The following is a 72089-nucleotide window of genomic DNA, read 5'->3' as shown; positions in this document are numbered from 1 at the left end:
GCAATCTCTCCAATTTGATGCCTTATCAAATTACTAACCCAGAGGAAATTGATGGTATCATCTGTGTCAAAGCATTGATGTAGTTTCACTTAGCCTGAAACACTATGGTTCTAATTGAAAGATTAGATTCCTCTAAATGTTCTATCCATCTTCATACTAATTACAATTGAAGAGAAAAACTGCCGTAAATATCAATTTAACAAATAAAACCAGGTAAATATTTCTAAAAAAGAATGTTTCGATCACACAGAATTGAATAATACAAAATTGTAATTAGCTCTAATTGAAGTGGAAGTGTGGAAGTGACAAGCAAAATATAATTTTCTTGTATATGTTTGTATTTTAATGAGTTGTAATACATTGTGGAAAGAGCACAGTAATAAACGACTAACATCTAATGTGCCACTAGGGGGGGTGGTGATGCTTTTTGGGCCAAGCAAGCACATGGGTTGGTATGTGTCGAAATAAATACACTGGATTGAACTGTTCTGTCTCTCATTCACACACAGTTACGACCCACAAGACAAAGAGAGAGGAGGTGGCTGAGTTTAAAAGAGAAGAAAGTAGTAGATTGTGGTCACATGACTACTTGCATTACAGCTACAGCTCTATGACTAAGTTTGTCGTGAAGTCTCACCCTCTCCCTGCTAACACTATAATCCCCCACCGGTGACCTCCTCCTCCCGGACCACTTCTGACACCTCCTGCTCGGGCCACCTCTGGCCCGATTCCTCCCCTCTGATCACTCAGCAAGAGTCCCAGCCATAATTGACTAATGACCCCATATCAATATTTGGCTGTGGTCACAAGCTTTCAGTACCGTTGTAATTTAAAGTGGATTAGTGTTCGCCTCAGCACGTTTCTTTTGGCAGCAAGCCAGTAGGACGAGCTTTTGATAGCAGGTTCCTTCTTGCATGAGTGTATGTGTGTTCCCAGTGTGTGTGTGTGTGTGGGGGGGGGGTGTGGGGGTGTGGGGGTGTGTGTGTGTCTATGTCTGTTCTGTGGGTGTTTGTGTGAACTACATAAGCTGCCCATTGCCCTACGGGACTTAGACACCAAAGCAGCAAAAAGGCTGCAGTTTTTCCTGATGAGGAGATGGGAAAACACACACACACACACACACACACACACTCAGACAAACACACACAGACACACACACTCAGACAAACACACACACACACACACAAACACACACACAAACACACACACACACACATGCACACACAGACAAACACAGCCGCCTGCTGACTGACTTACTGCCTGAGCCTGTCCCTGTGATGAGGTCCTAGTCTCTCCCAGTGTCAAGTACACATAAAGGTGGGGACGGCACCAGACAAAACAACTACTATGAATACTTTAAGAACATAATAGTGGATTGCTAGATTTTTAACACGGGCAAGTTCATTTATGTATTTCATTAATTAAGATAATAGTATAACTAGCTGTATCAGTGGTTCTCATCCTTTTTTGGCTTGTGACCGCTCATCAGAAAAGTTTAGAATACAGTTGTGAATGTATCCAGTATTTCACAAAGAAATAACTATAATTGACCCCCCCAGATTTATCCAGGGACACCTAAGAAAAGGTCCTGACTACCAGTAAGGAGCCACTGCTTATTCAACAATAACTGAGCATTCAACTCTGCTCTTAATTTGTTCACACCTAAACCACATAGATATATCACCTTTTTGCCCCACCTGCCTTTTTATCTACAGCTACAGCTGATCAGACCAACCAGGTCCAGACTTGTCCGGGTACACATGTCTGTCTTTCTGCTGCACTAAACCAGCACGAATGTGGAAATACTCAGAAAGAGTGTGACCGTGTCTTACCTTGTTGCTGCACCTCTTTCTGTGTGCAGAGTGTTTATCTCGCTTGCTGGTGGAATGTTTGTGTAACTGAACGCTACGCTGATCGAGTTCAAATCACGGCAGGATAATTAAAACATGTTGATCCCTTCAGTCATGGGAAAGGGGCAGATTTATTAATGATACACTTACCACTGCCCCGTGGACTGCATGCACAGCTGAGAAATGGTAATATTGCATGAAATCGTTGGTTAGATTGTCATTTACCTGCAGGCCTGTGCCAGCGTGAGTGGTCTTTCATGTAAATGAATTTGTCTAGAGAATGAGAGAAATGAGAGACAGAGGGAGGAGTGAGAGTTGGAATTAATAGCTTCGGGTCATGAGGATAATGATTTCTTCATGGACCCAGTCAGAGTCAAATGGCCCGGGCATATCGTTCGGAGTTTCTGAGAGGAGGAATGAATGTAGGGGTGAACATTACATTGAACAGGGGCATTTATTGAATATGTAAACGCATTTGGTTTTATGACAGGGTCGACATGCCAGCAACAATGCCTCCAAATGACCCACTTTGTATTCACGCAATGCAAATTTGCCAGCACATCGTTAGATCTTGTTGATTGAGTGGCACTCCCATATGTTGAACATTTGAGAACATATCATTTGCTCATGAAATGAAAATATCATGGCGTGTAGTGGTGGAAAAAAATCTTTTCCACAAATATGACCCAGAGTAACCGGTCAAGTTCAGGCCAGTCAGACACTAAGACGTTCATCCCATGTCTGATTCAGTTGATTTCAGGCTTAATTCCAAACTTCCAAGTCGTCTAGAACAGATGTAACCCTCGAGCATTAACTCTGAACCCACAGAAAGATGCAGGTGTGTTTTTCCACCCGCGCTATTCATATCTGAATGGGGGTGGTCGCGTCAAAAGCTGCTGGTCAATCTCTTTGCACGTCTATTGTGAAGGGGGCACGTCTGACAGAGAAAACCAGCAGGGACACATGTGAACATAAAGGGCGTACCCCACACCCCCACTGCCCCATGCTGAAAGGACCCAGTGGGGTTGTGAGCAGGAGGGAGAGAGGAAAAAGGGCCCAGGCCAGAGCCTAATGGTGGGAACAGTGTGGAGGTGAAGCCGTCTTTTTGTTCACAGTGGATAAAGGAGGCTTTTGAGAGGCAGCGTGTGTTTTTGTTCCACGGAGGGCCATCGAAGCTGCAGGCCATGCTTGTCCTGGGTTGTGTTGTTGTCAGGGGATGGGGGGGTGGGGGGGACAGGAGTGTGGACACAGGCAGAAGACAGAGTTACTTGCTCCAGGGAAAGAAATATGCTACTGCGAGGGTGTTGGAAGGAGGACAGCGTATCATCTGTCCATGAAGAAGAAAAAAATAGAAGGGGAGGAGAGTAAGACAGGGCTATAGAAAGAGACAGATGGAGGGGGGTGGGGGGTGGGGGGTAGAAAAGAGACAGAGGGAGAAGGAAAGAGGGAGAACGAGAGGCATGAAGGTGTTTTATGGGGTACTTAGTGGCTCATGTATCCAAGCTGCTGTCATTTCAGGTCATCCATTGTACTCTGTGCACCTGATTCGCTCTCAAAATACGTCAAGATGTTCGACAATATATTTAATTTCTGAATCATCCTCATGGATTTGAGTCTTGTACCAAGACCGCCAATTAAGTTGGCATGAACGACCCCACCGCTCTGTGACCTATTGTTCAAGATGACGTAGCAACAGCTTCAGGCAGCCAGTGTGAACATTAGGTGCTGTCTGACCTGTCTGACCTTTCGACAGTTCAACTTCCACACACCAGCATTGATTGATCTGCCTTGAGGGCCTTTAAACTGCTGCTCTGCTGATGGGGAACACACATGTGTGATTCCTACACAGAAACCTGATCTCTGGATACAATCTTAGCATGAGGACAGCAAGTCACCACTGTCTCAACGTAGCATTACACCTCAAGCACGAAAAAAGGTTTTCACAAATCCTCAGTTTGATAGTGTATTCAACCTAAAAACATATATCATTTTGCATCTGAGGAAACTGATTTGAAATGCTAGAGGGTTCACCAAAACCTTTGTTGGGAAAATTTGTAAATAACATAGGATCAACCTAACCTTGGCATTATTTTTGTCTGTTCCCAAACAGGCTATTTACTTCATCATCATCCATAAACAACATTAATAATCATCCTAAAATGCTTACATTTTATAAGAACAATGTATTAGTTGCAAGGATCCTGAAAATGAATAAAAAACGTGTCACTATATGCAGTCCAAAATGGTCAAATGGTAAATGGACTGTATATATATATATACTTATATCTCTTTTCTAGTCTTCTGACCACTCAAAGCTCTTTAACACTACATGACATCATTCACACATTCACACACATTCACACACATTCACACAGTGATGGGAGGAGCTACCATGCAAGGAGCCACCTGCCCATCAGAACTAACTCACATTCACACACCGTAGGCACAGCTACGGGAGTAATTTGGGGTTCAGTGTCTTGCCCAAGGACACATCGAAATGGACTAATGGAGCCGGGGATCGAACCAATTGATGGAAGGACAACCTTGCTCTACCACTGAGCCACAGGCGCCCCAACCAAACCATTCCTGTCCATTATCCAAACCGCTTATCCTATTTAGGGTCGCGGGGCGCTGGAGCCGATACCAGCTGACCTTGGTCGAAGGTCGCCAGTTTATCTGGGCTCATATAGAGACAGACATTCACGCTCACATTCACACCTACGGGACATTTAGAGTCCAATTAATCGGAGCTGCATGTCTTTGGACTGTAGGATGCAGCCGGAGAACCCAGAGGGAACCCACGGTGACACGGGGAGAACATGCAAACTCCACACAGAAGGATCTAATGATTCCTATTGGGATCAAACCCGGCCCCCCGATGCTGTGAGCACACCGTGCAGCCCTCCAAAGAAAAACATGTATCTCAACATTTGCTGATTAACTGGTTTACCTTCTACTTTTAGTTTCAGTAAACCATTTTAAAACACACAGAATTATCTGAAAATGTATGTATTTTTTTAACTCATGAAAAGTTGATACTATACACGAAAATACATCTAATTGATTGTGATTGCAGGAATCAATTAATGGATTACACTGTTCAAAATATTGTTACTTGTTCTACACTGCACTTACATGACACTGCACTATAGAAACAAGCAAAAAGCTCTTATAGGTTAAGTAACTATTCTCTTCAATGACCACAGGTGACTTCTCTCTGGTCTTTATGTCTTTCTGCTGATTGTCGGTCATCTAATCTCCTAAAGGTTCCATTAAGGTGTGAGGGAGACTATAATTGATGGGATCAGGTGACGGATTCCTTTCCTTTATGAGCTGCACAGAACTGGATTGAAGTGACTTAAAAAAACGTAAACTTTATTACGTTTGTTATACATTAAATTTGGCCTCTGCATTTTATCAAAAATACTAATATAGACCGTACATTTCATGTTTTTTTTTTTTAAATGGACCTCAAATCAGCTTTTTGAACTCTCTCTTGTTGGGGATTGAGAAATGTTTTGTAATTTAACGTAGTATAAATATTTGTTCCAGGACAACAAAGTATATTGATACAATACCCTCATAATAAACACAATTCAAATTTGCATATTTATATTTGACGATATTTGATTTTTATATTGACCTTTGCAATTGAACAAAACAAAGTATTACATTTTATCTTGGAATCACAACACTAACTTTACCAGGAAACACTACAATAGGCCATGAATGGGATCATTTTGTTGAAGAACTTGCTGAAAAAATGACCAGCTAAATGTCAGCGCTAATTAGTCTACAATGTGTTTGCCAAATTTTACATGGCATTATATCATAGTTTGATATATTGTTACATGCCCAATTAGCATCTCATCATGCTCAGTCAGCCAAAGAGCTCGGGGTCAGGGGTCATGTTCCCTCTAGTCCAAGAGAAGCAGAGGCAGCACAGCAAAGAGGGAATGGAAATACTACTATTATTATATTAAATAACACTCAGTTGTGTAGAAACTGGCAGATGTGACAAACATCAGTTTCTCGATGACTTCTTCACACTGGTCTTTGTAAATGTTCCTTCGAAAAATATATCACAATGCACACCGTCATTTGTAAAAGGAAAATTTACTTTAATAATAACCTTTATCACTAATTGCCATAATTCATAAATCATCCTCAGATATTACATCACCTCAAGGCCGTCAAGTATTTCAGATACATAATAAAGCATTATAATCAGTTATTTACCTCTGACAAAGTATATTAAATGATTGAATGACACTTTAAAAGAAGCTTTGTTTGGATAAGCTCGGACATGACGTGCGGAAAAAAGGCCAAGTAAGCTGAGGCCTCTGGTAGAGAAGTGTGTGTGCGTGTGTGTGCGTGTGTGTGCGTGTGTGTGGGTGTGTGTGCGTGTGTGTGCGTGTGTGTGGGTGTGTAGTCCATTGCTCTGCGCATTTGGAATTCGTTACAGCAGACACACAGTGAAAACCTTCGTATCACACCATCACACAATAGACTTTCACGCCATTGGTACTCGTACCTACAAGGGCCCTCCATTAGCATGTCTGTGTGTTTACATTCCAGAGGTCTGTTCTCAAATGATTCGGATGGGTTTTTTTCTTTTTCTGGCTAGTATTATTTATCACATGCAAAATGAGCTGGGACACGGTGATGTATGCTATCAGCAGTGACAATAAAACCAGGACAATAATTACTCTAAGCCCGGCTCATCAATCAACGTCACTTATCACTTAAACAATCAGGCGTTTAAAGAGAAGAGAGGAAGGATCCTGGACTGGGAGTCTCTCTCCCACATATCAGTCGAAGACGATCCAGTTTGGCTGCCCTTAGAAAAAATGTGTCATCTGAGTCACTGCAGTCACAATGAGGCAATGTTTATTAGAATAAAGGCATATTAAGGTAATTCGATAAATTGTTGATTGATAGTTGAGAATACAATTTCACCACAAGTTCTATAGCTATTCTGGAGCTTTGGATCCTATGTTTGCTCAGTAGTAATTGAATTGTAGTCATGTTCAAAGTTCATTCTTGACCTTTGAAATACCAATTAAGAAACATGTAAAAGATGGTATAGATTAAAGACTTTTTTTTTAATAATGACTATTGAATATAAGCTGTTATGCTGACATGGACAATAACATTCAATTTGAACATGACAATGCTACTGGGCAAAGCTCATGAAAATCATGCAAACATGACCAAATGCTCAAGAATAGCTACTAAATGGACCTCATGGTAATATTGTTTTCTAAAGTGTGTTTTTGGAAGAACAAGAATTCACGATGAACCCCACGTTGTTGATTGTTTATTACAAATTACATTGCCCCCCTTTTTATATTTTGTGATAACGTTTTATTTAGTTTTAGACGAAATATTAGGTCCAAAACTTGGGGAAAGTGAATAAATGTTCATCTAAATGAATATAATTTAAGTGAAAATCACCATTCTAAGACACGTGATTGCACAACACATACAGACAGAAAAGGTTAACTCACACAGTGTTAAGTGCTGGATGGCCTTAACATGTCTGGGCTGCACTGACAGTGAACTTGAACCCTGAAAGAAAGGAGTAGACTGAGGGATGGTTGAACAACAGAAAGAGGGAGACTTCCCAGTAGCCAGAGGTCAGAGGTTATGTAAATACTAAGGAAGCCCTTTGGGTTGGGTTGATGCGCTCTCATGTAATGTCGTTGACAGCTCCTTAGATTCGTAACCTTCGAACTCTGAACCTCCGATGTATTTGCCTGTGAAGGGAATTTCCCTGCCGTAGACACACCCACATTCCAACTGTGGATTGGAGAGACAAGGGGAACCTGACCTTTAACCCACTGTTGTGTGTTGTGCTCCTCGACATCATCACTTTACCAGATCTTTAACGGTATAATGTGCATGACTTGTTTGAGAAAAGATGGTTAAAAACTGCTCCATGCAAACACCAAATGAAAAGCACTCCAGTGTTTCATTCCCTTGTTTATTGCAGCAGAATTGCGAATAGGTTTCCTTTGAACATGATGGATCATTAAAGCAATGGTGTACTGTGGTTTTGCTTAGATGTTTCTTCTTTTTAATACAAATGTATATCTGCCTGTGTCTCTCCTGAGAGCTGCCATTGTTCTACTTACCAGGAAATACTTTCTAGATATGCAAATCTATAGTCATGAGAGAGCCCAAAAGTGTACAATGAAAGAGAGGGAGAGAGACACACATATCTTCTAGCATTAGCAAAGTAGGAGCATTTGAACTCCCACGTTTTTTTGCTGAGAGTATCAATAAGACTAAAACAAAATATTAAAGGCTGTTAATTCTGTTAATTCCTATTGAGCTGAATAGCTGACATTTATAGTATATACATATATACTGTATATCATTTCCATTACATGAAATCCCCCTTCTCTGTCTCCAGATCAGAGACCACCCTCCCTCCCCTCCCATGGTTGTGTGTGGTCTCCTGATTTTATCTGCCTCCCTTTTGAAGCTCTGGGTAGAGTTCATCAGCGATAAGTGGCACAGGCTGGTGGCTGGTCAGTCGGTTTCAGCCCACTATTATAACTTTGACCAACGTTTGTCTCCTTTGATACGACCCCAGAGTCTATGAATATTTTTGACAAAAGTAAGACAGAGAACAAGTTGTTTTAGGGCGGCTGTGGCTCATGGGAAGAGTGGTTGTAGCCGGTTTGATCCCTGGTCTCCCCGTAGTTCGAAGTGTCCTTGAGCACCACCAGTTGCTCCCGGGCGCTTCACAACACTGTTAAGGCTGGGTTAAATGCAGAGGCTAAATTTCATATATGTAATATGACGAATGGAATAAAAATGTAAGTTTAAGTATCGTCCTATAATCCTGCATACAATCCGTGAAGTTCATTCATCTGGTAAGCAGTCTCATGATCACTGGTGCAGTTTCCTCCTGTGATCACAATACAAATATACAGAGAAAGAAATCGTAGGTATTCTTTTGAGGAACAATTAATTTGTTAATGACATGTAACTATTTGATTGTTGTTTTCCCCTGCCCCTATATTGTAATCATAGCTTTTTTTATTTTGCCATAATACTGCCTTTGGAAATTATGGCGGTAAAAAACTCCATAACAACACCCTGCATGCACTGCAACTGAAACATATTTGCTGGTATCTATTGCTGATCAATTGAACATCGTCACTCCTGTCAAGCGAGCAAACAACTTCTGTAACATTGACTTTAACTACATATATCATCATGAAGAAACAATAGAATTTGACAGTAGATCTATGATATCTCGGGAAATGTGACACCATTTGTTTGTACGTGACAAAAGTCCCCAAATATTTATGAAACAACTTTTGTGGCAAAGATTGTGTGGCATATTTCCTCTCGCACATTAAAAAAAGGAATTAATTGAAGATTTTCTCCCAAACTCCCCCAGTTTACTGATGCTCTTCTGCAATCAAATATGTTTCTCAGAGCTTGTTAATAGTTTAAGTTCGAAATATAAAACCAGCCCTGGGACATTTCGGGAAATATTATCGACAATCTTGGTGCAATATTCATAAAAGCCAATTAACACTGGTCCAATGGGGAACAGTTGTATATAACATTGTATTTATCCAGTATCACCCTCCACGTCTGATTAGATAAGCAGGGTTAGTCTTTTTGGAGGTAAGTTAACCACCTGAAATCTTCCAATAAATAGGCACTATTCTCTTTAGTATTTCACAGGTAGATCTGGAACGATGGCGCAGCAGGCCTTTGGCTCTAGATCCTTCTGCCTGGCAGAACAAAACAACAGGACAGCAGCTCTTCTAATGGCCCAGCTTCAGTGACAAAAGAGTCTGTGGCACCATTGTCAGAACGTCAATACCGTGATTAACACTGCCCTTCACTTGAGCCCCGGTTCACCACTTTAGCAGCCAATTGCCTTGACAGTCATTATCTAACAAGTACATCACTACTTCCAGGATGCAAGTAAACAACATTCAGTGAACGAATAACTACAACTATAACTATATAGTCAGCTATAACAATAACGGTGTAAGGAAACGCGTTGCCATGTATTTTCAAACAGACACCTTACCCTCGCACCCCCCACGGCTCTGCCAGTGAGTGTCATTCAAGATGTGGCCTTTCCACACTCATAAATGGCGCATAAAACACACATTGTGCTCTCGTAAAGAACACACAGAGGTGAGATTTATGTGCGAGGGTCTGGATTTCTTAATAGAGACTGATGCTGTCACTAAAATGTCTTTGAAATCAAAGACATTTTCATACCAATACACTGCTAGTGTATTGGTATGATTACCAATGTGATCACTTACACTTGGGAGACAAAGTCTGATTAGAATGAGCAGGAAAAAAATTCACTTCTCATTGAGTGTAGCCCAGTTCACTCCACATGTAGTGTTGGTTGCCCAAGAGCCCTTTTTCTACTCATGTTGACACTTTGAGAGACAACCCTGCTCCTCCCATATAGGCCAGGCTAAATGTGTGTGCTTCATTAAACACACCTCTGCTCATACATAACCAAATACTCTACAACTACAAAGAAAAGAAGTAAGTGCATCTCAAGCCTACTGATCGAACGAGTACAGATGATCACCTCTGCTTAAGCTGAGAAAAGAATGCATTCCTTCTTCAGTGTGAGGTGTCACTGACTTTACTAATGTGTCTTTAATGTGGCCCATTGCACTCTTGGACGTGGATATCAAAGTGTTTAAATCGACCTGCTCTCTGGAGGCAGAAGTAAGTCTTGTCAAATGAATTATTGATGCCATACGAGGCTCCTCTCTGACTGGGAACAATGTAACTTGCACTGGTGAATTCATCTGAGCCTTCATGTTCTGACAAGGATTCAGTCTCCGAGCCACAAGACATTCCTTGATTACCAGTGATGTCCAAGTGTTTCTCAGAGGCACTTAAGTCCTGTTGGGACAGAGCACGTTATTGTTGGGATACCTGCATAGTTGCATGATTGGTGTCAAATAAACATGGTTCTGAGCTACAGTGCTAGAGGTCTTTTTACCTGTAATTATGGCATGGCTAGCTTTCCACTGTGGGACCGCTGCCAGCTTGCTTTGGCTTTTATGGGGCTTCTGGTCCTTTCTTGTGGTTGTCATGCTGCAATTAAAACTGTCTCCAATCGCTGGGTGGCAAAAGGCACTGAGACAGACTCTTGTCTCTCTCACACACAGACACATATGCATGTGTAGTTGTATACACACGCACACAAACACACTATGGAGCCTTTGGCTGGAGGCGATGGGAAAGTGTGTGATATAGGAAAACATAGTTAATTACATTTGACAGGTATCTATTAAAGTGCATTCTTAGACCTTAGAGGCCTTCACACATCTAATGGAAATACACACTAAACTGCTGCCCATGAATGAGAGGACTCCCAACCAAAAGCGTGGGCATTTTTTCTCCTTATCTCGCCTTACATCAAGCATCTGTCAGCGAATAGACGAATCATCACTAATCAAGTCCACAAAAGTATAAACCAAGGTCTTATATTGATATTCAGATGCGTTATAATTAGTTATTCAGGGTTTCTTTTCACTTTTAAGTGAACAAGCACTTGAATCCCTCTACAGAAGCACATGCTTGCCTGTTTAGTACAGACAATAGTAGTATGATTGTAATCATAGCATTTTCCCCTGATTTTGCACTTAAAGAGATAATGTATTGCAGATATACTTGAATTGTGACCTGCAGGTGTAAAATCCAGATGCATGAGTGTTTGTATTGATAAGCTATGACATGAGGGATGGTTGTCTGTTGGTTCAACCTGAGAATCTGCCTTGTTTCTCTATCATTCTACTCTGTCTGTTTTTTGTGTTCACCCCGTCTATCTCCCCATTCTTTACTGGTCTTTCATCTAATCTGCCTGAAGACTCTGTCACAACAACGGTCTACAAAATCCAATTTAGGTGCTTAATACAAAATATTGCCCTGGCAACAGTAAAGGAGACAGACTCATCCAATAAAACATGTATATTGCATTAAAAGTCTCTCTTTTAAAACTATTGACATATAACATGTCATTTTGTGGGTTTTGGTGGGCCTGTTAGGCAAGATTGTGGGCTGGATAGTTCAGATCGAAAATGTATCACTCAGGCATGTAATGTTACTTTGACCAGTATGCTTGGGATTTAAGCTTTTGTCACAGCAAACCCAAAGAAGAATAGCTGCGAAGGAGCAGGCAGATGGCTGATGTAACTAGGCAAGGCATAATGGGAAGCTGCAGTAAGGAAAATGGCATTCAAACACAGAAGGAACTCATGACCTTGAGAAGGTCAGTGTCATTTAGACTTGTTGCCCTTCCAAGAATGCAACACAGACCACATTTGGCTCACTGTAACATTTGGCATAGTTTGTCTAGTGTGTTTTGGACAAAATATTGTCTGGTATAAAAAAATAATGATGAAATGCAAAATGTCAAATAGAGGTTCCAAATAAAATGGCCACCATGTTTATACACCATACAAGGGAAATATGTGGTGTATCATGTAGCTCTATCGGACACATTTGTGCATGCTTTTGGATGTAAGCATTTACTATGAAACTTGGGAAACGTGTCTGTGATAACTGTCTCTTCACTTAAAAAAGAGTTGTTTGTGAGGTATAGAGACTGGAACACCGACTGTCTGACTTATTACTTTGTGTGTGTGTTAGCAGATAGTAAACTACAAAGAAAACGTCAGTGAGTGTGCATGAGTTTTCTCTCCATCCTGATTTGCTTCTTATTATCCCTTTACCACTGGCTCTGTTCTTAATTTTCTATTTTACAAAAGAGTTTTTTCCGATATGATGTTCTTCCCCATCATATCTCCTGTCATTAAAAAGGCTTGAGTATCATAGACAAAACCAGGCCGAGATTATGATAATAGTTTTGTAGCCTGTCCTTTGTCTCTCTCCACATTCCACTAAAATGAATAACGGCAACAATTACCTTAGTGTCTGCTTCCCAAGTCTCTTGACATACACTTTGAAGAGCAGGTTTGGTTCCCAGAGTATGTTTGTCTTATTGCTGCAATCACTGTCCACGTCAAGATGGATGAGGGAGTGACATCTCTTCTGCATTAGTTGAAAGCCAGTATATGTTGGCATGGAAAGGAGTTCTTCATCTATAGGCCAACCCTTTGTGGAACAATTGGTAGTAGTTCTTAATGTGTAATCAGGACTCACTCTAAATATTACCACAGGTCAGGGGAAAAGCAGGGGCTAGTGTTTAAATAACCTGTACATCAAAGAATGACAATTTGAGAGCGACATGTGAGTCTGGAAAGTGCTAATAGCCTTCCCAAGCTGGTTTCATCCAACCTCCTGCCAATGTCAGAATCCAGCTGAATTTGCTCTCCAAGATGTTCTTCTGAGGTGAAAGCCAGCAGTCAGTTGTAGCTCTGCTGGTAGCCGTTTCCGACGCTTTGGTAACGTAGCATCAAAGTCATGGGGCACACATATATTCTGCAGGATTAGAGTACCGTAAAAGGACAGCCCCAGCCCATTCACTGTTGGCACAGCCTCGGCACAAGTGAGTTTTTAATGCATTCCATTTAACTTTAATTACTCCAATCTCTGCGAGGGCACACAGGAAGAAAAGGCCCGGGCGTTTGTGCCGAGCAGATTACCCCACTGCCCTGCCAAGTCCGCGGCGCGCTGCATCCTAAGATAGAATTCAAATTCAAATGTGGGCTAAAGAAAGTGCAGCTGTCACCCCTCTGGCCTGCGAAGCCCCAACCGGATCAAAGATGAGCTGTCCTCCTCCCCTGCCCGTGTAAAAATGAGCTGTCCTGGCCGTGCCAGTGTCTCGTCCCCCTGGGGCACCTAATCCTCCTCTCCTGACTCCACACTGACAGTCTGAATAAAGGCATTAAACCCCGCAAAATAATTACCAATTAAAACGGATGGAGAAGTCATCAGGTAGTGACTGGGGGGAGAGTAGGCAGAGGCAGGCAGAGAGGGATGGAGCTGTGGTGGGTTTCCCTCCTCCCTGCCAAGAACAACCTGTATTTTCTCCTTTATGGGTTATGTTTTGCAGTTCTGGATGAGTGAGTGACCTTACAGAGTGATATCAGACCAGGAACAGACTTCTGAACGCTTCTAGGATGTCGCAGAAAGTTTGGGTGAGGCATCCCAACTGTACGGAAGCCAGAAATCAGTGCCGAAGTTTTCTAAGCCCCTGGAAATAAGGGTGGTTATTTCATCTGGTGCTACAGCTGCACAGATCTGGAGATGTTGTGCAACTATGGAGATCACTGGACATTTAGTTGTGCGTAGATATAGATGTGTGTTGGCATGTATGCAAAGACATTAAAAATCATCTGCTTGTGCAAAAGAAACCTGGCATGTATGTGTTTGTGTGTAAACTGGCCACTGTGCGGTAAATGATTGTGTGTGTGTGCATGTTTTGTTTGTACCTGTAGATCAGTGTGATGGGGTGTTTGCAGACTTAGCGTGCCATGAGGCTCAGGGCACTAATCCACCAGCGCCACACTGCCGAATCCAGGTAAAGTGATCCTAAAGCCTTCTTACCCCTCTCCCTCCTCTGTTCTCCCTGCTCCCCTTTGAGCTCTGTCTATTAGCAGTGGTGGAGATCAGACTAGTGAATATCCACTCAAAAGACCAGTCTGGACCAGGACCCACATTCTGACAACTTAATCTCTTCTTTGACGGCAGGCAGAAAAGGAGGGAATTGCCATGTGACAAAAAGCTTCTGACTTGACCATATTCTTTTGAAATGCTGTCCTCTGGTATGGGAGACAACCTGTACTCCTGTCCTTTGTGCTCTGGCATAAACAAGCTCCCTTAAGACTTGTTTAGATTTGAGTAGTTACTTGTTTATTATTAGGATTTCTATGCAATCAGTGACTGAAACTCTTTTCAAATATATATTTGTCTCTTGGCGGTCTAAGTCTTTTGATGAGAAGATTCTGGCTTGACTCACACAGCTAATAAAAGCCACACTTTATATACGTACATACAAATGCATGTTCATAGACTGTTTCACAGCGCTGATTGAGCAAGGTGCCTCATTCCAGAGCTTGAACCAAACGGCTCCTCTGTCTAGAACTTGGCGGTGGCGTTCCACTGATCACTTTTGACCTGAGGGATGGTTTGCATTGCTGATATGACTTGTCTGTTGGTTTCTGTATCTGTGCCAGAATCACCCTGGGCTAAGTACACTGGGCGTGTACACCGCTGTGGACGTTGCAATGTGTACCTTGCATACATGTGTACGTGCAACTGTGAGAGGAGAAGAGATAAATATTCTTTTGACTGTTCTGAGAAACCCATAATTACACCTCGACTTCTGGCCAAACGCATATTTGCTGAATGCGAACATACTGTACACAAAACATGTACATACAATACATTTACCATAGAAATGTAATGTGTGTTTTAATCTTCTTTTTTTTCTGTGTCTCTCTCTCTCTTTGTGATTAGGCCAAGGATCAGATTAAATCATTTCTGGTTTTATCTCAGTATCCCACAATTATCATGTCGTGGTCAAATTATTATCTTAATTTACAAACTGAGCTTTGCTTCTGTTGTCAGCCCGAAGTCACTTGTATTGCATTTGTTGTAAATTGCAGCCCACACACATTTTATGGGTAAAAAAATGATCCCCTTGAGAGGACAACTCTGCTGTATCCAGGCCTCAATGTCGAGTATTTTGTGTTTTTATTCAAATGTGTGCTATTGATTAATTTATTTGTTTGCAATTAAAAATACAATGGATACTGCTAATGTGATCATGGGTACTTACATCAACGTATAACAAGCTTGGGAAAGACTCATTCCTATACAAATGCTGTTTAAATAATTCAGTCCGGTTACAGTATTCATGTTGGGTCTTTTCATACATATGGATACACATTTTAAACTATGGTAAATTAATCTATTTTGTCTTTCCTCCCATGATTCTTTGCCTTAAGGTAACCTGTTTCCAGCTGGCCAGTGGGTGGTATATTAAAATCATGACAAAACAACGGAATTTTCTCGCAATAAAACACATGGTCTCCTTGATGCTTGAAACAGCTGTACTATATTTTTTAATGTCAATTAGATGAATAATCTGTAAGGAGAAATGAAGAAAGAGAAGAAAGTGGTGATAATAGTCATTCACTTAGTGATCAATTTGACACAGACAGTGAGTAACTATCAAAGGTTTCCACTGTAACGTCTTTAATTGCCGTTCAAGTGTCATAGTAGGAGTTGTTATGTACCTTCTGTCTGTGCTAACAGTTTGAATAACAGGCTTGTGTGTCACTGTCAGACAAACTGGTGGAGCAGCTTTTGTGCCACAGGCCAGCTGACGTGGGAATGGACTACCACACTGTAACACACTGTAAGACATCAGAGAGAGATTTTCATAAAATAATGTGTACAAGCTACTTTTCTTCATTATCAGAGAAATATTTGTATTGTCCACAAAGTACATATGTAGGTGAAACAAACAGTGTTCAGACATACAGTAATGTAAATTATGCTAAAACATGAATAATTGGAGACTGCAACCTCGTCCAAAAGCTAAGCTGATGCTTAATCTTTTCAGTGGGTGATTGGAGCAGTGCTTGCAGTTAAGTTTTCTATTCACGATCAAAATGTAGACATGGCCAATGTAAGAGTGTTAGCATGGCAGGAATTGAGTTAAAAGAAAGGCCTCCAAAATCAAGCACACCACTTAAATAAACATAGCATTCATGTGCTTGAAAGTGTCTTTGATTGAAAGATGGGAAACTTTGTGACATGCTAAGGTTGAAGGACAATTTTAAAATGTAAGGAGGGCAAGGATGTTCTGTTTTCATTAAAAGAAAGAGTTCCATTAAAAGAAAGAGAAGGCCTTCAGGCCTTGTGAACCATCTTCATTAGGAACCTCACTTTAGTTTTAATGCATTTCTAGTCATTAGCCAGGGCACTATATGTCACAATGCTCTTCAAAAGAGTATAGACACATTGTTCCAATAATTACCCCTTGAAGGACAAACAACCAGCATGTAAAAAGGCGTCATTATTCAGGTGCAATCACTAGCAGGGATTTTAAGGCCGTCCCCCTTCTTTGCTGTTGTTGTCGAAGGCCATATGATGTCAGAGTGCTTCTCTTCAAAAGTTAGAATTATAGACGGAGTGATTTGCCAAACAGCAGCATGAGAGTGTCTGTGTGGACTTAAACACTCTTTACCACAGCTGATGCTGCTGCTGCCATGATCAACAATTACATTACTATCAGAATCACACGTCTTGGTTTCATTAAGGATGGATGATAGGAACTTTCCCAAAACACTGTGTCTGTCAGTATTGGGAAAATGTGACATGCTTTAATAACTGCATCCTTCTGGTTGTCAATCAGACTGTTGTTGAAATGACAGTTGTCAACTTTGCTTAATTATTTTAAATGATATGCATAGTTAATGAGCTGCTTTCTGTCAGACAACAGTAAAACGGCAGCTTGCTGAATTTAACAAAATCCACATGCATGGATGACTGCCATATGTGTACCCGTACGCTCACTTGAAGTCTTGTGTTGACCACCAATAGAGGTTAAATACAGGTGACCTCTCCCACCAGTCAGTAGGCCTGTACGATGGACTTTGACGTGTCCTTAAGAATACAAAGCAAGTCCAGCTGCCTTAACTTGACCTTCACATATATGCTGCACACTGTTTTCACCTCATGTAGGATGCTCAGGAAATCCCCGTGCTTATGTTGTCATTTTCTGTTAACCTTACGTTCACCCTTGTGGCCGTTGTTCATGTGAAACGGCAGTCATTACATAGTTGGAATACATAGAACCTAATTGGAATCATAAATAAAGCACCTGTGAGGTATGACAACAATTAATAAGGTTTGATAAGATATAGGTGTTAATAAGACCTAGATTTAGTTGCACATAAACTAGAGGAGTGTCTACGGTTGGAGGAAGGTTAAAGATTAGAACATATTTAATTCAAAATGGCATATGAAAATACTATTTTCACACTACTGGAAATATATTATAAATATGTTTTCCGAAATTATTTCTTGAGCATTGATTGCACCATGAACATTAATTAATCAAATGCTTCCACTTATAATATGTTGGCTAACATGAAACACAAAAGGTGCTGAGGCTGCAGGGTGGATTTTGTTAATATGCACATGCCACATTGAGCTTCCAAAAACTGTCTGAGTATTCAGAAATGAGTCCCAGAGCTGTCTTAATATTTATCAAATAATCTTAATTTTTGAAAAGCCTTTAAGTGATATTCTTTTAAACAACTAAATACCAGTTGAAGAGACAGGGTGACTATGCAGATATAAAGTTTAATAACCACACTCTGTCTGCCAAAACAGGAAAAGCAAGGGTAGAAAAGGACACATTTTTGGCAGCCCTTCATCAAATATATAAAATAGTGGCCACAAGGGGAGAAGTAAACAGATTAGAAAAGCTATTGACATTTCCACATAGCAAGCAAAGAATGTGGAAAGGCAGCAAGTATGATAAGGTGTACAGGCATACGGTCCCCTCTCATGTTTTATGTATCTGTGATCACAACTGATCGTAAGAGAAATTAATCAATAACAAAGCCACCGGGATGTGTGGATGACACATGCCACTGCCCCCCCCCCCCCCCCCAACACCCCCCAACACCCCTTGCCACACTCCTCCATTCTCCACCCTCCTTCATTTTCCTCACCCTATCCATTTTGATTCGGGGGCCTGTTGTTCGCCCACGTCTAGGTGAGGGATTTTTACATCCCCTGCGTGCTTGGAGGAACTCCATATGGCCGGGATCAAAGGTGTTGCTGGGTGCATGGTTCTGCTTGGTTGCCAGCCACCGCCGTTAATTAGAAAACAAGATCAGAGGCGGTATTAAAATCCAATTAAGCCCGTATGAACAGATTGCCAAGTGATGTTCACTAATGCATTACTGAGCACCATGCAAATTTTAGTGGCAGCATTTGGCTTTATGTTACGTGTTTGTGTCATTAAGAGTGTGTGTATTTGGGAGTATCTGAGTGTGTGCGTAAGTATGTCTATGCACGTGTCACTTGCTGGCTATCTGAGGCTCCGTGACATTGTCTGATCTTTTCCTTGATACACAGCACTAATCTCATATAAACAATCAGCTAAAGCTCTGCAGAGCAACAACACCTATCCACAAAATAAGATTGGATGATATTGCTTCTTACAATTAAAGCATAATTGAGAATGCTGAATTATTGATCCATCATAATTGAGTTCTCTTCATCTGATTTGTATGAGAAACGAATATGATGCACAGAAAATACAGCAGATTTGACAGTATTCTGGTTTGATACATTCGGTCTCCACTGGCCATTCAAAGACATCAATTACAAAAGGGCCAGGAGCGTAACATTTAATTATTTTAAAATTTGAGATGGCTTTGAGCAGATATAATCAAATGTTAAGGAATTGGATGAGGCATTTTAAAACAAGTATATCAAATAATTTTGCACAATAAGTGCCTTTTAGTCCATGAGTTCATTTTCCACAGCAGACAGACAGGGCATCTGTACCAAAGACTGACAAGTGGATGCAGCTGGTGGCCTATGGCCCGAAGCCTCCACATTATCACAGACGAGAGCTGTTAATGTTGGGCTGAATGGAGCCACTTTTGAGATTCAAAATAGCATTCTGATTAGAAAGCCAGGAAATACACATCTGAAGTGCCGGAAATTGTCACAATGCAGAACCACGGCCCATTTGGCACAGTCTCAAGCTGGGTTTAGAGGAGTAGGATGTTAATGAAGGGATGTGCCACAATCAAACCCATTTAGATTTCAGTCTCTTCAGGATATATTCTTCAGGTCGTGGGTTGGTTCAAAGTGTGCTGCTTTATATGATTATGTGACAAATAACTGTAGTTTCTTTTTGCACAGATGATTTCATCATGTTTGTAGTTAAATGTTTCTGAGATTACTCTTGTTGGCTTCTTCACGGTGCCAGATCATTACATATTTCCTTATGTTTTAACATTTAACATTTTAATTTAAAGTGCTGTCATTTATTTTTGTAAAAAACTTTGAAATGAACAATGGAACAATTACTAAAAGATGTACGACAATATGTTTTAAAAGTACCTCACTTTATAACTGTATTACACTATGTTCAGGTATTATGACATTTGAGGAAAAAGTGAATAATTTCTAACTGTTCAGAAATACAGAAATGTGTGTACAATTCATTTACGGAAAAGAATAACGAGGAATAAAAGAAATACACTCACTTTAGATGTTTCTGCACAAGGGATACGTCTTCATCAGAATGAATTTAGCTAGCAGCTGTGTATCGTTAACTGTTGTTCTTGGTCAGGGCAGGTCACCTGCAACATTTAGAAAACTTCCATGGGATCATTGTAGCACTTGAGCTGCTCATTCACCATAATGACTGTTTGGTTCTCTCCAGAGTAAGAAACAATTTCTTTGTGCAGTTTTCATTGATTTCTGTTAAGTCGGCCAAGTTGTGCTTTGTCTGCTTTTCAACAGGGCTTTCCTCCATTAGGCTGACTGGTGGGAGTTACAGCTACCCTGCAACTTCAGGTAATGTTTCCTTTTTGCCCACATTTGAACAGATAAGAGCAATCATTGTTTACTTGCCGTGGTCCAGCCCTTAGATATGCTGCTATAGGCCTATAGGCTGCTGGGGGATGTTTTAGGATACACTGAGCTCCTCTCTCCTCTTATCACTTCTTCCCCGGAGTCTTTGTGCGTTCTCGCCTCATCCATTGGACCTGGCTGTGTCTGAAGCAGGTCCTGGCTCCTGGGTTCTGCTCCTTGCCCCTGCTTCCTGCATCCTGCCCCTGGCCTGGGCCCGGCCTCCTTCCCAATGGCCCTGCCTCCTTCTTTGTGCTTCCTGCCTCATTGGTCCGGCCTCTTTTGCGATGCCTCCTGCCGTGATGCCTCCTGTCTGGTGGCGTTGCCTCCTGCCATGGCCCTGCTGTTTTTTTTTGAGTTTTTCCTGATCCGATTTCCTGGTCCTGGGACAGGGATTGCCCCCTGAACCACTTGGTCCTAGCAGCCCAGCCATGTTCCACAGCAGGTGAGTTTTCACAAGTGCATAGAAGCTGTGAGGAAGGGAACTATGAATCTGAGACAAAAGATCAAGGCTTGCAGATACCTCCTCCTGGTGTCCAAGCTGTGGGTGGCCACATGAACCTCAGACATCTTTGTCGGACATTGGGTTGAGTATCCTAACCCCTGTGACTACATGTTCCTGACCTGCCAGCATCCCCCAGGCCCAGTCACTCATGAATTGCATGTGCTATGTGGCACAGAATTTTTATTTACTATTTATTAGACCACATATGGGACAAGAATTGCACCCCTGTCCCTTGCTGGAAGACTACTTCGCCAGCTTTGGAAACGGATTCTTGCAGCTGCAGCAACTCAAATTCAGCCAGCGCAAACCATAACGGCTCCATCTCAGAGGATTTGAACACAAAATCACCAAGACTGTGTGTTTAAAACTATGATGCCATTCCCCAACATACCATGTTACCAAAAATAAGTGACATAAAAAGACATTAGTGAACACATCCACATGTCATAAGGCCGTCAATGATCTATGGTTTGGTTTGAGCCGTGTCTCAAACAAGGTTAAATCATTACCTAATTAGACATGGTGACATTGCCTGATATCATAAATAGACAGTGGGCATCCTAATTCATATAACAAATAACCTCAAAGAGTCTCCATTGATCTTTATTTAGAAAGAGCTGTTAATCACCTTTATGACTCCTCAGTGGCACCATAATGGTTTCTGCAGTGAAGCCACAGCAGCCTGTTTCAGCTAAAGAACAGCAGCACCGGCAGGGTGTTTTTACAGTCTTTATGTACAGCACCCCACGCTGATAATAGATGCACTCCAAATATTTTGGAATTGTGATTTGTATTCAATTTATTCCTGAGAGAACCAGATAATTACAACGTCTTCATCTTTAACACTGAAATTGTAACAAAAATAAGTAAAATCCTCTTTCAGATGTTCTTTTCAGGAAAAGGGACAAACAATGACCCACGGGAGAGACAGGGCTATTACCTCTGCTAAGGTGCCCACTTTACACACCTGTCACAACCCATCATGAAAGGCCGGTGGAGAGGGACAAAAACGAGGGCGTTCTCCCTCGTTGACCCTTCAGCTTTCAGTCTCCGCTCCTTTTCAGCTCAACTATTAAGACATAAAGGGGTCAGTCCCCAGACAGCTAGATCCTTTATCCCTCCCTCACACACTCATCTCTGACATCAACCCTTGCTGTGTTCTCTTATTACTAGCCAGTGCGCATTATCAAGATTATAATTGTAGCCTGGTTTTTAGTCTGAGAAAATTAATACTTCTAGATTTTTGATTTTGTCAATTATAGTTTGTTTTGTGACTTACCTGAGGGACATTTTGGATTTTATTCATCCACCACAAGTCCTAGTGACCAGTAACTGACTTCATTACAACCATACACAATTGAACTGAAATCAGGAACCCGGAAGATCCTTTTGAGACACATAATTCACAGAGCAAATTATTTAATCGTTTGAGCGATTTGAAGCAGTGCTCTAAAACATATTGCATGAAGCGCAGCAACAACAAAAATGAATATACATATTGCCATATGTTGCAATTTGGCATCTGGCGTCCTCCTGTGCAAGTTGATGTGAAGGTGGAATCTGGTTTGACTTAACCATGTGGCACATGCAGGCCTAAACAAACATGTATTTCAGATGTCTGGCTGTAAAAACCAGATAAAAAGCAACTATATGAGGAAATAATTTGCTCATAAAATTCATGGATCTTCAGGCGAGAGTGTTATTTCTTCAAGTGCTTTATGGCTCTGTCTTAAGTTAATGAAACTGAAGTAAAATCCCATGGGGAAACAATCTAAGTTTTATTTACATTCGTTCACATCAGTGTGATTTGATCTTTTATTGTCAAATTTACTCATTTATCTGATTAACCTCAAAGACTCAATTTGAGGTGCACAAAGAACAGCAAATCCTTTATTCTCAGCAGAGATTCCTTCTGTTTGAATACCTATGTGGTATAAAAAGCATATCATTAAGTACACGGCAGAAATAGAGGAGGCATCAGATTCCATTACCATGTACAACTGCTTAACTCTTTACATTTTTTTCACAATTTGCAGGATGTGTACAGACCAGTGTTAAAATATACCCCCAGTCATTGCAAAAGGTCCAATTGCCTTGTGATTAACGCACAATAAAAGAATGTGATGGCTTAAAGAAGCAGCAGGAAAAGCTGCCCAATGAAAGATGGGTGTATGGCGCACTCTATAATTAAGCCAGTCTGCACTTGATGAAAGTAGATCACACTGGCGGGCTACGGCTTCACAGCCAGTTTGTTTTTACGACATAATTACAGTCCAAATCAAATGAGAAGATTTAATATTGCACCACGACGAGCATGTACCCAATGCCAACAATGACACTGACCCCCCTGAGGCAAGGTGTGCATGTGTGTGAGCCTGCGCTGCGGGGTGGTGGGGGGGGGGGGGGGGGGGGGGGGGCAGGGCAGGTCGGGCGTCAGGAAGCCGACAGCAGAGAAGCTTCCCCACCGCGGGAGCTACCTGTGTCTGGGCCCCTCTGGGAGGTCTGACACCAATGGAATGGGACAAGAGGGTAGGAAAGAGAGAAAATAAATAAAAAGGCAGAGAAGATGTATCTGGAAGAAATCAATCAAGTAGAAGCAGTCTTGGGAGAGGAAACAGAGAACAAAGAACTGAAAGAGGGATCCTCCTCTGTTGCTCTCCTGAAGGTGTCTTCCCTTTTTCCCTGTGAAAGGTTCTTTCTGTTTTTGGGGGATTTTTTCCTGATCCGATGTGAGGTCCTGGGTCAGGGATGTCGTATGTGTACAGACTGTAAAGCCCTCTGAGGTAATTTGTGATTTTGGGCTATACAAAATAAACTGAATTGAATTGAAAGATAAATAAAGGTTATGCTTGACTGTACATCACCATGCTGATGTGACGGACAGTGAAGGAACCCACTGAGTTGTTTTACTGACAAAAACAGGATCAGTTGATGGCAAATCAGTGTTAAAGTGGATCACATCGGTCTTATCGTTAGAAAGAGTTTTAAGGAAAAAAATGGTCAGTCTTATTGTTGAACAGAGGATTCCAGGTTTCCTTTGTTTCTTTCTTTAAGTCATTTTAAAATACAATCTTATAATACTGTTGTATCTACCCCACTGACCAAAAAAAAGGAGAAGGAATGTAAAAATAGTATGAGCTACACATAGAATTATATTAGCCATGACTAAGTGAATGTGAGTTAAAGGAAGATTGTAATTTTCTGAATTTTCTGAATATAAGGGAGGCAATTATTGCAACCATGAGTTGTCATATCTGTTTTGAGATGAGTGCTGGTTTGATACTTGATGACATGATTGTGCCGTAAATGGCCAAAACCTCCCACCAAGTGGCTTTAGTGTTTTTCCTCCCTCTGAAAAAGTGTGCATTTCCTGTCCTTTAGTTACACACTCGACATGACCACAAAGCCTTTGTTCCTTTGGGTCAGATTCTCCCAGAAGAGAGAATCTTCCCAAGCCACAGCTGGTGAGTGACCATGCTCGACCACACTGCTCTCTGTCTCCTGTTTAACCTTCTAAATCGCTCCCCCTACTATTCCCCCCCCCATCCTTTCGTCCTTCCTTTTTCCCCTTTTCCCAAGAACAGCCAGCTGGGCCGGATTTACTGTGCAGGGCGAAGCACAGTCTGCCTGCTGGGCGGGCAGCACCATTTAACTGAGTACTGGTCAGGGCCAGTAGATTACTAACTAGATATCTACAGAGAGGCCAGTGGGGCCTGATCCCTGTGATCCAGCGGAAAGTCAGGTCTCTGCGGTGGCCTTGTGGTTCGGTGGGGCCCAGGATGCAAACCGCAGTCCCTGCTGACACCCTGTTCCCCGAGGACGTGGTTTTACTCCAAACCCTGATTTCCCATCTCCTGCTCCGCGACTCTCTGTCTGTGACTATAGGGTCTCTGCCCAGTGTGTTCTGGTGAAGAGGATACAGCACATCCTCACCACTGCCGCTCCAGGCCACTTTTCTCCCATGGAGCTGCGCACACAGGCAGGAGCCTTCTCCTAAATAAACCTTAAAGAAAGATTTTTAACCTCAAGTCCCATGTGAACTGTACAAGATGGGCTGGTGGCAGAGAAGTTGCCGGAATGGGTCTGTGAGGACACATTTGTCTGGCCTCTGATCATAAGGAGAGTAGCCCTTTAAAAAAACACACACAGTATGAGTGTTTTGCCAAAATGTAGAAACTGTTTTATAATAAGATGCTTGATCTATATACAGTATATATAATATTATATATGTGTATATATATGTGCATGTATATATATGTGTGTGTGTATATATGTGTATATATATGTATATGCATGTGTGTGTATGTATGTATACAAATGTGTGTGTATCTATATGCGAATGTGTATATATATGTGTGTATATGTATATGTATATGTATATATATGTGTATATGTATATATATGTTTATGTACTGTATATACAAAGATATATGTAAGTAAAAAAAATCTATATATATACACACATATATATATATATATATATATATATATATATATATATATATATATATATACACATATAATCTTTTTTAAACATTTTTTGGAAGCATCTGCAACCACTAACCGTTTTCAGAAAGTCATGCTATTGCAATTGTTATGTCAATGTTGTGTCATTGCTAGGATAAGAGCTGTGGGAATGTGGCAGCATGCACAGTTCTACTGACCAGAAGACCAAAATCATCAACATGGCACCTGGCCTCCTTCCCAATGGCCCTGCCTCCTTCTCTGTGCCTCCTGCCTCAAGGGCCTCATTGGTCCGGCCTCTTTCATGATGCCTCATGCCAGGTGGGCCGGCCTCCTGCCTCCGTGGCCCTGCTGATGCCCCCTCCTCTCCTCTCTTCCTCCTTCTGTTTCATGGATTGTGGAGGTCTGGATCATGGTTCATGCCTACTACTCCATCATTTCTGTCATATTCATTGAATGTGTTCTAACTCTGTAACGCTGTTCATCTGGTCACATGACATCTATTGCTTCTGTCCATCCGGGGAGAGGGATCCTCCTCTGTTGCTCTGTTGAAGGTTTCTTCTCTTTTTTCCCTGTCAAAGTTTTTTTTCAGTTTTTTAGGGAGTTTTTCCTGATCCAATGTGAGGTCAAAGGTGTACAGATGGTAAAGCCCTCTGAGGCAAATTTGTAATTTTGGATTTTGGCATGAGTTGGCAACCATCAGTATTTCTCCTGATTTGACTTTTTCGAACAAACTCGCCCTTCACAAGCTTTTCTTTCTTCACTCTATCTCCACTCCATTGTGTTTATTCCCTCTTCTCCTGTTTTCTCTTTAAGCTAGGACACTCACACTCACACACTCACTGTGCATGCACTGTTTCTGTTATGCTATCCAATGGCCTGGAGGCTCAAGCGAAGACAGGCTTGACTGCTGTTGGCCTGATATCAAGAAATACCTGATGGGTCCCCACACTCATGCCAGGACTCATTTATGAAGCATGAGGCTGTCAACGGCTACCTTCAGAAATAAAAGCTGTGAGTCTCACTCTCATTTGTATTGTTATCTATAAACAAGGGAGTTGTACTAGCAGTCTACTCTGAAGTAACACTTTAGAAGGAGCCTTTTTTCTTTTAATCAATGCACCGATAGTCGCACAATGTGAAATATTGTTTGTCAGATTCTGATCAAGATTTAGTACCTACCATCCCTGTGTTCTGTCTTGCCCTAAGATTGTTAACTGCAAGGTAGCATGATTCCTTACTGACAACATGATAGATATTTCTTGAATTTCAACCATCAAATCACAGACCTTTAGACATTACACTCCAGCAGCCACTGCGGTCGCATTGCCTCTTATAACTGAACAACATGGCTGGTAGGATCTCATATGAGGTTGTTAACCTACCCATGAAGCAAATATTTAGGGATTGTTTCAATTTTAAAATATAACAGTATAATAATTCCATTTTCAACAATTTCTATTAATATTATTATTTGTATCATTATTTCATTTTAGGAGCATACATTTGGACAGTTTGCAATGTGCCCTTTGGGTTGATCAGCAGGGCGTGGCCCGGCCATGGAGGCAGGAGGCCGGCCCACCAGGCAGGAGGCATCGCAAAACAGGCGGACCAATGAGGTCAGGCCCTTGAGGCAGGAGGCACAGAGAAGGAGGCAGGGCCATTGGGAAGGAGGCCTAGGAGCGGTTATTTATGCGTAATACGTGACCTCTTGAGATGTGTGACGTATTTCGTTACTTCGTGTGAGGCTCGGATGCACAGACAGATGTATCCATTCCTTTTTCAAAATATATTTTTTTTTACGACTTTGACCGCTGCTTTATCTGATGCAATTAGGAGGTCATTTGTAATTTTCACCAGTGCTGTCTCTGTGCTGTGGTGTTTTCTAAATCCTGACTGAAACTCCTGAAATAAACTATTCTGATGTAGAAAGTCAGTCAACTGATTTGCGACTACTTTCTCAAGGATCTTAGAGAGGAAGGGAAGGTTAGAGATCGGTCTGTAGTTAGCCAACACCTCTGGCTCAAAAGTGGGCTACTTTGAAGAAATGTGGTACATGGCCTGTTAGCAAAGACATATTGATAATATCCAACAGAGAGGTGCCAATTAAAGGCAACACGTCTTTAAGCAGCCTCGTTGGGATGGGGTCTAAGAGACAGGTAGACGGTTTAGAAGTAGAAACCGTTGAAGACAATTGGTCTAGGTTAATGGGAGAAAAGCTATCCAAATATACACCAGGGCATACAGCCGTTTCCAAGGCCACTCCTCTTGATGACAGATCGGCAGTAGTTAAGGGCAAGAGATCATCAATCTTGCCTCTAATAGTTCAAATCTTTTCATTGAAGAAGTTCATGAAGTCATTACTACTGAGGTCTATAGGAATACACGGCTCCACAGAGCTGTGACTCTCTGTCAGCCTGGCTACAGTGCTAAAGAGAACCCTGGGGTTGTTCTTATTTTTCTCTATTACTGATGAGTAATAGGCTGCTCTGGCATTACGAAGGGCCTTCTTATATGTTTTAAGACAATCTTCCCAAAGTAATCGTGATGCTTCCAGATTGGTGGAACGCCATATGCTTTCAAGCTTTCGCGATGTTTGGTTTAGTTTGCGGGTCTGAGGGTTCTACCAGGGAGCAAACCTCCTTTGGCTCACCGTCTTCTTTTTCAGAGGGGCAATATATAACAAAATGATATGATTCCATAAACCATACACCTATTAATGAACTGTAATAAAAAAAGACACTATGCAATGAAATTAATACATTGATTTCTCTGGTATTTTTGGTGATTGCTGGGTGATATTTATGTTGATGTTGTCCAAAGTCTCTATTGGATCATGTGACGAGACAATATGATATAAGGTAGTTAGTTATGGTATTTTCCTATTTAACCTTTCCCAATACAAAAGTAACCCATTCAACTGTAAAATCCCACACATAGTTGGTAAAATACATGTATGTCTAATGTTGTGTGTCTTTGTCTATGTGTGTGTGCTTCCTAACTAGTAACTTCCATGCTCTGGGTCTTGTTGTAACTATCTTAGGCCACTGTTTCACCGCACAGTGGAGAGGCAATGGCTTGTTTGACCAAACCAAGGTTGCATCCCATGACAATTATGAACATGCCCACAGCCTTAAATGTTGGTCTTATGGAAAACATAGCAAGATAACTGTCATGCTTCACCTACCTGACCATGGTCAGTAACCTGGTACGTTACACACCTGTCACCTAAAGAATCCACGCCATCAATCATGCCTGACTTTAAGTCTAATTTAAATATTATTTATTGGCAAGTTATATAAAAATCCACCCCCTAGTTGTCACGAATGGGGAATTTGCTGTAGAGACCAAAACCATTTGTTGTACCTGTAATGTTGTGGCTAGGGCACACAAACTGACAGGAACACCCAGTTAGGCTGTCCAGGTGTCTTTATTTAAATATGTCGCGGCCTGCCACAAATAACTAAACAAAAACAATACTTGCAAAAAAGTATAAAAATAAATAACCAAATACGTAAAAGACAAAAACACTTGGGACCTTGCAGCTCTCTATACTGGCTAGAAAAAAATACATTAGTTAGTTAGTGGATGAGTTAGTTAGTTAGTTAGTAAGTTAGTTAGTTAGTTAGTTAGTTCAGGTTGTGAGCATGAAAGATAACTCAGGGTTACATAGTGGGTTTTTTATTAATGTTTTGGATTATGAAGAGGGGTTCTACTGGCCAAATGTCCCTCTTTGATTAGCTGAATGGCTTGTTGTATGTATTTCTGTGTGAGGATGATGCTTCTCTCTTGGATGGTTTGAAGACCTGACATACTGTGAACGTAATGGGTACTGATGCACTGTGCCATTTTTTTAAATTTGTTTATTTGATGCTGTTGAAAGAGTTTACCGATGTGGCTGAGAAGGCCGATGGGTCTGTATCTTGTGAGATGTTTTCTTTGGGGATGATTGTTTGTTTCAGTTGGTGGTCATCTGCTGAGTTGAGTGACAGGGAGGGATTTGTTGAGGTCATGTCGACAGTTCCTTTCATTCATGATCAGTATGGATCTGAGGGACCAGAGTGAATGTTTTGGAGGTGATACCTGAATAGAGTTGCTTTTTCCTGGTCGTATCTGGATGTATGAGAGTCACTATATTTCTTTTTGTTTTGTGCACCAATTCTTCTTTATATTTTCTGTCAGAAACTGCGTGAATTGGATCTGTAGTCATGAACTTCAGCCTCATCCCTTATGTCACCCGGGTCCTGCTAAGAGATATAGATTGGTATCTGATTATCAATTATCCCACACCTGTTTAACACAAATATTCAACCATTTACAATGAAATTGCAAAACATTCTAAAACACATTTTTAAGCAAGTCCTCAATAAAAACATTTGTAATAGCATTGCTTACCCCTCCATTTAGATCATATGTGGTGCCTTCCCCTGGAAACAGTCCTTATATAACCCAATGGCACCCTCCTGTATGTTTATGGGTGTAAACAGAGGGCGCCATCACAGCAGAGGAGAAACAGGTGACAAACAATTTGTTTTCCTTACTAAACAGTTATCAATGAATGGAAACTGCAAAAACGTATCCCTGTGTCTTATTTATACATACATGTATGTATTATTACACTCTGACTTAAGATAATATTGATGGTTTAAATCCTGCATAGGTCCACCACTGTTGGCTGGTAGTTGGCAGTAATACAACATTTCACACCCTAAAGCCAACATCATAATTAGAATAATCAGAATGTTCTTATAAGCAGCTTTTTCTGCAATGTTATTTTGGCAAAGCCCCTTAAAAAAGTGTATACAAAATATCAGTCTTAACAGATGAGGTAATCTACACGGACTGGGGTAGAATGGTGGTGCAGTAACAATATAGTTATGTATTGTAGTTGTAGCTGTACACTAAACCTATTATACAGCTGCTCCAATGTGTGTTATTAATCACGATGGTAGAAAAAAAGGAGAATGAAATAATCAGAATGAAAAGTTGCTTCAATCATAGAGCAATTGCAACATTTATTGAAGTGTTGGCTTTCTTGTATTGATTTTTCAACACATTACAAAAATACATATATGTTCAAAACAGCAGATGTGTACTGTTCTGAAATCACTTTTTTCACAATGATGCCCCCCCCCCTCCCCCCCCAAAAAAAGAAACTGTTTTGTACAAAGAGTGTAAGTGAAAGTTGTGAAATATGAAAATGTATTTAAAATTACAGTTGTAAGTGCCATCACAAGACCTTCAACCAACCATGAGGAAAAACAAAGACAACAAAGTCAATGAACATGAATGTCTCATACAATTGATTTGTAAAAGGATTCCCGCTGAATGCATTGCATTCCCCTTCCCAAAGTCCGTCCTTTAGGATCATCTCATTCATGTCATTTTTTTTTTTCTGCTTTTTAATCTTTTTTTTCTTTTTACATCCATGGAGGATAGCTTCACCAAACCAACAACAGGAAATTCCGTCAAAAGAAAAAATTAAATTTAAATAAAACAAAACAAAACATTCAATAATGGCACCACTGATTTTTAGAAAAAAAACAATAATCTGTCATGATTCTGCAAAATTAGATTAAAAATATTGTCTTCCCATACAGTGAACAAGTAATCATACAGAAACATATTCATGAAGATAAAAAATCCCTCCACCATGATACAAAACTGCTATGGCATTCAAAAACATGTGAAAGCTCATTGGAGAAAACAATACTTTATTATCATTTAAACACTTACACAGAGAATTTCATTAATGGCATACTTCAACAATGTAAACATATTGTAAGCCTGAATGTCCATGTGTGATTTGGATCTCTGTCCGGGTTCTTTTGTTCATCGATTGGATGTGATATATTTCATAGTCATATGCTGAACTGAGTTTCACTGGAATGAATAACCTGTGTGTCTACAACAGGATTGTGATGTTTGCTCTTATGGTGTAAGCGTAACATGTGTAAGCAAGCGCAAAGCAGCTCTTCAGCCAATCTCACTTCTTCGTCAATTCGCTGTTAATATATTGAACTATCTTATAGAGAACTGCTCTGGCCTCAAAATCATTTCCTTTTTAAAATCACAAAAGAGGATTTTGCATTCAAGATACAGTATAATCCTTTTTTTTCTGTCAAAAAGAAATGGTGCAGGTAAAACCTGACAATGGGCCGGAATAGCAGGTCAAACTTTCAAGTGAAGATTATTGAGAATTGCAGTATTAAAATGAAAGATGTAGTCTTAATCTTAATCTCTTTTCATGTGGCTTTGCCGTCTCCCTCCCTCTCACTCATAGTCCGTTTTAAGATGTGGCCAGTAGACCTAAAAAAAAACACACTTTTCATATGAAAAGATCTTGCTCTTTCTCCCTCTATTACTTTCTCACACTCATTACTCAGTTTCAATCTTTAATTTTTACCATGAGAATAGCCCCTACTCAGGGTTGTCCGGCCATCCCCCTTGCAGCTGTGCTCTAAAGTATCATAACTCATAGAATAGCTTTTTCTTTTTCTTCGTCAGATTAATTTCAGGATAAATGATGCAGAAAATAAAAACTGTAATCCCCAAAAGTCACTAACATGTACACTGTCTCAAAATCTGTTACTTGGAGTTAAACCCATATGACTTTGTGAGGCGAATGAACAGGCTTCCTTTTAAAAGCCACTCTAATGCATGAATCTGAGCTTGTGAACTGTGAAAAGACACCGTCGGAGAGAGAGGCTTAGAACACGCTGCAGAAAGAAGAAAACTTGTTGATATGAATTGCATTTGGAACCACGTTGTGGATCCTATGGGGACCGGGAACCCAGTCGACCTGGGTCAGAGAGTGTTGCCACGGCAGACACGAGGGGGAGATGGAAAATGATTTAAAAAGTGTTACAATTGTTGAAGTAGCTTTAGTTGAACAAACTGCCGTTGAGTAAGCACACATAGGATGGGGGGGGGGGGTCTGAGAAAGCAATAATGAATGGGAGTTACACTTAGCATATACTGTGAGTGATGCAAGCAGCTCCAGTTTGCCCAAGCAGTCTTCTGATTGTTTAGTTTTAGGCCATCTTTCACGTACAGTCGGGGCTACTTTAACATATTAAAAAAAGAATATATTTACAAACCATAAACAGGACTGTTCTCCTCACATTAATCATAAGTAGTCTTAACTTATTCAACATATTAAATATGGTGTTTAATCCTACATTGGGAATGTACTGAGCGTCAGTTAAAGGTACCTCCATTAAGTGCAACCTTTATTTATCTCCTGACTCAAGCAAGGACAACAATACAGTAACTGCATTTTGAAATTATTCACATGCCAATATTTTCAAGGACAAATTCCCTGAATAAATGTAAAGTAACTTATAAGGATTCTGTAAATCCAGCATGATGTTTTATTGTCAGGCTGACATTCAGTGCTTTAGGCCTGTATTAGGGAGTGGATTGCAGTCCGCTGCTGCAGTAAATATACAAAACAATTAGTAGTTGTATTTTACTTTAACTGCTTTGCACAATTTTACTTGGACATGATAATAGGCTTCCTTAAAGGAAAAAACTAAGAACATTTGTGTTCAGGGTGACTTCTTCCCAGTTATCGCATTTTAGAAAAGAAAAAGTTTTAGCACATTTCAAATCTAACTCCATATGAAATCCCACAAAGGTGTACCTGCACATGCCAAATATCATTACAAAAATCCAATAAATACAGAAATTATTGCACAGTAGAAAGGCTCCATGGATTCCTAACTGATAAAATCCTCAGACAGTTGCCAAGAAACACGATTTTGTGCATTCCAGACACGTTTTCATTAAAGTTTCCCTTTATTTATATTCTCAGTTGGCAGTTTCTGTGACAAAAAAAAAAAGATGAACATCAATCAATCTCACTTTTTTAAAGAGAGAGATATTATCCAGCCAAGCCGCCAAGCTAGCTGAAGAAGTGGTTATAGGGATTTTGTGTGTGCATGTGTGTGTCTGCTTTTGCTTACGTGTGTGTGATTGTTTGCTTGTGTACACTTTAGGATGAATAACAAATGGCTGCTGGCCTAACCTCTGTCCGCCTGCTCCAGTTTGACCTCACTGGCCATCAAATGTTCACCATGCCACTTCTTCATGTGTTTCTCCAGCGTGCTGTAGACGCTAAAGGGCATGTGGCAGATGTCGCAGCGGTACACATCCTTCCCAAATTGCCCGTGGGTCTTCATGTGGCGCGTCAGCTTGGAGCTCTGGGCGCAGGCGTAGCTGCACAGGTCGCACTTATAGGGCCGTTCACCTGTGTGGCTGCGTCGGTGCACCGTCAGGTTGCTGCAGTTCTTGAACACTTTGCCACAGTACTCGCAGGTGTCATTCCTCCTATCCTTAGAGCTTGGGGGCCTGCCAGGTCCAGGTCCTCGCAGGAGGTGAGGAGTACTGCTTCCACTGCGGCCAGAGGCGCTTCCTCCTTCCATCATCTCCCCTGGCGGGGTAGAGAAGCGAAGGCTTCCCGTCTCTGAGGAGGAGTGCTCGGAGGAGGTGGCGAACGGCGACTGACGGGAATCTGTGAATCCCAAGAAGGGTTCCCTGATGAAGTGGCGTGAAGCAGCATAGCCTGCCAGGAGCTGAGAGTAGACATTCTCCGGGGAGATGAGGGGTAAGGTCGGGGGAAGCTCCAGCTGTTCCTTCTCTATCTTGATCCTCTTGTTGTTGGAGGGGTTTGGACTGGTGATGGGGGTGGGCCGACGCTGAAACAGCCCAGGGAAGGAGTCTGCTTCAGATACACTGATCCTGCCGTTCATTACAGGCCTTTGTTCCACCTGCTGATCTCGCTCTCTGTCCTGCATCATCTCATTCTCTCTTTCTTCACCCCTCTGTCCACCATCTCCATTAGGCTGTCTCTCCAGGGCTCTCTTGTTAGGGTTAAGTCTAAGGTGATTGTCCAGATGGCTGTACGGGTGCATAATGCCCACCCTGCCACTGTCACTTACTCTATCCCCGCTCAGGGGTTTCTCCCCAGGACACTGTCTGGGACCATCCCCCCTATTCTGGCTGAACTCCTGGGAGTCTTCGCTTAAGTTTGAATCTGGCCGACTTCCATTTCTCAGTTCTTCCTCTTCTTCCTCTTCTTCCTCTTCTTCTTCCTCCTCTTCTTCCTCATCCTCCTCATTGTCCATCCCCATCCCTCTTGAACTGCCCTCCCTACTATTTTCTTTACCCTCTCCCTCTTCTCTATTTCCCTGTTCTGGGGAGCCACTCATTGATCCAGACTTGTTGTGCATATGTGTCTTCATGTGCCTCTTAAGCTTGCTGGCCTGGGAACAGGCATGATCACATAGATGACACTTGTACGGCCTCTCTCCTGTGTGACTGCGTCTGTGGACGATAAGGTTGCTCTGGAACTTGAAAATCTTTCCACAGAACTCACAGGATTTGGATTTCCCCGGGGTCTGGTTCTGACCCTGGGTGTGAGGAGGGCTGGAAGAACCGTGTCCCCCCTGAGAAGCGGGTGGCTGCGGGGGATAGGTGAGAAACGCCGGGGGCTTGCTGCTAGCCTGGAAAAGCGTGGGACTCAGCAAGCGGTGCATTGGTGGCACACGGTTGGGTGAGAGAGGAGGTGTGGGCCCCCCATTATTGGTTGTGTTGCCTGCCAGTTCCCTCAGACGTCGGGAGAAGTCCATGGAAGGAGGCTCCATGGGGGTCATCCGCATCACCCTCTCAAAGGCACTGGGGTGCTGGGACAGCAGCCCCAGCTCCTCTGGGCCAAGCCGCTCTAGAATGGGTCTAGGGGGTGGGGGAGGGCTGATAAAGGGTGGAGTTGCAGGCAGCCGGGTCTCCATGTACCCCGGAGGAGGGGGGTGTTCCCTGAGCAGGGGCGCAGCCATGCGGAGGAGGTGGAATGGATTGTTGGTGTCACCAAGGAATGTGGGGAGAGGGGAGCGCGGCAGGGCATTAGCGCACAGGGGTGGAGGCAGAGCCAGGCGGGGAGTGAGGGAGCAGTTGACTGGGTGGTGGTCCAGGTAGATGCGAATGCCATGAGTGTGCTGGGCATGCTGAAGCAGGAACCAGGCGCTAGTGAAGGTCTGCTTACAGGTAGTGCAGATGTAACTGGATGGTTCATCTTTATCTGTGTGTCAAGAGAAAGAAAATACCATCAATATTGTAAAATATCCTAAGAAAAAAACAACAACACTTTTTTCATTAATTTGAATGCCAATGCTGCCATGTTTGGGGAGTAAAATTAATTATACTTAAAACATACAGTTCTATGAACTCTCTGTTTGTGTCTATGTATGAGGGTTTTCTTTGTCTGCGTGTGTGTGTCTGTGTGTCTACAGGCTAATGCAGATGGCAGGTACTGCCCTAAGGCCACGACACATTATGCTAATCTAATGTCAGCTAGGCTTTAATATACAGATCTATCTTGTCTACTCTGTCATTTCCATATGGAGACAGGGGAGACAGCAATGGAAAAAAGCACATTGATGGGGAAAATAAGAAATATGGGAGAGGGGGATGGAGGGAGGGGGAGGTGTGGCATTTGAGAGAAAGAGAGGCACAAAAGGAAAGATCGGAGAGGTTATGGAGACGATGTGTAAACAGTAAAGACCCCTCCAGTCTTAACACAGCATCCACTTAAAATAAAGCTCTACTTCACTGGTGTAACAACTACAGTAAAGTGATTTGGTGTGACTGTACACTCTACAAAAATGGACTTAATATTGCCAAATGTATCCATCAGTCACTATGGCACGGCCGTGTCTGCCCGCTTATGAGTTATAAACAGAGCCTTGGTCGGGATTCATCTAATTCAACACAGGCTAGCATTGAACACAGTCTTGTGTTTGCTTGCGAGGCATCTGCATCTACTTTATCATCAGCAGCTACCGCAAGTGGAGTCGAGTTGGTACGGTGGTCCCAAAGCTTAAAGCCTGGAGGGAGAAAATAAAGACGGAGAACTGACTTTTGCCCACAGTCTTGCGTGATCAAAAACAGAGCCTACAGTTGGACGGCGGCCTCAAAGCCACCCATAGTCATGGAATGTAAAACACACATGCAGGCACAGTTACATGTTTGGCAATATTCTCTTTTCACTTTCCTTCCCTGTCTCCAGCTTCTCTCACAGCGCAAATCGGTACACACACACACACACACACACACACACGCACGCACACACACACACACACACACACACACACACACACACACACACTTGTATCGTGCAGAGCAGATGAGCCAAAGCTGATGTTGGATCAGTGTCTAGCACAGGAAGCTGATTGGCGGTGTGATTGGTTTGGCTTCCCCAGGGGAGAAAGGGTCAGAAAAAGTTAATGAGGGGCTCATTTACTGATTCTGTCTGTTTTTCTCTGCTATTAGTGGGGCTCTGGTTTAGCCGCCTCGCTCACTGTTTATGTCGGGTGGCACATGACCTAACTCCTGCTCCTGCTACTAACGTGTGTGTACAAGCCGGTGTATGCGCATGTGTGTGGACATTTATGTGGATGTATTTCTGTGCTTGTATGTCGGTACATGTGTGTGTGAGTGGCGGGCTGCCTGCCCGTGTTTAGGTTGGCGAGGCTTCACACGGCCGTTTGGCAGCTGAGAGCTGGACAGCTTAACAGCTTGCACGATGAGAAGAGAGTGAAAGAGGGAAGGGAAGAGGAGGAGAGGTGGTAAGAAGAGAGGTGGAGGGACTTTAAGGGCCCGACATGATTGGGCAGTGATACAGTGACACACACATAGAGGGTATTTAAAAGCCCCCCGGGGACCAAGAAGGGTCTATAGATTTGGGATCTGTGTAATCTCGTCAACACATGAGGATCAATATGAAATGAAGATGTGAGATTGGCAAAAGGGTTGATCTCTCTCAATTCATCAAATAGTTGTTCTTGTTTTCTTCTTATTTTTATGTGTCTGCACACATGGCTTCATCAATACAAGCTAAACTATCATATAGCACCACCCCTACAACCTTCCACCCCACCACCAATATATTTGCATCTTGTTACATCTTGAATATCTTACAAAGCCGTGCCATATGCTGTGAAAGGAAGCATGGCAGCTAAAAGAGTGGCAGCTGATAACTGCTGCCTGATGATAACTAAAGACAAATTCCATCAATTTCCCAAACAAGCAAGCAAGGGAGGGGAGAGAAACAGAGAGAAAAAGGAAAAGAATAGCAAATAAGAGAACCAAATGAAGATAGATCGATAGATAGATAGATAGAAAGTCACAGACATCCTTTTCCTCACACACACATACGCACTTGCACACATGTTGGGAGAATGTGAATGTTGTCGCTGCTCAGCTAAAAAAAGCTTAATCAAAGAATATCGGTGGGCAGTGTCATGCTTCAGTTTGTGGTGATTACAGTCGTCTGCCTGACATGGCCGGGACCCCTCCACTGCTGACCGCCACGGTCAACTACCTGTTAGAATAGTTACATTCTCCTCTCCACGTAGTCACTGATGCTGGACCTAATCGGACAGTTTACTATGGCACACCATATGTACACAGACACGTGCAGTGACTCACACACACATATGCTGTGTAGTGAATAAGATCAAATGTTAAATGAAATGGAGTCACAGCAGGATTCTGTAATGTGGTGCTGCATTATGCAATTAGTTTTGCCGGTGTCGGTCATTTTTCTGGCAAGATGTCTGAATCTTTAACTTAGCAGTAACATTGTCCACCCAAGCAGACAAACACAATACAGACATAAGATCAGTTTAGGCGCACAGCTCTTTGTCCTGTGCAACAAAACAAGGACTAAGGGCCAGGAGGCCTGGAGGAAGTTATTAAACATTGGCACATGCGTGGAGCTGAGGTGGGCCAGTAATAATGCTCTCCTTCTCTCCTGGGTTGTTTTTTTACTAAACCACCGGGCCAATTAACCCAGTCTTCAGGGACGGAGATCTGAGCTTTACATTAGATTTTATTCTTTCCAGATTGCCTTTTATAGCCATTATTTTGCCTTAAAAAGTACAAACAAAATGCCAGTGAATGAAGGGGAGCCATGGTATTGACTGTTTGCATATGGCCAGTGTAGAAAAGTTGGTGTGAGCTCGGCGGGGTTGAAGTAGACACCAGGCGTATAGTGCAGACATGTGGATTTCTGTTTAATTTAGGAATTCACATATGCCGTCCCCCAAGCCTGAGTTTGATTTATGTTTTCGAAGCATGAGCTCTCTCCATTTACATTACACTTACATTTTGGGGCCTTTATCAGATGCTCTAATCCAGAGGGACTTATAATAAGACCACAGAATAATAACAAGAATCCACAGGCTCAACCCTCGAAGAGATGGACAAACTGGAGCTCCATAGCTGAAACTGGAGGGTAATGAATGCACACTGATGCCAAATTAACTCTTACGAAGCTCAGGGAAAAACATCATTATTGGAAATGAGTAGCATTTGACGCTAGCCCACCACCTTCTCTACATTTATTTGGCACACGTTTGTAGTGAACAATGTTGCTCGACTGTAGAAATAGAAGCCAGCGCGGGTCCAGGCCTGAGGATGCAGAGGATATGCTCCAGTACATGTCAGATGTCACTGTGGCATTCCAGGGTTCAGGTTCTCCGTACTGCTCCAACATTCCATCAAGGGCAACAGAACGCCACAGCGACAGATTTGCATACAGAACAAAGCCACCCGCAGGCTAGGCCACTGGGACACAAACCTGCCCCTGCAGCCCCTCCCACACAAACTCACAGCACACACACACATGCACACGCCTTGGGAGTACGCGTGTGTGCACCTGTCAGGGGTTAGCTGACACCTCTGCTGCTGGCAAAGCAGCTCCTCATTAGCATGGCTGTGATCTCGGGGTCCCCAGGGGTACCAGCCTCCTCACCTCGCCCCGCCCCCCCCCCTACAACTCCGCTCCTCTCCTCCTCCTCACATCTCCCATCCGTCCGTCCTGCTCTTCTCCTCCTTCTTCAGTGTTGTGATGGCTTGTTTGTCACGAAGGGGGCTAATCAGGAGACACAAGGCCATGCAGATGAACCTTGTGTGTATGTGTGTGTTTGTGTGTGTGTGTGTGGGTTCATTGGGAGCCTGGTCTGTAAACTCAGCGAGCAGTCGCTTACTGTCACACAAAGTGAGAGCTGGAAAGTCGAAGGAAGAAGGAAAGAGACTGTGGAGGGTGGCAGTAGGAGGCAGGGGTAAGGCTCTCACACAGTGTGACTGGCTCCATGCTAACTCAAACCAGCTTCAGCCTGCTAACCATACACATCTGTGTTTTTGTGTGTGTGTGTGTGTGTGTGTGTGTGTGTGTGTGTGTGTGTGTGTGTGTGTGTGCGTGTGTGTGTGTGTGTGTGTGTGCGTGCGTGCGTGTGCGTGTGCGTGTGTGTGCGTGTGTGTGTGTCTGCTGACAATACAACCAGCTGAAATGCCTGAGAAAGGATTTAAAGAAACAGTGCTCCTTAATGTGTTTGCTGGACTTTGTTATATATATATACATATATATATATATATATATATATATATATATATATATTATATTTCTCTCTCTCTCTCTCCCTCTTCCTTTTCTCTCATGTACACACTGAGCACCTGTACAAGGTATCTGCGTACTCCACCCTGACCCTCATGCATCCGATGCAAGTCATATGAACAATAAAAGGGATCAGGTATCTACAACAACTTGATCACAAATACATATTGAGCTGTCCAACAATGCATGAGTGGAACAGACTCTCACGTAGCATGACCAAGGGAGCACGTCACCGCAAGCTATCCCACATAGGGCACAAGGGATGATCTGTGAAAAATAACTGGACATGCCTCTCTGTCAGTAAAGAGCTATGACTTTTGGCTCAGCTTCTAGGACAGAGAGGGATGGAGAAAGAGGGAGCAATCGGCAACTAAAAAAAAGAAGAAAGAATGAATTTATGGCGCTCCATAAAGTGCATTAGCTAAGCTCCCATTGGCAATTTCTCTCAGCCTGACTCATCTGCATCAGTTCCTAACTGGTCCCAGTGCCTGTATTTGTGTGTGTGCAAGATATTGTGTGTGTTTTGGGTTATGTGCACACTCTTGTGGGGTCTGTTTTCTGTCATCTGACACATGGATGACACTCATTCGTGCTTGGTGTTTGCGAGAAGATGTAAGACATGGGAGCAAGATGGTGGAGAGGATGAAAGAGGGACCGGGGTGGTGGAAAAAGGAAAACGAAAGAGGAAAAAAGAGAATGGCAGACAGTATGGGACACAGAAGAAAAATTGCACTTTTTTTTTTTCTTTATCTCCTGCATTTCTATTTCAATAGAATTACAACCATTTTAATCTCTCATTCCATCACATACCCATTTTACCATGACACAGCAACAGGGAAAGCAGACGCTTACAATAAAAAATAATAAAAAAGGAACCAATAGCGTCACCACTAGGTAGAATTGTGGGGGGGTCAAGCATGCTGAATTAAAGTCTAAACACACCATCAATAAATAAAATATTTACAAGTTGAAATATCTTCCAGAAAAGGTCTCCACTGATGCTACAGACGGGCAGAAAAAAAAAGAAAATGTTTGAATAGGTGATGGCATCAAAAGACAAAAACTCCAGCTGCTTTGAAAATGAAATGGAGACTGACTTTGTGGACTCACACAATGTTTGTTTGAGGTTTTACATCCAAATGAGCTCCAGTCATACCCCTCGGGAGCTCTCACTCTCGTCCAGAAAGTCAATTTCCTATTCGTGGCAGTGAATAGGAAATTGACTTTGACATGTGAGTGACTTGCGAAATTCTGTTTTGTTGGTTTATTACATTTTTCATCGGGTCAATCATTTTGTACAAATGGTCAACTAAACCAAACTAAATGAAATCAGTGAAACAGTGCTCTTCTCAACTTGTGATATGCATGTATTCTTTTGTAAATTTCTCCGAGGCTGTATGTTCTGCAGTGTCTGTGTGTGTGTGTGTGTGTGTGTGTGTGTGTGTGTGTGTGTGTGTGTGTGTGTGTGTGTGTGTGTGTGTGTGTGTGTGTGTGTGTGTGTGTGTGTGTGTGTGTGTGTGTGTGAAAATAGAAAGAGAAAATAGGAAATACCTGTTCTTTTGTGCCTCTGTTTGTGATGTTTGTGTATATGGTATCATCCACGTACATGTTTGCAGGGACATGCTCATTGTGTGTATATCGGGCTTCCATTCTGTGACAGGGTGCTATATTCTTTCAGCAGTAGTAATGGTCCCCAGCTGGTTTTTGCCCACTGGAGCCAAGCAGCCAGTCCCACTTAACTAGCAGCCCACAGGAAAATACCACCGTGGCCCTGCGTGAAGCACACAGGCCCTTCCAACCCAATCAACCCGCTATAAAACTTGCCCCTCACATGCTTCAGACATGGCGTGGAGTGCATTCCAGTGATTGGGGAAAGAGAGCCAGAACATTCATGATCTACTCCACTATTACTCCACAAATTCTGAAGTTTTATTTGTAGTTCTGGCTACTTAAGGCTGTGAGAGGATACAGTTCTTTTTCCTCAAACACCAATTTTCAAGCTATCTAATAAGTGTTAGCTTACTAAATAGGAGTAACAAAAGCAGAGTGTTAACATTCAAAAATGACCATAGATATTTAGCTCTAATTTTAACAGATGCACACAATCTTGGATAAGAGATCATTTTGAAAAGCAGGATGTGGATGTGTGATATGATCAGAACTCTTGAAGAAACGGTTCAAGGTTTCCGTAGAAATTCTTATTTTGGCCTCTCTCTTGAATATAAGCAGTCATCCAGGAGCTGGTTAGATTAGCGGAAGTGTCAAAACGCCACGTTGTGGTTTTACAGGGTGTTGTGCACCAGATTATTTCTTGCAATAGGGCAGTGACTTCTGGGGGCCTGCTCCGTTGTTCTGTACTGTTCTGTTTTTGCACACATTAATCAAACAATATATAACATGCTAATCAGTGTGATATAAAGGTGGATTGTGTGACCTTTGGAAAGACTCAGGCTAGCTGTTTCCAGTTGTTGCTAAGCTAGACAACCTCTGTCTGTAGCTACAAAGACATGATGAGTGGTATTGATCTTCATCTAACTCCCGGCAGGTAAGATGTGTATCATTTCACCTGTAAACTAGGGCTCCAGTTCCCAATAATGTTATGTGTAACAATGCTATATGTGAGACCCTCAAGCTATTAAGAAGAAAGACGGAGGTAAAAATGTATTAACTCTTCCCACATATAAACAAATTATGATCAAATTATGGTACAGAAGATTATCAATTTGAGCCTTGATGTGCAATAAGGCAACATGAGACTCTCTGTGTCTCGTCAATAAGCCGGCCGGCCGGCGGCACAACATTATTTACATTGCAACGGTCATGTCTCCAGGTGAATTGTGTTCTCTCTCATGTGTCCTGAAACATACTCAGGTGTGTCAAACCGTCTCTTGGCTTGTCTGGAACATTGAATGCCTCACACAATCAGGCATACTCACACACACACACACACACACACACACACACACACATACAGACACACACACACACACAGACACACACATACATACTGTGGACATGAACATATATTCACCTCTCAACATACACACCCAACACACATTTATGAAGTGTGTATGTGTGCGTGTGTGTGTTATGTTACTGACTTTCACCTCGGGTCTCCCCCTGTGGGTTACTTGTAGCCTCTCTCTCTCTCTCTCTCTCTGTCTCTCTTTCTCTCTGTCTCTCTTTCTCTCTCTCTGTGTCTCTCTCTGTCTCTCCCTCTCTCTCTCTCTGTCTCTCTTTCTCCCTCTGTCTCTCCCTGTCTCTCTCTCTCTCTCTGCCTCCCTCTCTCTCTCTCTCTCTCTCTCTGTCACTTCTTTGTTGTTTTCTCTGTCTTTCTGCTGTTATCACGCTGATACATTTCCTGCTCCTGGCACGGCTCCTGCATAGCTGATGGTTAAAGAAAGCTTTCATCTATCCAGTGCCTTTAGGACACACACACACACACTCTCACACACATACAAACTCTCACACACACACAAGCACTGGTACGGGCCGGTGCTGCCCCGCCAGACCACAGGCCCAGACAAGCTCCGCTGGCACCAAGCACCCTGATAACATCTTAGGCTTTATTTCATTTTGGCTTGCTCTGCTCAACTCTGGGAAAGACAGACACAGAGAAGAGGTCTTTCTGATAAATATGAATGATGGCGGTACATAGGGAGAGTGTGGCCCCTTAACCATGAGCAGTTAACTCCCATGTCTGCAATGCCATCTATGGACATGACAGAGCAAGCCTTCTGTCTTCCAAGAAGCAGACCAGAGCAGATGTTTTGCCCCCTTTTTTCATAGATGACAGTACTTTTTCGAAAGTAATTCTAGTGAATAGAGTGAGGAGGACATCTGGATGCCTCTTCTCATTTAAAGTGTTGATTCACCCAAAATATAAAACAATCCAGCCAAGCAAATCTTTGGGTAATATTTATGTTAGATGTGTGTCTCCCCATCCATACTGTGGTGCCCATTGCATTAAAAATAACTTGAAATATTTAGCATCAATGTGTCTTTCCAAAAAAAATGTCCCTAGTACTGGTTATCCACAAACTGGAAAAGCAACTACTCTCTACCCCCCAAAAAAGAGTTTCTCAAAAGCAATGTTGCTATTAAATTCTAGAAAAAATGTAAAGTTAAATTGCATTTTTAAATGCCATGTACACATATCAAAACCTCAAACACCAAAACCTCAAAATGATTTGTTGAACTGACCCTAAAACATTACATTAAAAATAATGTATCTGTTTTTTTTAGGATTTATTTTCAACTTCATTCAACCGTAACTGGAAAAAGCCACTGTGTATGACAGAATACTATATTTCGTATCAATGTTGTATCAATATGCACACCAGTGATTTACATCTAAGTGACAAACCGACATAGAGGCAGTTTACGTTCATCATGTGTTTGTGTCTAGTGTTCCCTCTCGGAGTAATTGCTGGAGACAAATAAGTGGATGAAATAAGGGCAATCGTAAGTGTACCATGAAAGGCTTTCAATGTCTCTTGCGGGGAAGGAGCCTGTAAAAGCAAAATGCGGCCATAAACGCTGTCTCCTCATTTTGTTCTCCCACAGTCCCACCCAATCAGAGCAGGGCGCTAATAAGATAAGAGGAAAGGAACAACAACATTGTAGGAAGTAGGATTACCCATGTCTGACTTGCTAACAAGCGTCATCTCTTTCCCTTTTCACACTAATGGAAGCCCTTTTCCTCCCAAAGGCAAACACACACTACTTTTCAATAGAAAAATGTGCATGAACACTCGGGTCAGAAAATCTCCCCATTTACTCCTGAAAAGGGGATTATTATATGTTATGCACTAATATCTGGCAGACTGCATAATAGCTGAGCACACACAGGCACATGAGAGTCTATCTGCACGTCCATCATGAAGACCTCCATAAGGAGTGTTTCCAGAGCGGCAGAAAGGTGTACATGTTGCTGAGCAGGTTCTCATTTGGGGTTCTGCATTTGCATTCGAAAGTGTACATACACATGCATGCTTATTCTGTAATTACAGTAGGTTCTTGATGAAATGTACAACATTACTCAGCACTGATGACAGCACACCTGTTACCAAATTTCACAGCCAGAGAGGAGAAGTGAGGGGAAACTTGGAGCAGTCAAATTGCCTTGATTATAGCTATTTATGCAAAGAACATAAACACATTCACAGATTCCCACTGACACGACACGACTTATGGTACATAGCAGCGAGACCATGAAGTTCACATCAGCACTTCACTCAGAGCTCAACACAAAGCAGCGTGTTTGTGTTGAATGCCAGAGCGCCATCATCACTCTCATGCGTATACAGAGACGGGGTGTGAGGTTTCTAATGCCTCTTAAGTAAGGCTGTTAAGGAGCAAAGAGTCCACACATCTGGAAGACACAGTCCGTCGGCACATGCTGGAAGTTAGCGGTGGCGCTCGCAGTCCAAATTAGTGGCGAGTTTTATTCCCCCGCTGTGGTAGGAAAATATCAAATCTGTTGCCATGTGAGTGCCATAAAGCTGGCTTTGGAGCGTTTGATGCCTTCATGTGGGAGCCTTTAAGCTGTGTGTGTGCACGCGTGTGTGTGCATGAGTGTGTTTGGTGGGAGATGCAGGCCTCATTGTGAGATGGGAGTCATTGTATGTATTCATGCTTGCACACATGTTTTGTGTGCGTGTTCTTATCTGTGTATGTATTCCTGCATGCATGAGTTTCCACTTCCCTGCATAAATGTACATTTGCGTGTGTGTGTGTGTGTGTGTGTGTGTTTGTCAGGTGGCTGTGGCGGTGTGCGTGTGCAGCTGTGCCATACTAGCAGCCATTATAGACCTAGTTGACCCTGCTGGATATAGCAGACAGACAGACGGCCCCTGAGGTGGTCCTGTCTAAGGCACAGTGTTATGGGAACAACTCTAGGGGCCCATACACAGGCAGGAACACGTACACTGTAATTGTACACACACACACACACACACACACACACACACACACACACACACACTTACACACACACAGAGAGATATGTGTGAATCTAAATGCTCATAGATGCTGAGAGACATACAAATGGTGAATTTATTTGACCTTCATTTTTAAGGCATACACTTTGTTTTGCTCTGTGTTTACGGAGGATCATCATCACTGAAAATCTTGGTCTTTCAATAATTTGTAAGGATTTAAGTTTAGAAATTGCAATGACAGATAGAGTTATTAGCATGCAGTGAATTATTTACTTTTTAGATTCAACCAGTGTCTACAAGTAGCAGTGCCGTGAGTGGCTGCACTTGTTTATCCACAACGAGTCACATGCAGCATTCTGCAAAGGTGTGTGCAATTATGTCCATACCAATACACAAAAACCAAATGCATGAAATAGGAATGATCGTTCGTGAATTTTGTATTTAACTCATGTTACAAAACAAAAATTCTGCCAAGCTTGTGTAAAAATTCTCCCTCAATATAAACCTCAAAAAGGAACATCCTCTATTTAATTTCTAAGCAAAAGTAATATAATGTTGATATTACAAAATATAATTGTCTTTAAAATACCTCTGATATCACTATATTGTGTCTCTCCCTTTCTCTTACTGTTTTCCACTTTGCAGCTTTAAAAAGGGAGATATGGTATATTATGAATGAATGTGTTTTCATGTCAAAGAATGTTTGTGTATTTAAATAAAGGAAGGAGTGTACTCCTCTGATTTTCCCAGAGTAGAATTAGGAAACACTAACAGAAACTAGGAAACGCACAAACACAAATCAGAAAATGAAAAAAAAAGACACAAATGCCTAACAGCGGAGACCAGATAAATTCCCTGGCAAGCATTCAAAACACATGAACCACACAGACTGCACCAGCAATGCAATGAATGAACACACACACACACCCCTCTTACACAACTGCCACCATGTAACCCCTAATCACAACCCCAGAGCTTGGACATCAAATGAAGCAAGTTTTTAAAAAATCATCAGGAGTAATTAACGCATTTTCATATGCAAATGTGATTAATGCAAAACTACAAAGTCATTATGCAAATCGACTTTTCCTTGAGCCTCTGTACAAATATTCGCAGCTCAAATCAGGGATCAGTCTCGCCATCTTTCTTTTTTTTTTATCTCTTACCCCTCTCTCTCTCTCTCTCTCTCTCCATCTCTCCCTCTCTCTCCCTCTCTCTCTAAGTAGCATGTGAAGTTATTTCTAACTCACACAGTGTGTGTGTTTTCATGCGATGGCATTACGCCGCCTGCCTACTGATTACTGGCTGCTTGGCACTGGAGCGAGACGGGGAAGCCGGCGTACAGGGGAAGGTATGAATATGCAAAAGCCTGATTGCTTTTCATGATTAAAGCCTATTTAATATGGAAATGAGAGCAAGCCAGGTGATTAAAGGAGCATTGGGTGGTGGGGCAAAAAGAAAAAAAGAAAGATAGGGGGAGAAAGAGAGAGAAGGAAGAAGGGAAGATGGGAGAGAGACACCATCGAACATTGAAGAGTTTTGGGAACAAAATGTAATTGTCACTTTTTGTTGTTAACACCACAGGTTTTCATGCAGAAACCATCATGAGTCATTTATAGGTGTAAAAGAATCCCTTGTTGCCCACTGGCTCAAGAAAAAAACACTGATATGATCAAATTAAAATGCCCGCCTGCTTTAAATACAATTTCACACCCACGAAAAAATTGTAGGTGTGACATTTAGATTTTTTTTATCATAAATGTGGTATCAAATCCCGCCTGTAAGTAGCTTCCCACCAAACCAAACAAACCAATGCAGAATCCTCAGCCTAATTTGGTTATTTGCCCACAAAATTGATAGCAAGGAGATCCGAGGTGGACAGAGAGAGAAAGAGAGAAAGAGATGTTCATGGGATGACGCTGTCATCTCATGAAATATTGACCATATCATCTATACATACACGGTGCTTGAGAGTGAGACAAACAGAGAGAGAGAGGTTGTCATGAAGTAACAGTGTCCTTATGGAGTGGATGTCTTAAAGTGCTCCTGGGGGCCGGCAGCCGTCCTGGGAGGGGTTCAAAGCAGAGCCAGGGTCGTCTTAGCACGGTAACGCTCCCCTAGTGACAACCTCTCGCTTGCCTGGTGACACGCATCATTCTTCACAGACATTGTACACAAATGCACAAATTCATACAAGGCACACACACATATTAAAATACTCTGACAGAGCCCACACATATACACACAGAGTGCATGCATCAGCAAGAGAAACTCAAGAAAAAGAAATAGGGCACAGAAGGACCATTTTTCATCTACCCCGTGAGTAGGAGTGTGTGTCTGTGTGTGTCTGTGTGTGTCTGTGTGAATGTGTTTGCACCGTTTGGGGTTGAATCTGCTAGCCTTGCAGCATGTTTGCAGTTGAAGCAAGCAGGCTGACAGACAAAGAGGCCAGACAGGATGTTACAAAACACAACCAGGTGAGGAAAAAAGACAACAATCCCAGGGACGAGAGGGTTCAGAGTTATGCACACAGCACAAGCATGTCATGCATGCAAGCTGATGATTATGAGTATATGTACATTATGTGTGTGCAGGTGCATGTTTAAAGCATATTGTTGTCCCCTGTGCTGCTAATATTATCTGGCTGCAAAGTTCTCAAAACCAAGTGCAAGCAAATGTGTGTGTGTGTGTCTGTCTGTGTGTGTGTGTGTGAGTGTGTGTGTGTGTGTGTGTGTGTGTGTGTGTGTATGTGTGTGCGCGCTCCTCACATATTGGACTTAATTAGACCTAATAATGTAATCTAATTTGGTTGTAACTTGAGACTGCCTTGAGTGGCCACCTCATGTGTTGAACAGCTCCCCTCCTCTCTTTCATTTGGGGCTTCGAGTGTTTCAAGTCTTCTTAGTGATACGACTATCTGTCTGTCTAACTGACTTACTGACTGCTGCAGCGGACTCACACACTAACTCCTAATGGTTTTCCTCTGACCACCTAACTGCCATATAAACTGGGTTGAGTCTTTTTCACTGCATACATTTAAAAAAGAGTTCCATATTTCTTTTCTACAGCAAAGGGACTTTGAGTGAGTTGCTGCAAATTGATGCTTAACGCTCATAAAATGTACAAAGCATTACTTAAAAATTAGATTGAAAGAAATGAGAATTTTATTTAAGAATTTTGGCAAAATTGTCATTTTAATTTTTCAAATATTAGCTCACTATGCTGTCACATGTTGTTTGTGATCTGCTGCGATAAATCGTTCCCACTGCAAAAGATGGTGACACACAGCTGCCGGTCACACACAGTAACTGAGCATATAGTGATGATTTGTCATCACTATATGCTCCACACCAGCTTTGATTCTTAACAAAATGTGCACGTCTATAATGTATATATTTATTTTATTCCAGACTCATGAGTCCATAAAGCAATAAACACAAATACAACAACAATAATAATATGTGTCCCAGAAACGTTTACATTTAAGGGATATTTTATTATTATTATTATTTCACAGACCAGCTTATTCTTTAACAACCCATACAAAAAAAACGTAATATGAGTGTGACGTACAAAACTACATTTAAACTAAACTACATTTAAACGTCTCTCCTAATGCAGTATAACTAAGGCATGAAGCTTTCCTTTCATTTGAAACTTTTTTAAATAATTAGAATATTGTGAAAACGATCTAATGTGCTAATTGTACAGCTCTCCAATAATATCATAACAATATATACAGTGTTATAGCGTTATTATTAAGGACTATTCAATTTTAGAATGCATTTTATGTACATAGATATAATGAAATAAAATGCATGTAAAAATGTTAACGGTATAATTATTTTACATGTCATTCTGTCCGTCTCCCTCTCAGTCTACTGGAGTCTGTGTAATCCTGGATAGCCTTCCCAGCTCTCGGGTGTGATGGTGACTGTCTCCTCTGATAACTTTGAACTGGTTTCCCTGCAGCGCTGGCAGTCTACAGGCCTCAACCCCCCTCACAGCCACATGAACGGCCTTGCTGCTTTATTAATCCCCTTCTCCTCACCACGCACTCAGATGAATTTTAATCAGCTTTCTTAAACGTTTTTTTCATATGCTGCAGGATTTCTTTACAAAAGCTGAGACACGTGATGTGCACTAACACAAGCAAAAACACACACACACACACACACACACACACACATTGGAGGCGGCTCCTCTATCACCTTCTTCCTCGCCTTTCACAATTGGTTTCAGCTGAAGAAGTCCTTCAGGCCTGCCAGTTTGTTTGGTGTGTGTGATTCTGTGTGCATGTGTGTGTGTGATGTTTTACTTAGAACGAAGCAGAATAGACATACAGTGCGGCTCTCACTCACTCTAATGAAACCATCCCAGGCTACATTAATCCCTCCTGAAGGCCACTGTCAAAATAACAAGCAGCTGGGATTCTTTAAAGAGAGCGATCTGTCTTAGACAGGTGAGAGAGTGTGTGTGTGTGTGTGTGTGTGTGTGTGTGTGTGTGTGTGTCTGAGACATCTGCACCTATACTGACAAGAGAGCTCTATTCAAAACATAGAAGTGAGCTGCTTAGCGGTTCTTCTAACTGCATCTTCATTTAGATGTACAGTGTAGTGTTTGTTCCAGTCTCCATACCTCCTCTTTCCTGTTTGGGGCAGATCCCTCTGGCCGGAGTCAGCCTCTTCTCCAGATCCTCCTCTCTGCCGGGGGTTACCTGGATGCCCACCTCCACTGGAATGGACCCTCTACCCAGCTCCCTGGGAGAGATGGGAATGCCAGTGACCCCGCCAGTCTCCCCAGGCTTGGAGAAGGACCCCGTTCCGCTTCGGGGCCCCCGGCACAGACGGCGCTTGTGCTCGATGAAAACCAGGATATCGCCCAGGGGGAAGTTTGTCTGGCACTGACCGCAGGTCAGCATATCATGCTCCCTGGGGCCCACCCTCCGAGGGCCGGGGGTGGACAGCTCCGGAGATGGAGATACCGCCCCCGAATCATGATTGGCCTCTGCTGCAGAAAATAGAAGAGGAAGGTGAAAGATGTAAATCAGTTCATTCTTTTTTTCTTAAATAAAGCGACAAGAAAGACAGAGACAAAATACACAGCGAGGTTTAATTATTCCTGATAACAGCTATCTCTCCCTACTAAATAAGATGATCATTACATTCACAACCGTGTTACTTTCATGGCATAAAACAACGCTGCTGTAAAGCTTTCGCCTAGACAAACACCTGCACAGCTTATCCAGGAGAGATCTGCGTGGGTGGGACCCAGCACACACACATATGTATATGTGTGTTTGCGTGGCCAGGAAGCTATTCATCTCAATGTGCAGGCTGGGTTTCCGGTGAGGGCCTTCGCTACACTGAGCTGTCATAGGTAGACGGCTGCCTTCACCACGTGGGAGACGCAGCTTGTGCAGAACAAAGTGGAGCGGAGTGGAGGCCACATCCACCAGCATGTGTGTGTGTGTGTGTGTGTGCGTGTGTGTGTGTGTGTGTGTGTGTGTGTGTGTGTGTGTGTGTGTGTGTGTGTGTGTGTGTGTGCACCTGCGTGCGTGTGTTTATCTTATCACAAAAGAAAACAGAGAAAAGAAAACAGAGAAAAAGAAGAAAAGGCCAGTCAAATGTCTCAGTGTGTGTGCATATGAATGGAGCAGCACACAGGTGAGTTGGAGCACAGTTTATTCTCCACAGACAGAAAATCTATAAAGCCAAACCCGAGGTCCTGTTAAGAGAGTAAATCTCATTCTTCACAGATCTGACACGGTCATTAATAACCATTGCATTATCATTCCCCCCCCCCCCCCCCCCCCCCACCTCCCCTATGGCGTAGACTGAGTCCCTCAGCTTAACATAAATGGACAACCTCCATTTTTTAAACACTACCCCGATCTACCAGTATGAAAATGTATCCTCTCCTAAAAAGCCTGGAGGAAACCTGATCTCCAGAGACTCGAGGGGCGTCTGAGTGAGCGGGTACCCAGGAAGATGTGCTGATGCCTGGGAGAGGAACATTGCTTTGCCTGCCTGTCTCTGCTGCTCTTCTACCCGCATCCCCACCCCTTCCCTCTGGCTCCCTTCGCTCTCTTTCTCCAAACATGACTAATAATTGCAAAGATTAGACAAAGAGTGTGTGTGCTGGTTTGTGTGTGCCTGTGTCTCGGTGTGTAGTTATCTCTTATCAACCCATCTCAAACTGCCAGGGAGGCGTTGCTCCTCTAAATTCCCATTCATAACCGTTAAGGTCTAGCAGAGTACCGTATGCATATTTCCCCCCAAATTTTTATATTTCAAATATGTCTTTGCAACTATATGATTCAACCACCCACCCACCCACATACACACACGTTCCAGTCCCCTCACTTGCCCTGGAGTGATGATCCGATGCCAAATATCTTTTCTCTAAATGGAGATGGGTTCCTGGATGCCTGCCAAATAATTTCCATCTTATAATCTTTGGCGGCAAATAAGGAACACAAACACATATTTACCTACAGTTCACAGCGTGTGACCATGATTCACATGAAGCAATGTTCCAGGGTGTTCACAGAAGCCGAGTAACTGTGCGCAAGCATGCGTGTGTGCATAAGTGCAACACATATAAGTCGGACTATGCAGGAGATCTCTGCTAACAATATGGCCCATGTGGCAGACCCACATCCTTGGGCGTTCTAAACGAGTTAGAAAACGACACCAAGTCTACAGACACCATGGGCAGTTGAACTTGACGTTATCGCTGCGAGAGAGGAGAGCCTGTTTGTTAACATATGCTTGAGTGACATGGCCCGGGGGAAGAAGGCAGTAAATTAGTAGGCGTTGGCACTGTAACCATGCCGCTGGAATATCAGTCGGACACCTTCTAAAAACCGCACCCCTCTCTGAAACCCGCTCACTTGTCTGTCCCGAGGCTCACCTGTGTGAGAAAGAAGAAAAGAAAAACAGGTGCAAGAAGGAACTGAACATGGAATGTGGACACAGAAAAAAATTGGACGCAAACACACTGAAATGGAAAAAAACACATGCGAGCAGAATAACACACTAATGTAGCCTATCATCGTGACAGACAGTGTCTAATTCTCTCTGTATAAATATGTGAGAGGACCATGCTTGATAGGTAAGGGAGCGCACTATGAAACATGCCGTCGCTGAGAAGGCGTGATGATAGCAATGAAACCAGATGTCTAACATGACACAACACATACTTTATTTCTCTCTCTTGGTCTCTTGTCACACACACACACACATACTAACACTAATACACACACACAGAGCTATATTCACCCAATGGCTACTCTGCCTTATCAAGTGAGTTAAGTCAGGCAGCCTTAGAGCACCCCCTATCAGTTTGATGGGGAGTCAGTCACACTGCACAATATGGACCAGATGGGACACACAGCTGAAGACAATGGACCTCTTTCACCAATATTTCCTGTTTGTGTAAAAGGTCAGATAATATATCCAAATGCCTGACCAAAAAAGTACTTAATGAAGAAACTGTGAATTATTTAATTCAGCTGAGATTTTTTTAAATTGCAAATATTTAAATATTTGGTGTTTGGAGTTGCATTATAATTGTTGTGTCATATGATACAGAAGATGTGACGCCTTGTCACACTTGTGGCCAGGTAAATCCTACAAGGTAGATAAAATATGTTAAATCTGTTGACAATAATTGCCCTTATTAATCCCACCTATCCTGAATTGTTGTGTTCGTCCTCAAACACTCGTATGAGTGTTTTTGTTGTTTTAATTGTTGCCCCGAGGAGAAGGTGAAGTTATATAAGAAAAATGAGAACATGTTTGTTTTTAGTGTAATCTAAAACATTTGTTATTATTTAATGATGTGAATTTGATGAGTTTCTGCAAAGCGTCGTTGACACTCAAGTCCTGAGCTTACACAACATTTTAATACAAGCTGCACATGTTGGTGTTCTGCTGGTGGAGACGGAGGAGGGCCAGGGGCGCTCATATGACAGTCCACCATCCTGTATGGGTTCAGACCTGTATCCCTTTCTTTGTTTTCCCTTTCCACTTTCTGAACTGAAAACTCACACACACTCAAACACACACACACACACACACAGACACACACAGACACACACATACACAGACACACACACACACAGACACACACACACACAGACACAGACACACACACACACAGACACAGACACACACACACACACAGACATGCATACAGACACACACACACACACACACACACACTCACACAGACACACAGACAATCACACAGACACACACACACACACACAGACAAACACACACACACAGACACACACACAGACACACACACACACACACACACACACAGACAAACACACACACACACACGTAAAAGAAAACAGGCAAAGTCGGGTAAGATTCACGCTGTCATTGAAAATGAATGACAGCAGCAACGTTGCAGATGGTTGTAATCAAAGATTGAAACAACAAGCGGCCTCGCTTAGTCTCTCCCTTTTTCTCGGCTGCGATTGCAAATGAAGAGCTGCAACAGTGTGTGTTGTGAAAGGCCAATCCCGTGTGTTTCATTATCTTATCAACATTTAATCTGTAGCAGTTTCATTTGTTATCATGAATCTTAGAATAGCAGTCTGAGAGTGAGCAGAATACGGCTCTGCAGCTGACTGTGACTTGTTACTAAATTGCTAGAAATGACTTGCAAGCTATGAGGCGTGACATTTGGGGATATAAATAAAATCTGCCAAACCATTTTAAGATATATTATTATTATTATTATCATTATTATTGCTATTATTATTATTATTTTTAAAAGAAGCATTGCAAAAATGGTTGGATGTGTTCAATAATATTGATATTTAGAAAGAAAATCTGAGAATAAACTGCATTGGCCTCTCAGTAAATCGTACATCGCTCACCAATCATCTTCGGTGAGATTACCATCCGGTTACCAATGTGTGTGAATATTTATTGTGGCGTTGCAGTGCGTACGGTGAGTTTCTCCCCCAGTGATTGACAGCCATATGGTGCGAATAAAGACGAACACATTAATTGTTTCACAAGTAGCGTGCCAATTCTGAGAGTAAACAGTTATCGCGAGGAGTTTTCACGGCTGGATCCAGAAAAGAATTATCTGTAATAATTCTTATAATAGAGAAATGCCAGTCTCTAAACAAAAGGGGGCCTGTGATACTAAACACCACTCATTCCACGTTAAAGTGTGAGTAATTCAAGAATATTCCAACGGTTTCTCTGCCATTTATGTGACTCCAAACCGAATCACTGAGAGTCTAAAAAAGCAGAGAGGGGATATAAAGTCTTAAGAAAACAAGGGATGAGCTGTAAACTAAAGGTCAAATTCAACTTAGTCAGGATAGCCTGATATATGTGATGTGTTAGTGTGGAAACAGTTTGTATTTGTGGTTGTGCATTTTGAGGGTGATGAGTACAGTTCCAATGGAATGCTGATTAATGTGTGTGGCTGCTTTCCTTGGCGCATAGTGTGTGTCCATTAATTGCAGTTGGAGTCACTTGAACGTCCCTCTTGACATCTGATCTGCCAAGTAGATCTACAGAACATAGTCTTCAACTAAACGACTAACCAGAAATATGCTGATATTCAGGTTCTCCGCACTTCCAAGTAGAGTGTGACCTATAAGCTCATGGCTGCAGGGGCCGAGGCCGTGTTCAGTTACAGTGAATAACCCCTGATCTGACATGCCGGCACCCTGCACAAACTATTTATTAATAATGGAGTAAGGACATACAATGTGACCGGTCTTGGCAGCTGACACAACCTACTGACGAGATCATATTAAAAATATTAAACAATAAGGTCTCTTCTTAAACGTTCTCTGACGCTGTACATACATATGCAAAGCTATATCAATACGTGTTGACTTTATCAAATTACGGTTTAGTTTCCCCCTAGCGCTCCTCAGATCCTCCAGCCTGAGGTGTGATCCTGGCTCTCTCCAGACCCACCCAGCTTAAGGAAACAGCATACAAAGACACGCAGCCTCCAGCAATTAAATGAGAGGTACATCACAATCCTTCCATCCATCATAGCTAAAAGAGTGGAGTCATTATTAAGATATATATGAATGGTAAACATTGCTTAGGCGTTTTATGTAAATACAAGTGCATCTGTGACACACACACACACACACACACACAAAAATACCTGCAGGGTCAGTCCTTCCTAATTGTGCACTTGTGTCTCTTATGTCATTGAGGCTACGGTGTATCATGTGAAAGAACAGGTAGGACGAGATTCAGGCCCAGGTGGCAGCCGCTTTTCAGCATCCTATCTATCTATCTATCTATATATATATATATATATATATATATAGATATATATATATATATTTATATATATATATTTATATATATATATATATATATATATATATATATATATATATATATATATATATATAGATAGATATCCCTTGCTCTAACAGACACTTAGCACAGCATCAACCTCACGCACGATGGAGCTGAGCATCAAACATTTGTCAGCATTTGCAAATATCTGAATTTAAGATGTTGTTTTGACACTTGGAAGTTTCTGCTGATTCACAATAAAAAACAGTCATTTAAAGACAGAAGCACCTCAGAGACATTTGAACACAGCTTCAGCTCGGACAAGGAAATTAGGGAATTTAAGTCTAATTATGAAAGTATCTACATTCAGTTTGGAATATTTAATGACTGTAGGTGCTGTGAGGTTCACTAATATGTAAAAGAAATGTCAAACAAAGTTACCCATAACTGGAAGGAGGGAAGTCACATATTTGACAGTTAGTCCAAATTTCTACCAGTTCTCTAAAGTCAAATACAAATTTGCAAAACGTTGCCCACATTTTTCATAATTCATGCAGGGTAAATGTTGAACAGAGACACACATGCCTGAGGTGAAATGTTGCCCAATCGTAAATGTATCGAGGGGTAACAACTTGTTCTCCAACTTAATTAATTGACTGTGACTGTAGAATGAACTGTCAGATTAATATTCAAACTGGATCAATATTCGTCATCCGCCTAAAATCTGCACGCTATACTTTCTCGATTAGAAAACCAAAACTCCGGGCATTGCATACATTTAGATTTCAGATTGCTCGTTGCTTTTACAATAACCGTAATTATTGCAAGTGAAAAGTCCATATAGTGACATGAGAGAGAGACAACGTGAAGGGAGTAAATGATTAGTCGGCTGAGACGGAATGCGTCGAACCCTTCCAACACAATACAGATTGACCAACAATTACATCATGAACTTCTGCAAAGAATTAGCCAGATTAGGCCTCTATGAAATTGGATTTAGGCAAAGCAGAGCGCTGGGAGATGAAGGTTAGATTGATATAATTGATTTTAAATTGGATTACGCAACTTTTTAATCGTATGCCACAAGAAGAAAAAAACATACTCACTCAGATTAAATCTGCGTAATTTAATCACAATTGTGGTCGCAGCTCTGAAAAGCTTCAAACAAAGTTATGACCCTTCGTTTTTAAAATATTGTATAATTAAAAGATCGGCGTTGCTTTGTGTGGCGTTTAGTTTTTTGGTGGTATATTGCGAATTGAACATATTTATTTGCTAAATTAAATTTGATGGTAAGCTTTTCAAGGGTTAACTACAGTGCAGAAAGGCCTTGCTTGATGTGTAAAGAAAAAAATCATTTATCATTGTGTGTGTGTGTGTGTGTGTGTGTGTGTGTGTGTGCGTGTGTGTGTGTGTGCGGAAAAGGAGATGTTTTGAATTAAGATACAAGTTACCCCGTGCACAAAAACAAATAACTGCATGAAATGTGCATGAAATAACTGTTTCAATGGCTTCAACGTTTAACTGCATAAATACACATTGCCACATGTTGCAAGACATGGGAACACAATTAAATTGTGTTGTGATTAAATGTTGCATGTTCGCACATGCAAACACTCACAACCGCTCTTACACACAAACACACGCACACAAACATACGCACACACACATACACACACTTAACCCGACAGTCCCACTGTAGATGTCACATCATCTCAAAGCATTATTATATACAAAATATCACTGAAATGTGTTGATCATTTTCAAAGGTGTAAAACAAATATGATCAACGAGTACTCAAATTCAGTTTAATGAGTGTTTCCTCATGGCAAATCTATTTTCACAAATGTAAGTTATTGTCAGTAATCAACTCCCTTGTTCGGCACATTTTCTAAGACAAAAAAACACTGCATGGAACTGAACCCAAATATTCATATTTTATTTCCCCCAGTAAATTAGAATGAATTCAAACGAGAAGTAAACTTCTTTACACACAGTGATATCAACTCACCTCGTCCTGTCTCCCTGTGCGCCAACGATAAGTGCTGCGGGTTCACCTGCTTGCGGCGGGACATTGCCCCGGCATTTACTCTGGCATCGCCCGGTGAACGGCACTTGGAGTCGGCTTGGACCGTCGTGTCGGTCCTCTGTAGCTCGCAGGTGACCACCTTGTCCCGCTCCTAATCCCTCTACTGTTCACAGTCTTCAGTTCAACTTGGATGCGCGCGGAGGTGAGGAGTCGGACAGGGCAGGAGCGCAGTACCAGTTTGTCCACAATGTCCTGAAGCTCTTCGGAGGAAGCAACACCTGGATTGAGGAAGCCACAGTGTACTTTTAGGAAGCTGTGTGTTGGCTACCTGCGGCCGATGACAGTAAATGAGGTGCGCAGGTATGATTGGCAGTGACCGTTTGCAGATAAAAATCCTGGACTGCCCACCTCTGCAACGACCGTGTTGACAGATGAAGTACGGAGCCGTCCACTGGTGATGGCTTTGGTTCGTATTTGGCTCCTTTCCCTTTCACCTCTTCTTGATTTTAATGATATGATTATATCATATGGGGTCAAATGGCTCCTGTTTATTCTAGGATTCCCTACAGTCCTTCCATTTCAGCAGCGGTGCGCTAAAATGACCCTTTGGCACTGACTCCTCCTGCGCGTTTTGGCATCGGTGCGTGGAACGAAACTCTTGGCTCTGGTGGCAGAAGCCTCGCTGATCGAGAGAGAGAGAGAGAGCGAGAGGGGGTGGGGGGTGGAGAGAGAGAGAGAGAGAGCAGGCGAGCAGACAAGACACCTCCTCCTCATCTCGTCCAACAAGCACGGGTCCGAGTGTTCAGTGTCGAGGCTACTTCTTGTTGGCTCACACGAGGAGCGCTGCTCTGCATTGGTGTGTGTGTGTGTGTGTGTGTGTGTGTGTGTGTGTGTGTGTGTGTGTGTGTGTGTGTGCGTGTATGCGTGTATGTGTGTGTGTGGCTGGGGTTGTCTCAGTGTAGTGGAACGGGATTCAAGTTCAAGTGCGTCCGTGACGACCCCACAGGCTCAATAACACAACACGTGGACCCCAGCGGTGGCTTCCTGTAGCTCAGAGCTGGTTGCATACAAAGTAATTCATACAGTCATTACATATTTCCAAATCAGTGCCACGATGTCTACCCCAAATCACTTAATTTACCTTCACAATAATCATCACATCCAATGATGTCCAAGCATCTTATCATACTGTCTTTTCATATTATATATTATATATATATATATATTTATTTATTCCTTTATGTTTCATCAGTCAACTAATTGTTATAACTTGTTCTCTTTCAAATAATGTTAGCTGAAAAACCATGAAACAGTTTTAAAATGTCTGGAAATCAGCTCAGGCTCATGGCAGTCCGGAGAAATCGTTACAAAAGGCAGTCTGCTGGTATTGTTTGCAGGGACGTTAGTCCATGTTTTAACAATGGGAAGTCTCCTTATGGTGGGCACGGTGAGGTCAAGGGGTCAAACAAACAGGACTACCAACCAAGACAAATGCAGGATTTTTCATAAGAGGCCGGTGTTCGACGATCGTGACTGCTTTCATAAACCTTTGCTTTGTTACCTAAACCTGACTTTATGTAGTTATTTTAAACCCAACCGTGATGTTTTTCATTATCCTAACTTTTTGTTGATGTTGCTTAATGTCATCACAGCTGACAGAAAAAGAAATCATGCCGAGCAACATGAACGGAATGGACAATTAATGCTGCTCAGCACGAAACCAGTACATTCAATTTCACGACTATTTCACAAACTGACTTGAGAACAGTCACTCCTAGATCACACTAAATAAACTATATCGTCATTCTGGGTTCAGAGGTCACCTGCAATTCAGATATACTTTGTATGTTATTCGGACATTCCATGCTGTGTACATTATTTAATAGCACTACTGCACACGATCAATGTAAATATGCACCTATTGTATTTCCTCACACTGAATGGGGGGTTGCATCTTTGTGGTTGGGATACTTTAAACATGTTGTGAGGCAACAGTACCCTCTGTTGGCACAGTAAGGACACATTACCAACCCGTTTAGGAGGTGACATAACACTGCTTTACTACACTTTATTCTTGTTTTTAGAATGAAGCCTCCTTAATTTTCCATTTACACAATTCAGAATGTGAGAGAGTCCTGAAAGAGCAGAACCGGTTCACTCAGAGGCAATTAATGGCACTAATGGGCCATCCTTCTGCACATAATCCACTGTAGTCACACATCCCAGTATGCACAGATATGTGTGTTACATCTCAGCTAAAACACACTCAAGTTTCCTTTTCTCACCTTACCTTACATTCTTCTGTGCTATAATTTGGTTAAAATACATTGTTGAATAAATATAAAGCCTAATGCAGACATTTAAAGTTGACACTATTTCTTGGTGGATAAGGACGGAAGTGTGCAGATATAGCAATGCATTTTATAGTCTTTCATTAATAAAACATGGTGGGCAATTTTAAGAGCATTAGAAGTTTGATTGCTTCAGGGCAGGCCTCGGGGACTTTCAGGACAGTAATTATTTATATAAATGAAATGTCATCTCAACTCTGGCTCAAGTAGAGATAACCTCAGCAGACTGCACATGGAAACACTACAACACAACAGCTATCTTTCACAGATGGGCCGAGCACGTTGTCGAGCATATTGCTTTGACCGAGGCGCATAAATTTGGTATGTGATATTACATGAAATGTCTTCGTTTTCGCATTGGGCCAAGAGAGCAACAGCATTCATGGGCACATCGGATGCTGAAGGAAAACATTATCCTGAGTTCACGCACTCGCTTGCTATCCCTGCTGGCTGCAAGCAGCTCCTTGATCTTTACCCATGGGTTTCTCAATAATACATCAACGTCTCCATTATAGCTTGTATCTGCTGGCTCCGGGCAAAGGCTGTTTAAACTGGGTTGCACAGGGCCAATATACCACAAATGGCCTGCTTGTGGACACAGGAAAGGTTTTAAGTCCAAAGTGTTGCCTCTAAGGAGACGTGTATCCTGTGTGCTAAGTGCCATCGCTGCATCAGAAATACCGACACACTGCAGGGCAACACACACAAGAGATGAGGACAGTGTTGTCCAAGTAACAAGAGACAGTATGTCTTTTCCCAAAATGACACAGGATTTAGGATATAATAATAAAATAATTATAATATAATTTATGTTAAATAATAAAAAGGAGCCCAAGGACAAAGTAGAAGTGGGGAGCTCTTGCACACCAGTGGACAATACACGCAGCCTAACTGGCTTTTAGGCTCTGGGTCACAACCTTCATCACATCCTTTTATCTTCCGTTGCCCCTTTATTCCCCAAAGTACATACCAAAACTGCATTAATGTCTAAAAATAGACTAACATATATAGGAAAGAAAATTGCACTGAACATAATAGAGTTTGTAATAATATAGGAATAATTAAGTGTTGAGGTTAAGTAGCAGCCAACAGGAGTGACATAAACAATGAGAGGTCCACTCCAGGACAGCTCAGGGTAATATGAATATTGCTCTGGGATTTGCTTATAGTCGGAGCTTCATTATGCAATGTTTAATATTAATAAAGAAAGTACATGTATATATTATTCATAGGCTGATTTACTGTGGTGTGTGTGTGTGTGTGTGTGTGTGTGTGTGTGTGTAGACTTGAGTGACAGATTGAGATGCTCCCTTGCTACGGGCAATACAACTAGGCAAGGCTCTTACTTTTCTACAGGACACATCCTGACAATTTCTCCCACAGTTAAGAGGATTTGTCCGAGCACGGCTAAATATATAATGCATGCAGATTCCAAATTTTAATTTGGACGAAGTAAATGATTCAACGCTGGCTTTCCTCAGAAGTGGGGCTGGGAGGGGAACTGAAAGGGCAGGATGTTACTTGAAAGTACTCTCTACAATCTGGGACATTTGAAGCAAACAAAAGTAATGATGAAAAATTACCACTGCACTCTTGTTCATGTCAAGTTTAAAAGAGTGAAGGGAGTAATAATACGTGTTCTTATTTATCATAAAATGCAATCATTAAATCCATATTCATAGAAGGATTAACTGTGTTTCTACCTGCTCTGCCAAATGTGCATTATAGGTTTTATGCATTTTACAGCATATATACTTGTATTTAAAGAACGTTGAATAAAAGCATACAATAATTCCTGTTTTAAGAACTCAAAGCTACACATTTTATTTAATGGTCAATAATGTCTGTAACACTTCAACTGTAACTTGTAAAACAAGGCAATGCTTTGTCGTATTCCTTTTATGTTAAACAAATGAAAATGTGTATCTTAAATTAGACATAAAAACCCCTGTGCTGCTCATCTCCTCAGAAATGTATGATTTATTTAATTCATAAATATAAAAAGGTTGTTTATAGTCTGTAAACACAAAAGAAAGAGGGAAGTTGCATTTAAAGAGCGCAGGAAAGAAACATGTTTTTCTCTTAAGACTAAAACTGGTCTACTAATATACCACTTTAATATAAGACGCATACGCATGTTGTAGCATATTTGATTTCCTTTTTGTGATGCTGCTTTTAATATATCATTGTTATCCCACTGCCTTTTCATCATGTTTTTTCTTCAGCCTTCCTAAAATGACTTAGCACTGCGGCATATGTGTAATAATTATATGTTTCTTTATATCAATTTGTATTGTTACCTGCTCAAACCAATTAAGTGCAGTCTTTTTAAACAGGTATGTGACAAAGTCCAGTAGGCTATAGAGCGATCATTCAATATTTTATCTTAAAGTTGTCATAGAATTGTGTAGAGGTTTTTGTTTGTGTTATATTTTTGATAGACATTGTACTGATTGTTCAATCTGGTCAAATCATAGACTGTCAAAACTGTTTTGCCCAAGTCCAAGAGTGATTAATTGTCTCCCTCTAGTGGATACTATTGGGGATAACATAATTAAAACATACTTAAAAGAAAACGTGAATTATTCACACGTATATCTAGTTTGCGGTATCCCAGTAGTAGAACTGTTAATTAAAGCGTTGAATTAATTAATTCAGAAGAGGAAAGCTAAATCCGAAAATTAACCACAGCAAACATCGCAATCAGACGTCCTGCGTGATGACGTCTGCAAACAGTCTCTGACATCCTCCATAATGGCGGAACCCTTGTTTCAATGGGGGCTGTCGTGGATCACTTGTTAGCCAACTTCGTGTGAATAGCTGCGGATTCATCTCACAGCCTCTTGGTTCGGGTGGTTTACTCTGGCGACTTCATGTTAAAGGTAAGAGTTGTGTTTCATTACATACAGTTGGACGACTATCGAGCTGGATTCCGGCATGTTCTGACCGCGCGGGGCTCGCGCTTCAGAGGTGTTCAGAGCTCGTGAGAAGCGGTCTGCTAGCGTTAGCTGAGGCTGCTCGACTAGCATCACCTAACGTTAGTTGACTTCATAATGTTAGCCTCTGCGTGCGGTGTGACGTCAGCTCTTGGTCGATACACACTCCACTAATTCCCCTCGGGAGCTTCTTGGTAACGTTAGCTCAACGAAGCCAACTTTTAAGTTCCAATTCCTGCTAGCTAGACTAACAATTTTGAATGCTAGCTCGGACTTAAACAGTATGGTCATGCTAATTTGGCGAAGTTCTTCCTCGTTGATTATGACATCCACAATGAGGTTTTGAATTGTGTCGCTTCCAATGAATCTGTATGGGTATTGTTTGTTTAGGAAGGCGCCATGACAAACGTTACGGTGCTCCTTCCAACACTACGTTTGTCAAACTTCCATCGTGCACTTACAGAATAACACTTCACACAGCGTTAGCTTGGACTATGAAGAAATGATCTGTGCGCGACTTCCAGACACTTATTTAAAGTAACGTCTCCGATTTTAGCACTCAGGGTTGTCACAGGTGTCCAAACTATACAGCACCTTTAAGTTAGGATAACGATTATATTGCTCTAACGTTACATGTCTGACAGCATGCTGGTGTTCAGGGATCCTGCTCCTCTTGTCTTCAGCACTCTGATGACCCGTAAACTGTCTGTAGAACTGCATTCTTGTCTCTGTATCTTGGCAGTCAAGTGCAGCGGGTCCATCCACCGTTGCTTCTCTTCAGCCAATGAAGGAATTCAAGGAGAACTTCTCGGGCCAAGTGATTCTGGACCACATCAAGCCATGCTGGTACTGGGACAAGAAGGATTTAGCCCACACCCCATCTCAGTCTGAAGGCCTGGACCCTGGCACAGAGGCCCGGTATCGGAGAGAAGGAGCCCGCTTCATTTTTGATGTGGGGACCAGACTTGGCCTGTATCCTTGATTGATTTAATTTGAATACTGAAAGGCAAATGAAAATCTACATTAATCGATTACATTTGTTTCAGTTAGTTCATGAAATGTAGTAAATGATAAAAAGACATTACAGCATCTAAGCTTTGAATAAATGAGACAATTAAAACACTGTTGTGTTAATGTGTGACCTTTTTTTGATTAGGATTGTTTTCACAAAGCCTCTGAAGAGTTTGACTTTCTGTGATATCCTTGACTGTCACCAGACACTATGACACACTGGCAACTGGCATCATATATTTCCACCGCTTCTACATGTTTCACTCCTTCAAGCAGTTTCCCAGATATGTAAGTTGAGTTCTACCTATTTGGACCTCTTCCTTGAAGTGGACTAAATGTGTGGGATTTAATGTTGAGATGTTTTCCCAACAGGTGACCGGTGCTTGCTGTCTGTTCCTGGCAGGTAAAGTGGAGGAAACCCCAAAGAAGTGTAAAGACATCATCAAAACAGCCCGCAGTTTACTGAATGATGTGCAGTTTGCCCAGTTTGGAGATGATCCGAAGGTGCGTTTTAATTTGACGGTTGTCTTGGGACATTTTACACTGGTCATTGGAGGGTATACTTCACTGAGTGCAGAAAATAATCTTAACTCTTAATCGCTAATCTTATTTTAAATCCTTTGTAAACTAGTTTTACAGACTACTGACATAATAATAATAATATGCTGCAACCTAATTTTGAATAATCTGCTATAGCAAATTGCTATAATCTGATCTGTAAAATTTAAAATAGTAACTGAGCTCCAATTAGAGGCAGTCCCTTTGTACTCGCTGGCTGTGGCTGCTCGTTTTGGTAAATAAGCACATGTCTCAATTAGACTCCAAGTAATCGTTAGATTGGTTAGATTCTCCACAGTTCAGTCATTCAGTTCATTTAATGGAAACCATGAACACAACAAGACAGTTCCCAACTCTTTCTATTTAGTTTTCACCCCCTTTCCTTCTCTGTATACTAAACAGGCCGATGGGCTTTAAGAGGATAAGGAGAGCTGTTGTGTCAGTATGTCGTGTGCCACAAAATTGGCGCCCGCTCACTGTCTCTAAATTTGATCTTATCTGAATGCCGGAACTCCAAGAACCAAAATAATGTATTCAATTCCTACAGAATGCAGCGTTGCACCTTTTTTAAAAAAAAGTTACTAGTAAGTATAGATGTGACATAAAGACTCCAGGTGTGTAAGAGGTTGAAAAGGTGGAAAGTTGGTTCCTTGGTTAATGAGGAGTTGGCCTTCAGTCAACCCTGCTTGGGCTGAAGTGTTCTTACCAACAGGGATATTTCAGGTATCTGTGTTTCTTTCAACAGGAAGAGGTGATGGTGTTGGAGAGAATCTTGCTTCAGACCATCAAATTTGACCTGCAGGTGGAGCACCCTTACATGTTCCTGCTGCGCTATGTCAAGCAACTCAAAGGTGAGATGGGATGACAACGGCATTAGATTCCATACAGAGGGGGTTCATTTATTGCTCAATGAATTTAGAAAGCTTATGAATCATTTTCTGCTTGTTAAAGGTGAGAAGAATAAAGTGTGCAAGGTGCTACAAATGGCATGGACCTTTGTCAATGACAGGTGAGCAGTTGGCATGTGTACTCTTTGTAATGCAAAGTGCTACCCTTTCTTTTCTAAAACTCTGTCAATGAGTATGATCTAGTTAGAAAGAAGGGGAGAAGAGAAGCCTGTAACCGTATTGCCTGTGTCCCTGGCAGCCTGTGCACCATGCTGTCTCTGCAGTGGGAACCAGAGATTATTGCTGTAGCCGTCATGTACCTGGCCGGCCGCCTCTGTAAATTTGACATTCAGGAGTGGACTGCCAAGCAGTCATCACGCCGCTGGTGGGAGCAGTTTGTACAGGACGTCCCAGTTGAGTTGCTTGAAGGTACTTGTCAGAAAGCCATAACACTACCTGCCTCTCCTACGATATTTGTTTCATTTCTTTACAGACTAGTACTCAACCAAGACATTTCTTCTTTTTCCAGACATCTGCCACCAAATCCTGGATCTGTACTCTCAGGGAAACAAGCCCATCCCTCAGCAGATACAGGAGAAGGAAAGGGCCGCTGCTCCTCAGGTCCCCATTCCTCCAATCCCACAGGGACTACCCCCAGCACCCAACCCTCCCCCACCACCGCCAAAGAAGACTTCCCCTCAGGGAGGCAGCCCTGCACTCCAGCTCAAACGCTCACATGTGAGTATATGCTTGAATCGCATTGTATTTGCCAGAAAACCATAATTTATGCATCAATGCTCCTCACCTCAAAGTGGGAACTGAGTATTAGCATTCATGTTTTTTTTTTGTTCTACTTTCAGACATCCCCCAAAGATGAACCAAAGGCTCCGGGTAAGACTTTAACATGCTTGCAGGCCAAATTCTGCCTATGTGTTTTTAAAGACATTCATAATGTGTAAATAGCTGTTGATCCACTGAAACACCTCCCCAGAAAAGTTTGCAAATTAACATGACGGATGTATACTGTAGGTTCTAAGTGCTTGAGATTAGAATTTTCCTTTGGGGCTTCAGGATTTTATGAATATTCACGCCAACAGCAAAGTTCCCTAATTCATTCACTGAATTGAAACGGCGTTTGTAGCGTATTCACAGATCTGTTTCATTCACAGAACAAGTTGGATCAAAGATTCCCAGACTGGAGAGCCCCATGCCCCCTCTGCCTACATCACAGCCTCCCCCAGGTAAGAGTGGACTGTTCGCCTTCTACCGTCTTCTTTCAGTCTAATTGTGAGGCGGTTAGTGATTTAGAGTTGGGTTAGAGGACCGGTCTGTGCTGGCATCCTCTCAACACCCCGCTGTCTGTTAGCGTGTGCCATAATGAGCAGCCAGGACCCCCTGCTTTGGACTCAAGCTTAGAAAGTAATCCAAAGTCTGTAGTCCTCTCAGTCTGCTTACATAAGCAGCAACTTGTCTGTCCATTCTGTTTCCCAACACATGCAGATTCCTAACCTATCCCAGACCAATCTGATTAGTGCTTGAGCCTGGTAATGAGACCTCCTATGTGGCTGAAGCCTGGCAGTCCCGGTCTAGCTCACAGTCTGAGATTGGAGAGGTTACGTGAGATCGGGGTGAATGAGCCTCGTGGTTTTTACAGGAACGAGGCCAATTTTATTAACAAGTTGTTTTCTCTTGTCTTTTCTTCTACCTCACTAGAGCGCAAAGCCCCAGCTCCAGCCCCTCCCATGGAAGCGGAACCATTTAATGAAACTGCTCCTCCTCCACCGCATGCTCCACCGCCACATAAGCCCCCTCCCCTACCCCATCGCCCTCCTCCACCTCCACCCTCCAACTACATTATGTCCACCACCAGCTCGTACATGTCCGGGGAAGGCTACCAGAGCCTGCAGTCGCTAATGAAGACAGAAGGTCCCTCCTACGCCCCGATGCCACCCAGCTACGCACCCCCATTACCGCCATATCACCCCCACGTCTATCCACCCCCTGCGGCACCCCCTCCAGGCCCGCCGCCTCCTCCTTCCAACTACCCGCCACCCAACTTGGCGCCAACGTATCCGCCACCAGGCTACAACAGCTACCCTCCACCGCCGCCTCCACGCATGCTGTCGGGCCATGTACCCCCTCCAGTTATAGGCCTCCCGCCCACTGGGTATCCCCCACCCCCCGGTCCCCCAGGACAGTCACAGGTGCCCCTGCCCCCTCCGCCTGGCATGCCTATGAATCATGGAGGGTGGATGAGATGAGAGTAAACAGTCCATGAACTGAATGCGTGCAGTTCATGGAAAACAACCAGGAACTTGTTGGGCTTGTATTCATGGAGGGAGAGATTGTTCTCTTCCAGCATGACTTTTGTTGAGGAGGTTCTTAATGAAGGCGTACCAAGAAGTAGACTTGAAAAGGAACAGTGATGTCTGGACAGGACTGTTACGAGAACCTGCAATGGCACTGAAAGACTGCTTGGTGTTCCAGGATCTTGTAACAAACACTGTCCACTTATTATTTTTCTGCAAATGTTGGCATACTAAATTTAGTTGTGGGCTGATGAAATGTACTTTGATCTATTCAGAAGGTCTAGTAAAAACAAAGGTCGACTCATATTTCTTTCTGTATACCCTAATTGTGTCTTGACCTGCATTTTTAGTTATGTCACTGTCTTTTTTTTTCATTTCCAATGTTTTGCTAAGAAAACCGGCGTAATATAATCTTGAGATTGTTGTACATGCAGTAGTGAAATATAAAGATTATGACACTGACAAATGTAGATGAATATACAGTGATTTATGCTGTATATCCTTTGTCATAATGCTTTCTATTTTGTGGACGCACTACCATAGCATTCATTCTATCACTCATTTCCTGTCCCATTATTTTTAATGATTTGGCACTGCAGACATGATCTAGATACAATAGACAGTCTAAGGTGTATCTGTACATATCTTTTCATTTAACCATTTCTTCTTGAATGTTTTCTATCCATATGTGCCTTAGTCAGGCTTCTCTTTTCTGTATCCTGCACGCAGCTTTGCTTTTGTGTCCGAGTGGCACTTAAAATAAAGACCTGCTTTCCTACTTTGAACTTGGTGTGTTTTCACTTGGTATCATCATTCATTTGCATCTGGATTCATTATGTACAGCAGTGGTACCCACTTCCCATGTGTAAGATGAATACAACTTCACCTGTAGCACTTATGTTCTTATGAATGGATTAAACCAGTCTGTTTTCAAAGCTATTATTCATATAAAGTGGATATAGATACAGTATGTTTTTATGTAACCAAATTCAACCGTGGTATCAATTTCTTTTAGCCAACCAGAAACCTTGTTTCAGCTTTTTAACATCAGCCATTCCCTTTATGTAAGTATGTAGATTGTTTATTCGTACTTTCAAGTACCCTATTTAAAGTCTTTTTGTGGTTTAAATATGTAACCCTTTATCTTTTACCCTTGGCTAACAATTTCTCAGCTTGCTTGCCAACTACTTTCCATCCACTCTCAATAATGCAGTTAATGTGTTGCAACTGACGAAAGTTGAGCAGCAGGTAACTGGTTATTGTAAATTTCCGAGTTTACTATGTGTGGTTTTTGTCATCCATCCACCCATTTTCATCCGGTTTCGGGTCGTGGTGGCAGCTGGCCCAGCAGGCTCACCCACAACATCTTCCAGCTCATTCTGGGGGATCCCGAGGTTCAGAGAAACATTTGAAGCAATTTCTTTTGGTTTGTTTTTGTTTCCATAGGTTCAGTAGCCAGGCCTTGTTTTGTTATATTGACTTCTATTTGCTTGGCACGACAACACCTGTCCCATCCTCTCCCACTTTATTGAGAACCTTTTTATTAAATGCACCCGAGTAAAAATAAATCTTGTTAAAGGTTACTTTTCACATATTCTTTGGTTGTCATGTGTCCGTCCCCCCTCATCCAAGAGACGAGACAAAAGGGGATGGAACACATACCTTTATTCTCCTCCACGATAATGCCATAATGGTCAGCTATTTGCGACAGCTGATCCTACACACGGCCACTTTAACAGTATCCATACGTGCATCATATAAGGTTTATTTACCTTATGTATGCTTCCTTTGGGCAATATTATCAGGAAACACTGCATAAACTTTCATTGCTATGCAGACGATACTCAAGGAAACCACATTACAGATATGTTCACTGTCAGACACACTGATGGCAAAGCAAACCGTCTAACCAACACTTTCTAAACTCAACCATATGGTCTTCAGCTCGTCGCAGACATTCAGGCCCACTAATGGTGCAACCACAGTTCAACAAGCTGTGTTGTGCTTTTTGGGTTGCACATCAGGGACAAGGCAGGCAACCATTTCCAATCTGTTTGAACTCGTATGTAAATAGATTGGTACTGAATAAAATATATTTCTATATTCTATGAAGCCAGACTACGGATGTTATACCTAAAATAAGTCAAGCTAAAGTTACTGTGAGGAACTTTAACAAGTTATGAAACGGGCTTAACTTAATACTGAAGCTTCCATATGACCTTCAAGAAGATTGGCTACTTCTATATAGTTTTTCTAAATTCTTATCATGCTACCAGGTTGGATTCCGCACTAAATCAGATGAATGATTTTAAACCATGCAGTTTAACCAGTGGCTCGATCCAACTTTGTTCAAAAAAGTATTCAAAATCACATCTCTTAAAAATAAAAAATGAAACGAATCCCACCCATAGTCATTATCTATTGTCGACCCATCAATCTGTTAATGTGAATCATAGGACAAAGTCCGACTTCGGTTCACCATAAAAACAACAGTAAAACAAAGACAAATCTATATTACAAATATGGTAAATACCTGTACTTTACTTGTATTTCTCTTTTCTAGTCTTCCGACCACTCAAAGTGCTTTAACACTGCATGACATCATTCACCCATTCACACCCATTCATACAGTGATGGGAGGAGCTAAGGTTCCACCTGCACATCAGCAGTAACTAACATTTATACACCGTAGAACAGCTATGGGAGGGATTTGGGGGTTAAGTGTCATGTACATGGGCTAGTGGAGCAGGGGATCGAACCACCGATCCTCTGATTGAAGGATGACCCTGCTCACCACTGAGCCAAAGTCGCCCTATGTTGCAGGATCTGTTGAAGAATCAGACGTAAAAATAAATCGGCAGAATGAACAGATACATTACATTGAAGCAGGGGTCGTCCTTCAATAAGAGGATCGGCGGTTCGATTGCCGGCTCCGCTAGTCCATGTCGTTGTGTCCTAACTCCTAATTGCTCCAGCATGCTGTGCCTATTTTGTGATATTGTGATATTGGGCTATACAAAATAAAACTGAATTGAATTGCCTGCAGTGTGTGAATGTTAGTTAGTCCTGATGGGCAGGTGACACTGTGCATGGTAGCCCCTGTCATGGGTTTATGAGTGGGTGTGAATGATGTCATGTAGTGTTAAAGAGCTTTTAGTGGTTGGAAGTCTAGAAAAGCGCTCTACAAGTACAGTCTATTTATCATTCACCAGAAACTCCCTGCTCTCCTTTCCCTCCTCACTCCTAACCCACAGTGGACAGACCCAGATCTGGCTTCGCTGCAGCCTTGGACCTGCAGTCGGAAACTCCAGCAACAGGACAGCTCCGAGTCCCAGAGCAGCGTCTCCTCCTTCAGGAGCAGAGCTTTGCCTCGATGCTCCAGCTTTACAATCTGTACACATACGACATCCCTGACCTTTGACCTCACATCGGATCAGGAACAACTCTCAAAAAACCCAGAAAAAAACCTTTGACAGGGAAAAAAGGGAAGAAACTTCCAGGAAAGCAACAGAGGAGGATCCCTCTCCCCGGATGAACAGAAGCAATAGATGTCATGTGTACAGAATGAACAGCATTACAGAGTTCAATGATTATGACTAAGGAGTAGTAGGCATGGACCCTGATCCATATTTCCACAATCCATGAAACAGAAGGAAGAAGATAGGAGAGGGTTGAGGGCATCAGCAGGGCCAAGGCGGGATGCAGGAGGCACAGAGAAGGAGGCAGGGCCATTGGGAAGGAGGCCAGGTCCAGGCCAGGGGCAGGATGCAGGAAGCAGGGGTAAAGACCCAGGACCAGCTTCAGACACAGCCAGGTCCAATGGACCCTATCTACTGCTACTGTGACCATGTGACCAAGCACTAGGTTACACAGTGCTACTGTGACCATGTGACC

The 72089-nt window shown here is 42.2% G+C and overlaps 2 protein-coding genes across 5 annotated transcripts; one reads left to right on the top strand and one right to left on the bottom strand.

The window, feature by feature from the left end:
• Nucleotides 1-30481: 30481 nt before the first annotated feature.
• Nucleotides 30482-58944, bottom strand: bcl11bb (BAF chromatin remodeling complex subunit BCL11B b). 4 transcript variants are annotated; one of them, XM_034527895.1, is made up of 4 exons: nt 58552-58943; nt 58126-58421; nt 50446-50817; nt 30482-35488 (listed from the first exon to the last, which is right to left on the bottom strand). In XM_034527895.1, the coding sequence occupies exons 2-4, from the start codon at nt 58187-58189 to the stop codon at nt 33435-33437; spliced, it is 2490 nt and encodes an 829-aa protein (XP_034383786.1). In that variant the 5' UTR covers nt 58190-58421; nt 58552-58943; the 3' UTR covers nt 30482-33434. The 4 variants fall into 4 exon arrangements, with proteins under 4 accessions (XP_034383786.1, XP_034383787.1, XP_034383785.1 ...); XM_034527896.1 differs by having other exon boundaries at nt 50446-50814; nt 58126-58944; XM_034527894.1 differs by having other exon boundaries at nt 58126-58943.
• A 4210-nt stretch (nt 58945-63154) lies between these two features.
• ccnk (cyclin K) lies at nt 63155-68980 on the top strand. Its single transcript, XM_034527946.1, has 11 exons — nt 63155-63376; nt 64173-64402; nt 64648-64729; nt 64814-64945; nt 65745-65850; nt 65951-66008; nt 66146-66315; nt 66416-66624; nt 66747-66777; nt 67056-67127; nt 67600-68980. Exons 1-11 carry the CDS (start codon nt 63368-63370, stop codon nt 68145-68147), a joined length of 1647 nt encoding a protein of 548 aa, XP_034383837.1. The 5' UTR covers nt 63155-63367; the 3' UTR covers nt 68148-68980.
• The last annotated feature ends 3109 nt before the right edge of the window (nt 68981-72089 follow it).

The sequence above is a fragment of the Cyclopterus lumpus genome, chromosome 24 (genome assembly GCF_009769545.1).
Source record: "Cyclopterus lumpus isolate fCycLum1 chromosome 24, fCycLum1.pri, whole genome shotgun sequence".
In the NCBI taxonomy this organism is placed as follows: Eukaryota; Metazoa; Chordata; class Actinopteri; order Perciformes; family Cyclopteridae; genus Cyclopterus; species Cyclopterus lumpus.
Note: the sequence above shows the minus strand (reverse complement) of the source record. Positions and strands in the feature narration are given on the sequence as shown.

Coding starts and splice junctions, on each gene's coding strand:
- bcl11bb (XM_034527894.1), bottom strand. CDS start 58,189: ATGTCCCGCCGCAAGCAGGTGAACCCGCAGCACTTATCGTTGGCGCAC. Junction 50,818..58,125: donor GCACAGGGAGACAGGACGAG/GTGAGTTGATAT, acceptor TATTTTCTGCAG/CAGAGGCCAATCATGATTCG. Junction 35,489..50,445: donor CCCCAAACAGGAAAGAGGAG/GTATGGAGACTG, acceptor CTTGACACACAG/ATAAAGATGAACCATCCAGT.
- ccnk (XM_034527946.1), top strand. Junction 66,009..66,145: donor TGGACCTTTGTCAATGACAG/GTGAGCAGTTGG, acceptor TGTCCCTGGCAG/CCTGTGCACCATGCTGTCTC. Junction 66,625..66,746: donor TCCAGCTCAAACGCTCACAT/GTGAGTATATGC, acceptor TTCTACTTTCAG/ACATCCCCCAAAGATGAACC.